The 72,089-nt window shown below is 42.8% G+C and overlaps 1 protein-coding gene and 1 long non-coding RNA gene across 3 annotated transcripts in view; both read left to right on the forward strand.

The window, feature by feature from the left end:
* The first annotated feature begins 35,383 nt into the window (after positions 1-35,383).
* LOC148684870 (uncharacterized) lies at positions 35,384-49,647 on the forward strand. The gene is made up of 3 exons (XR_015951535.1): positions 35,384-35,689; positions 46,642-46,794; positions 47,982-49,647. It is a non-coding gene; the product is annotated as an uncharacterized LOC148684870 (long non-coding RNA).
* A 9,043-nt stretch (positions 49,648-58,690) lies between these two features.
* Positions 58,691-72,089, forward strand: part of ATP6V0D2 (ATPase H+ transporting V0 subunit d2) — a 17,587-nt gene continuing 4,188 nt past the window's right edge. Inside the window, exons 1-6 of one of the 2 annotated variants that reach the window (XM_035126269.3) lie at positions 58,691-58,955; positions 65,359-65,530; positions 67,603-67,781; positions 68,833-68,912; positions 70,065-70,142; positions 71,608-71,784. In XM_035126269.3, the coding sequence (XP_034982160.1) occupies positions 58,826-58,955; positions 65,359-65,530; positions 67,603-67,781; positions 68,833-68,912; positions 70,065-70,142; positions 71,608-71,784 (816 nt within the window). In that variant the 5' untranslated portion in view covers positions 58,691-58,825. The remainder of the gene's footprint in view (positions 58,956-65,358; positions 65,531-67,602; positions 67,782-68,832; positions 68,913-70,064; positions 70,143-71,607; positions 71,785-72,089) is intronic. The other variant, XM_088675678.1, reaches the window with a different exon arrangement.

Genomic DNA, 72,089 nt, shown 5'->3' on the forward strand with positions numbered 1-72,089 from the left:
AACGAGGAAAATTCTATGTGTGCCATCACCAATGAGCTGTAAAGAGAAAATGATGCATGAATCAGTTAATGAAGTGCAAAATTAATCAGTGCTTTTGGGGACTCCTACTGCCCAGTGACCTTAAATGGGAAATCAAGTAACACTCAGAATTCTTTGGCGGAGCACTTGGAAAGTCAGCTAAGGACAAATGGGGGATTTTATGAACAGTTGGTCTGCTGTGAACACTACTCTAGTCATTTATTTCTAGCAATAAACCCTCAGAGCTTTTAGGATTTCATTTCTGCTGTGTTGAAAATCGCAAATGCTTTAAGCCATTGGTTGTTGTTGGAAAACAAATAGTGCTGCAGCTGATTCCATCTGGGTAGATTTCATCCCACAATAAATCATTAAATTCTAGTGGTTAGCACAATATCTGTTGTACGTGCCTGGGTTTATTTTTTTTCTTGTGTTTTAAAACTGAAATTGCTGCCTTCTTTTTCCCCTCTGAAGGAAAGGATTCTAGAAAGAATTAGCAATCACTGGCATGTTTTCCAGAAATGCAATATCATTATAAACTGGATATCCTCAAACTGTGTCATCATGAGACACCAATTCCCACCTGTACAAGAAAACAATTGGTTTGACTACATACAACGTGTTTTTTTCTGATAAAGGTTCAGTAGCCTTTATAGGTAATGCCTCAAATGGCAGCTTGTGGGTTTCTAGGTATAGATCTAGCTCATGGACCACCCAATGGGGAGTTGGCGCTTGGGACAATGCATGATGTGAGCCTGAGAGGCTTAGTTCATTCTATACATTTATTGCCCTGACACAAAATTAACTAAGCAAAAGAGCTGACTATTGCAACAGTGGGTCAAAGTTGACTGTGAGTGAACCTCCCTTAGGGACTCCGCTATAAATCAGAAAGTGTGTGGTTTGAATCCTGCCTTTACCATAAGCTCATCAGGTGCCTTATGTAAGCCACTTTCTCTCAGCACCAAGACCCCCATCAGGAATATAAGGAATAAATAATACTGGCATAATTGTAAGGATCACAGCAGGAATAATTTGGTGCTAAATGCCCAAAAGACAGTGGAAATGGTAATTGATTTCAGAAGGCACTGTTCCATCTTGCCGCCACTTTCCATCCTTGGTAACGTGGTTGTAGTAGTAGAGTCCTTTAAATTCCTGGGCTCTATAATTTCTCAAAACTTAAATTGGTCAGGCAACATCAATAGTATTATTAAAAAGGCCCACCAGAGGTTGTATTTCTTGCGTCGACTAAGAAAATTTGATCCAATTTTATAGAGGTACCATTGAAACTGTTCTTTGTAATTCTATTACTGCCTGGTATGGCACAGCCTCCAAGATGGAGAAGAAAAGGCTCCAAGGAGCAGTAAGAATTGCAGAAAGGGTAACTGGTGTTAGTTTGCCTTCAGTAGAGACACTTTATGCTGTCTGAGCTAGGAAGAGAGCAGAGGGAATTGTCGCAGACCCTTTGCATCCCGGTCATAATCTGTTTGATTTACTTTCATCTGGATGTCGCTACAGGACTCTATACACAAAAACGGCTAGGCACAGGAACAGTTTTTCCCCTTGTGCCATCAAATTGTTAAATTCATAGTTGTGTAGTGGAAGGGGAGGCCAGTTATCGGTGGGGTTCCTTTGCTGTGCTATTGTATTGTGAGTGGAACAGTGTTTGTATAAGATACGTTACATTGCAATATAGTCGAAACAAAATTCCAAGTATGTTTGGTACTTGGCCAATAAATTATTCCTTATTCCTTAATGGATGTAAAGCACTTGAACACTGGAAAGCACTATGAAAATTTATTATTATTATTATTATTATTATTATTATTATTATTCCTCTCATAAACTGTTGTGACAGTTGTTATGAAATGGACATCTGAATCATTGCTACATGGATCTGCCTCCCGGAATAAATAGCTGCTTGGGAAAAGCTGCTCAGGAAATCTCCCTGCATTCAACCCTTAGAAACAAAATATCAGCTTGACATGCTGTGGAGTAGAATGGGTAATCTATTTTGGTGGAACAAGTTAAAGACAACATGTGCTGTACTTGCTGAGACCCGAAGATTTAATTCACACTGGTATAGGATTCTTAGGAAGGATTTGCATTAATAGTTCTATTTCCCCTAACCTTAATAACTTTCGCATTTTTCATATGCAGCAAAATCTGAAACAATGCATGCGCGAATAACACACATTAACGTGACCTCGGCTACTAGTGCAGTCTAAAAATGTTGGTGCCAAAGTTAATGTGTGAGAGAACAGAATCAAATGGTAAAGCTCTTCATAGACCGAACCATTTCAAGCCAGAGGTGAGAGGTTGCATGTTTCAGTATTTGGGTGGAGGCTTGCAATCAGTTCTGGATGAGGTTGCACTGTCCCCGAAGAGTTTGGGGCTTCTCCCGGACACATTATTATCTTTGCATGGACTACTTGATATCATTGGTCCATGCCCACTCAGAACATGGCTAGCCAATCAGCAGCTACATGCCTCCATAGTGTTGACGTCACTGCCACCACATAACTCCTTCCTGTAAGAATGAAGAAACCTCCATCATAGTCACCTCATTGCCAACCGTCACGGAGAAAGATACTTTGGAAAGATTTCTAGAGAATTCACACCTTCCTTCAAAGCCAACTCAAGCTCAGGTTTACTCAAAGCTATAGTTAGTCATGACCTTTTAAACCAGTGGCTTCCAGAGTCTTTTTTAGGCCACTGCCCTTGGTTCTATAAGCTCAATCCCCAGTGCTCCTTACCCTACCCTATAAAAAGCATTGGTCAGAACAGCACTTTGCACAACTCACTAAGGAAGATAATAGCGCAATAAAATGGAAACCAGTAACAACGAATTGCACATTTATTCAAAACACAATTAAAAACTATTTAGTTTCGATACCATCACCCATGATATCCTTCTGGAGCAGCTGTCTGAGTTAGGGGTGGGTGACACCACTTTGCAGTAGTTGTGGTCCTACTTGGATGGTCGTTTCCAGAGGGTGTTGCTGGGGGAGTGCCCTTCAATGTGGGTGGGTTGTTTAACATCTACCTGAAACAGCTGAGTGGGGTTATCCAGAGTTTTGGAGTACACTGTAAGCAATATGCTGATGACACACAGCAGTGGATGCGTTGGGCCATTGTCTTACCTTGGTAATGGACTGGACGAGAGCCAACAAATTGAAGCTGGTAGCCTAGCTGCACCCTTATCTGGACAGGGGTCGCCTAATTACTGATGTCTATGCTCCGGTAACCTTGAAGTTAGATTACTGCAACACATTATATGTATGGCTGCTGGAGAAGATGGTTCTGAATCTTCAGCCAGTGCAGGGCCAAAGCAATATGGTTTGAGCATAGTACACCGATCCTGGCGTGATTGCACTAGCTGCCAATTAGTTTTCAGGCCCAATTCAAAGTGCTTCTTTTAGTCTATAAAGCCTTAAATGGCTCGGGACTGCACTACCTTAAGGATCATTTCTCCCTGATCCAGACACTGCGATCATAATCAGGGGCCCTTTTTTGTGTGCTCCTCCACAAGAGGTCAAGAGGGTGGCAACAGGGGCTTTTTCTGTGGTGGCTCCTCGTTTGTAGAATGCTCATCTTTAGGCGCCAGGCAAAAACGTTTCTGTATAACCTGGCCTTTGACTCATTAACATTCTATGGCCTTTTAAATGTGTTTATGGGAGCTATTGGTTTGTTTAAGTTTTATTATGTACTTTGTGTTCTTGTTTTGTATTTTTATGTTGTGAACTGCACTGTGATCTTTTGATGAAGGGGAAGCATACAAATTCATTAAGTAATTATACAAATAATAATGGATTAACTGGATCCAGTGACACCAGCTACCTCCAATGCTCCCTGCCACCCCCTTGCCTTCTAGCAACCCCATAGGTCATCTCACTGTGCCCCCCTCCCAGTACCACCCACTTTGAGAACCTCTGAATGAATGAAGGAGCTGTGGTAGGAATCACTTCATGATGGTTCCAGCTCACACTGTGGGGTCTACTGTGTTGACTTGGGCCAATGTTTGGGCATTTCGAGCTCAAACCATCTGGAAAGCACCAGATTGGGGGAGCCTATACTAAATGTTGTGGCAGAGAAGGAGAAGCTTGAAAGGATCTACTTCCCAATGGCAAATGTCATGCCTAGATCAGTTCTCAGATCTTCTTCTTGAGATATTAGAAGCTCAGGTCCTGCATTGGCAAGAATCTTGCATTCCCCACAGTTGGCAGAAAACAAAGCTGATGAGCAAAAACCTTTATTCTTATTCTTACTATTTAGAACTTGTCTTTTTCCTGTTGACCTGCTTTGAATTTGGTCATAGTGACTGCTTATGTGAGCAGGTTGACTACAGGTGCACTCGTCACTGGATTTGTAATTTTTCATATGCAGCCAAAAATAGGGGTCCTAAGCAATAGGAATGGCTAGCAAACCTATTCATGTGTGCCAATTCAAATCAGGTTCTCAGAAAACGAAAATCAGTCCTGCTTAGAATCTTTACTTATTTATTTTATGTGCCTAAAGGGATTGACCACCTGCCAACCTTTCTCTCCCCCCCAAACGACTGGCAACTTCTGTAATTGTCAGATGGTGGGATCTCAGAATATCTACTTTTCCTTGACTCCTTAAGCATGGGTGGTATGGAGGAGCCCATCACATGGTCAACCTCATTTTCCTTTGTTGATATCTGTGGCATGCACTGAACACAAATTAGTTTCTATGTCGACGGGTGCATTTCTTAAGCTTCTGACTCTGAAACAGTCCCATTTCACAGAACTGCTCTCCTATGCAGTGCTGTCCTTCAGCATATGCATGTGTGCAAGTGACTGCTTGATTGAAGGAGTGTCTCCACCCCCATCGTTCTGCCCAGACACTGAGGTCCAGTACTGAGGGCCTTCTGGTGGTTCCCTCGTTGCGAGAAGCCAAGTTGCAGGGAACCAGGCAGAGGGCCTTCTTGGTAGTTGCATCCGTCCTGTGGAATGCCCTCCCATCAGATGTCAAAGAGAAAAACAGTTACAGTGGTACCTTGCAAGATGAAATTAATTCGTTCCATGAGTCATTTCGTATTGTGAAATTTTTGTCTTGCGAAGTGCTGTGTCCCATAGGAAAGCATTGAAATTTAATTAATGCGTTCCTATGGGCAAAAAAAAAATTGCCTGGTTCGGGTACATTAATGTGAACAAAATTAACTCACACAACATAAAAAAATTCCTTCAGTAGCACCTTAAAGACCAACTAAGTTTTTATTTTGGTATGAGCTTTAGTGTGCATGCAAACTTAGTTGGTCTTTAAGGTGCTACTGAAGGAATTTTTTTATTTTGCTTCGACTCAGACCAACACGGCTACCTACCTGTCACACAACATAAAAATACAATTTTAAAAATAAAGAAACATAATGAAGCATAGCAAGGGAAAACCTAAAACGTACTGGCTCCCAGTATGTTTCCCAGCACAATTCCGAGCACAATAAGTGTTGGTGCTGACCATTAAATCCCTAAACGGCCTCGGTCCTGTATAATGTACCTGAAGGAGTGTCTCCATCCCCATCGTTCAACATTGAGGTCCAGCACCAAGGGCCTTCTGGTGGTTCCCTCACTGCAAAAAGCGAAGTTACAGGGAACCAAGCAGAGGGCCTTCTCAGTAGTGGCGCCCACCCTGTGGAACGCCCTCACATCAGATGTCAAAGAGAAAAACAGCTACCAGATTTTTAGAAGACATTTGAAGGTAGCCCTGTTTAGGAAGGCTTTTAATGTTTAATAGATTCTTTTATTCATTTTTCTGTTGGAAGCCACCCAGAGTGGCTGGGGAAACCCAGCCAGATGGGCGGGGTATAAATATATTATTATTATTATTATTATTATTGTTATTGTTATTGTTATTGTTATTGTTATTGTTATTGTTATTGTTATTATTATTATTATTTTATTTATTTATTTACTTTAGTTATTTACTTTAACTTAAGTTAAAGACATAAACAGAGCTGCGCACACATACAACTGTGCACACATTGGGTCTGCATCTGCCAAACATCTTGCACCAGGTGGAAGATTTGGAAATCAAAGACATCTCTTGTGGATTTGGTGAAATGCCTATTTCACAGAAGAAAAACTGGTGAGCCTCAGAACCCACTGACCCCTCCAAGCCAAAAATAAAGAAGAAGAAGAAGAAGAAGAAGAAGAAGAAGAAGAAGAAGAAGAAGAAGAAGAAGAAGAAGAAGAAGAGGAGGAGGAGGAGGAGGAGGAGGAAAAAGGAAATATAGAAAACAAAAAAACCAGGGAATTGCCCCAACCCCCTCTGCAAAAGCAATTAAAAAAAACCATTGGGAGGAGGAAGAGGCCTTGGCGGGTGCCAAGGGAAGTTTCTGAGGGTGACATGGTTCCCATAGAATGATGCTATGTTGGAGATCTCAGATTCACATTGAATTGCAGTGGCTCTCCAGGCTCTCTGACAGGAGTCTGCCAACGCTATCTGGAGATGCCAGATGGAATATGGGATAGCATGTGCTGAATTGCTGAGGCATGGATAACATGAGTATGGACAGATTGTTAATAACCTCTGGGAGCAAGATGACACCAGGCCCAAATATTTCTGGTCACTACTATGTATGTTTGCAGAGAAGGGTGCCATACAATGAGAGAAATATTGTCAGGATTTGGCCTTTCATTCACAGACTTAATATGTGAGGTGAAACCCAAAGTAATAGCAGCATTATCAGCCTGCTTCCTTTTAACCTTGCTGTTAAGGGCGATCTTTTGCTACAAAACGCTTTTGCACAGCTAAAGGAGAGGATAAGAAACAGAAAAATCCGAAGCTTGATATCTATATTGCATCTTATTTTGCAACACTAATTTGGTCCTTGTGGTTTTATAGAAGCATGCAATTTCCAAATATAGCTGAGTTGTATGGTTTTGATTGCATTACTCAGGGCAAAACTAAAGTAGAAAAAAAAGGTAGAGCTCTTAATGGGATATGGCTCTTTTTATAGACCAGCAGGTGTTTTCTATGGTTCCAAATCCACCGCCATCAGTTGCCATCACTCCCAATTGTTGGGAACCGGGCAAACGAAGAGGTGGTGCACAAAAACTGTTGGATCAGAGCAAACATCTATCTAACTCAAAGTCAACCAGATGCTTCTAGGATACTCACAAGTAAGGCAGGAAGGCCACAACTCTCCCCTCCTGTTTGTCCTCGGTATCTGCAAACAGACGTAGACTGCTTTGGGACCTTGAGGTTCCATTTACCTAACACAGGTAAATCTACCTTTAGTAGTTTTATCCATCATGGATTCCTCTCATCCCGGCATAGCCAATGTGGTCCCCTCAAGATGTTGCTGGACTCCAACTCCAACTAGCCCTGGCCCCTGAACATGGGTCATGTTGGCTGGGATTCCAGAAGTATACTTTTGCAGCAAAGATTGGAAACTTGTGGCCCCCTAGATGTGTCCTCATGAGAAGACAAGAAGAGCCTGATGGATAGGCCATTGCCTCACCGAGTCCAGTGTCCTGTTTCTCACGTTGGGCAAAAAAATCCTGCATTGCAGAAGGTTGGATTGGTGACCCTCGTGGTCCCTTCTAACTCTACAATCCTATGATTTTATACCCATGGAGAACATGAAAGCAAGCTCCCATCAAGCCCAGCATGAATGACCAATGTTCTGGGATATGGGAGTTGTAGCCCAGCAACCTGGAGTTCACCACATTAGCTACCTGCTGCATCATGACCCTTAAAGCCATCAAAACTAGTGGTTGCCACCACATCTTGTGCTTGACCTGAGCAAATGTGGGAAATCAGCTCTTGGAATGGGAAGAGGGGAATCTGCTTTAGCAAATAAATAAACCCCATCTCTTCCGCTCAAAGGGTTGGCAGATCTGCATGATTATTCAGGCGTGAAATTAAATATGTGGAGATGTACTTATGTTCCTATTATCTTGGATTATAAGGTGATGAATGAGAGGTGATGGCTCCCAAGGGCAGATGCAAGCCGGTGTTTTCACGCAAAAGGAATAACGTAGCGCTGGGATGCTAAAAAGGCAGAGAGCATTTGTGTAACATTCCATTTTTGTAACATTCCACATTATGTAACAGCTCATTTTCCTCTCCTTTTGAGCCTTCCCCCTTAAGGAAGATGCTGGATTCTAATTTTCAGGGGTGGGCATTAGGATTTTATGGGATAGAAGTGAACACCAGAGGAAGGAGAGGAGGGTGCTTTAAGATATGCACAAGTAGGGAAAAAAGGGGGTGGGGTGGGGAATAGCCAGTCAATTAATGTAATTGCAATGCAAAAATAATACAATGACAAAAAATGTTGTTAATAAACCAGCCTTGATCATTGTTTTACTTTGTATTTCTGCTTTGAATCCTGTACTTCTACCAGGCTGCTAGTTATTGCTAATTTCCCCCTTATTAATATTTGTGGGACCTGATTATGGGTGGGTGCATGTGCAGTCTGGTCTGCATATAACTCAGGAACAAGAAGATAATAGGAAGCTGGCTCATCTCAGGATTCTTTGGGGAAGCCTTGTGTTTTAAATGTAGAGTGTGGATCTGCCCTGAGTCCAGTGAGCTCAGGAACAGTCTATCCCGGAGACTGAGAACATGTGGCTGATGGGAGCTGGAGTCCAGCAACATTTGGAGGGCCACAGATTCCCCACCCCTGCCAGGAATTGCATCTGGAACCTTCTGCATGCAGTCCAGATTCTCTATGGCTGGATCTAGACCAGGCACCCCCAAACTGCGGCCCTCCTGATGTATTGGCCTACAACTCCCATGATCCCTAGCTAACAGGACCAGTGGTCGGGGAAGCTGGGAATTGTAATCCAAAACATCTGGAGGGCCGAAATTTGGGGATGCCTGATCCAGAGACATCAAAAAAGCGTTTCAGGAAACCGTGTTGTAAACTTTATTATGGGAAATTACTTTGGGGAAATGTCACATATATAACACATATAAAACGCTTTTTATTTACCAACATAGCTGAGTCCTATCAGTGAGCAGGTTTGGGAAACATCAGCTAGTGGGGAGGAGAAAATGAAAGGACTGCAGTCATGCCTTTGGCTATTGGACTGAGGAATATGAAGATCATGCAGGTCAAAACAGGAAGATTAAGGTGACTGGGGCAGCTGTAATTCTACAAATCTCGGCTGCCTGGTGGGTAACTAGCAGTGACTTAGAGCCTATAGCCATACTCATTGCTTGCCTGATGCAATGCAATCAACTTGCAGGAAGAGGAGAAGGATGCTTGAAAGCACATCTCAGAGCTGGATCAATACAGAGTTTTCCTTTGATCAGCAACTTTTCAGCGCAGCAGTGGACGTTTGATAGAAACAGGGCTAGAAAGATAAGGAGGGAGGCTGGTAACCAGCTTGCCTTATTTCTTGAGAGCACAGCAGTAGAAAAATTTCATTAAGACTCAGATCCATTGCCGCGCCATTCTTGATTATAGCTAGCCTGCTGTAAATCACAGAAAGCAAGTCATCTCATCAGGCTGGTACTTATGCAATGATGGTGCTTCTGTTGCTAACAATTGAGCGGGATATTGGTTTCTGTTAGCTGAAAAGCCCTGTTTTTTAAGCAAGAAAAGCAAGAAAGACCAGTATTGTTCTATGGCATGACTGGGTTTCTAGACAACTGAATGTTCACAATTGTCCTAGTTTTCCTCTATATTCTCCTCCGACTACTCCCTCCTCCTGGTATTTCAATACTGTACATTTCACTATGCAAACTGTTTATTTTCTGTTTTAAATACCAGGTCTCCCCAGGGCAAACAGAGGTCAGTGTGCTGTCAAGCAAACGACACTTGACTCTTTTTTCAGACTAATCTGTGTGCTAAGGAAGTTCCACAGCTGATCTGTGCATATCCTTATGGCGAAGGAGAGTAGGCTGTGCTTGTGAGGGCAATTTTAAATGTAAATTGATCTGTGGCTTCTTCAATCTTAGCCCTGTGATGAACGTTTCAGCAGAGTATTGTTCATGGCCCTGTTGATCATCCTGGAAAAATGCACCAGTGTATTCCCCCTCCCTGTTAAATATGCAGATCTTGTCTCAATGCAGATAACATTTCAAACTTGCTGGGCGTTTTTGACACTTAGCTCAAATGACATTCAATAGATTTTTAAAAATATTGTTAAGGTTAAAAATTTGATTCATAAATATAGAAAGCAAAAAATAGGCCTGGGATAGAGCACAACTTTAATCTGCAAAGTGACTCAACAGCAGCCTCAAGACTTACTCTGTATTAACAGCACCATGCGATTTTAGGGCATGGGGTTGTGGGCTACTTTTCTATGGGTGGAAGTGGTTAGGGTCACCTCTGGACAATTTTTGTTAAAAAAAATAAATTAAATTTTTATTTTGAATTTTCATAATACAACAGAAAAAAGAAATAAAGAAATAAAAATAAATATACTTCCAAAACAACATTTGATAATAAATATACAAATAATAATACAACAAAATACAAAGAAAAAACTGCCAAACAAATCAAGATAAATAGTTCCCTCTCACCCTTCACCCTACAGACCCACACCCCCCCCCCACCCCTGTGTGACTTCCAGCCTATTCTCTCTTTCGACATTGGTTTCCCAAAAGAATTTTTGTATACCTTTTTGGATATTTTATATCTTGATTATTTATATTACTTGAACCCTTCACCTGTCTGCTAAGAGGTTGGCGTTTTCCACAAATTTCTTCTTATAATCATTGAATTTTTCCCAATCTTTATCGACTTTGTGTTCAGGTATCCCTTTGATTTCTCCTATTTTCCTTGCCATATTTTGATATCTTATTAATTTGATTTGCCAATCCTCTATCTTTGGAATTTGTACACTTTTCCATCTCTTTGCTATGAGAAGTCTAGCAGATGTGGTTGCATACATAATTAAACACTTGTCCCCTTCCCTGATCTCCTCACTTAATATTCCTCCGGACAAATTAAGGTGCTGGGTGCCTGATGTCTTACCATCACTGTCCTTACAAAATAAAGAGCGGGGGAAGTGGCAGAAAATCCACAAGCTACGTAGGACAAATGACCTGGGGCTTGGGTACCGCCTCCTTTAACACCCAAGGGTCTGTGTCTACCTGGCTCCAATTCAAGGCAGAAGGCAGAGGCAGGATCTTTTTCTGAATAGACACCTGCCATCTTCTCTCCTTTCCAGGCAGAATTAGGCTTCACCCTTTTCCATTTGGCTCTAGCCCTGATCTTCCAGGCACAAGCCCTTGGCTCCTAGATTCCCTTCCCAGGCTCATGGTCCCTAGCAACTGTGCTTGTGTTGCTCTGACTACTTTTCAGTGCACAAAACACCAGAAAGTTCAGTCAACTACTAACCTACATTTGGTTGCCCAGGTTGCCCCGCTTTTTTGTTTGCTATCAGAAGTCCTATGGCTTTGACAGAAATTCAATGAGCAGAATGTTTCCACCATGGAGGTCATGTTAGGGAGATTTTCACTGGTTGGATGTCAGCCCCTCTGTGCAGCTGCTAACTATCCAAAAGGAAAGAAGAGAGAGAGAGAGAGAGAGAGAAAGAGGGAATGTGCTTCTCCGTCACTGCGCTCCTTTGAAATTCCCTCACCTAAAAAGGAAATGTGGCACCATCTTTCATCGCAAGATGCAGAAGCGATGAGCACACTGTCATCTGTCCAGAGATTTCATCACCTTTATTCTCTCATCAGTCATAAGCTTATATTAAGCTTAACCATACCAGAAAAGTGCCAACTGTGTGCAAGAAGTTAACAACATACTATCATAAAGCTATAAAACTTTACAACAATCCCAAGCCAGGCTTCTTCCGTTTTCTTCCTCATTTTGGGCTGCTGATTGAACTTTTTAAAAAATAAATGCTGTGGATCACTTCATTTGTGGATTGCGGTTGCTCAGGAACCTAATGCTACAAAAACCAAAACATATTCCATGATAATTGAGATGGGATGGAAGAAACTAAGAAATTACCTTCTATAGTGCAATCTAGTAGTAAGGTAAAAGGTAAAGGACCCCTGGACAGTTAAGTCCAGTCAAAGGTGACTATTGGGTGCAGCGCTCATCTTGCTTCATAGGCTGAGGAAGCTGGTGTTTGTCCACAGACAGCTTTCCGGGACATGTGGCCAGCATGACTAAACCACTTCTGGTGTAACAAGACACCATGATGGAAACCAGAGTGCACGGAAACACCAGTTACCTTCCTGCCACAGCAGCACCTATTTATCTACTTGCATTGGTGTGCTTTCAAACTGCTAGGTTGGCAGGAGCTGGGACTGAGCAACGGGAGCTCACTCCGTTGCAGGGATTTGAACCAACCGACCTTCCAATTGGCAAGCCCAAGAGCCTCAGTGGTTTAGACCACAGTGCTCGTCGATCATTCGGGAGCTTCAAAAGCCTGCTCTAACCCAAACATCACAGCGACTGATGCCAAGAAACATCAGCACACTTACGGATCTGCAGAGCTTGTGCAGTTGCGTAACAGACCTCAGCAACCTAGCATTTTGGCTAATCTACATTTATTTTCATATAATACACTCGGAGCACTGCAACATGGCTCCCTCTCTCTCTAGCATCAGACAGCAAAGAGAAAGAACAAAGGACAATAGTCCCACTTCATGGAACACAGTAACACAAACATCCTGTCTCTGTCACTTCCCACTCTGAGGAATGAAAAACATACATTGCCATGTGATAGACAACAATCCCATGACTGCAGACACGGGGAATGAATCTCCAACACTACCATCCCTATGCCTGGAGGGGGGAAATGATGCAACTTCTCAACACTCTTCTTCCATACCTGTGGGCCAGCACACCAGAATGCAAAGATATTTAAAATACTGAAGGCAGGGGTTAGCCATCACCATGCCCTCCAGATGTCCCATCATTCCTGACCATGGGCCATGCTAGTTAGAGCTGATGGGGATTGTAGTCCACAACATTTGGAGGGAACCTCTTTGGCTATCCCTGACTAAAAGCACCCCCAACAGAAATTCTCATGCTCTCCATCTGTTTGTTATGTGATAAAGCCATGCAATTGGTGCTTTTTGCACTAATGTAGCAATTCTTCTTTGGCCATGTAGAGCACATACGGTAGCTCATGTCATTCTTGGGGCTATCACAGGGGCCTCCAAGTCATGAATTACCCTGAATGGTGAGTGGTCAGTTGAAGACGGAGCATGAAACAGAGATAGATTCACATTTAAATGGGAGTTTCTCCCACTAACACAGTCCCCTAAGGTACTCTTTCTTTCCTCGGGCAAGATAAGCATCCCTGACTGGCCACACACTAACCGTACCATTGAGAAACCATCTATTTCCTTGCCTTAGAAGCATCTCTGACCTGATTTAAGCTCTCTCAGATGATCAAAGAACAACCAAAGAAAGATTATGGCATTTGCCCTGGTGTGTTTCTGTACTGGCAGAAAACACAGAAGCAGATAATCTGTTAACTGTTGAGAAGGCACTGCCACATAAATTACAGGCTTGGGCGGTCACATTGAAGGTCGGCGATTACTGTGTCTTGGACAACTGGAAGCAGAGACTCTGATATCAACAAATAACAGCAAAACGGCTCTGCTGAATCCAGTACCAGCTGAGGCCAGCTCTAGTCAGTCAACGATGGAACAGACCAAGCTGGAAGGAAAAGAGATAACATTTCTTTTTAAGGGAAGAATTATGTTCTTTTAACAAGGGAAGCAAGGAGTGGGTGCCGATGATATTTGTTGTTGGTCCACATATAGTTGTTCAGAAGAAAAGGGCAAGTTATGTGCAGTAGAACTGCAGTTGTAACCAGTGCTTTTTTTCTATAAAAAAATGTTTAGGGGTACTCTCAATTTCCTACTCATATTGAAATTGTTTAGTTGTTCTTCGTGACCCCATGGACCAGAGCACGCCAGGCACTCCTGTCTTCCGCTGCCTCCCACAGTTTGGTTAGACTCATGTTCGTAGCTTCGAGAACACTATCCAACCATCTCGTCCTCTGTCGTCCCCTTCTCCTTGTGCCCTCCATCTTTCCCAACATCAGGGTCTTTCCCAGGGAGTCTTCTCTTCTCATGAGGTGGCCAAAGTATTGGAGCCTCAGCTTCAGGATCTGGCCTTCCAGGGCTGATTTCCTTCAGGATGGATAGGTTTGATCTTGAGTCCATGGTTCTCTCAAGAGTCTCCTCCAGCACCAAATGCAAAAGCATCAATTCTTCGGCGATCAGCCTTCTTTATGGTCCAGCTCTCACTTCCATACATCACTACTGGGAAAACCATAGCTTTAACTATACGGACCTTTGTTGGCAAGGTGATGTCTCTGCTTTTTAAGATGTTGTCTAGGTTTGTCATTGCTTTTCTCCCAAGAAGCAGGCGTCTTTTAATTTCGTGACTGCTGTCACCATCTGCAGTGATCATGGAACCCAAGAAAGTAAAATCTCTCACTGCCTCACTGTATTGAAATGCTGCCCCTCAATGAGGCCAAACTTAGATTCACAAAATGTTTAGGCGTATGCGTAGCCCTGCGTACCCCCTCCCAAAAGCACTGGTTGTAACCAAGGTCAGGTGTGCCTAACTCAGGGATGGGGGGCTGGACCCCCACTCCTGATGTCCCAAAAACACAGAGCTGAGCACGGCATGACTCCAGTGGCAGCTGCTTTTCCTGCTGCTGCTGCTGCTGCTGCGGAGAAGGAGGGTTGTAGCAGCCTTCTGCCAGTGGTGGGGCCAAGAGGAGGCAGAGGTGGAGCCACCGGCCATTGAGCTATGTGGACACTGCATCCAGCTCCTCCCTGGCTCCTCCCAACATCCTGATGTCATGCACATGATGTCAGGACATGATATATGCGATGCCGCCCCCGCCCCCATCGACCTCACAAGCTGGCGCCTTTCATTCTGACATTGCTGCCAGTTCCATGAAGGTGTATGTGTTGTATTTTGAAGCACTTTAACAGCACCAAGTTTCCAGGGTGACAAAAACAGTGGAAGAGCAGCCTTTTATTTGAGGTGATCTGCAGAGAATTTATTCCCTCTGCGACAAGGCATGTGCTGTCCTCATCAAGAGCAACAAAAGATTGTAAGCAGCAAAACATTGCAAGTTAAAGGAGCCATCAAGAGGTTGCTCAGAAAGATAGGCTAAAAACAAAAGAAGCCAATGCGGAAAGGAAAACAATGGCTAGTTTATTTTACAAAGTCTTGGCACCAATGCTTCTCAAAGATATCAGGGCTAGGCTGTATGTCAGCACAGAGAAGTCAGAGTTAGGGTGTCTTTTATTTTTCATTTTGATCCAGAACTGCAGGGCCCTTGCAGCTCAGAATCCCACGGCCAACAAGGGCAAAGCATTTTAAGCATGCTATGAGTCAGCTAGTCCTTCAAGGGTTTTGCATTACAGTGACCTCCACTTTTGCTGTATGTGCTTAGTACTGCAGAAGTGCAGTATGGGCTCACAGTAGTAGCTGCATATTGTGCCTAATGCAACGTCACTATCTGCCATGGTGCCTTGGAATAAGTAAGTCTGCTCCTGATACTGCTCATCCAACAACAACATGCTACATATTTATGATATGAATGCACTGTGTGTGTGTGTGCGCGCATGCACACACACACACACACACACACACACTGCTGGTTAAAAACACTGGTTGATACGGATTCGCCAGTGGCTTAAGATTTTGCCTTGTGTCATGCACACATTGAGATAGCTGCGTAATTTCCCCTACTAACCACAGAATATCCAGTCATTCAGCTTAAGCACACTGTATTGTTATTATCATCGTCACCACCAGTAACAAAATAGTGCAGTGTATTTTGCCCTGTAAAAAGAGTGCTGCTGTTTTGAGTTGCACCCACATTTCCTTCAAAGAGGGCATTCCACTCTCCCCCAGTCCATTTAAACAAAGTCCAGCTCCTTCATAGTGCTTTCCTGCCCTAGCACAAGTCCACTTTAGAAAAGAAACAATCATTTTCCAGATGGTAAAGTGACAACAAAATCCATTAAAAATGTGAATGAATGAACGAATGATTGATTGATACGGTAGGAAGACATATAAACAGCCTGCAGACAAATCAGGATCAATGCAGGATGAAGGCTCATTGCCACATAACTGCTGCAAAAAGATCAGAATGAATGCTTAGTAAAGACCAGGTATGATCTAACCTGTGCATAAGCTTTGTACAAGCAAATGAACACTCACTAAATCGGTGCACAAATGCAGGAGCCTATAGACATATTAATACTAACAAACTGGGAGCAGGACATTGTTCTGTTGTGTGTGTTTCTGCACCCCATGCGTCTTCTAAACAGTTGTACTTCTCCCAAGTTTTGCTAAGAAAAATCTTCTTAAGTCAGCTCTTCTGTGAAAAAGATAACACTTTGCTCTCTTTGGGTATTTCTAGCCAGAGGGAATGTGGATATGAAAAGGATTCCTCTAGCTTGCACTTAAAAAAATGTCCCTCAAGGTTTGTTTGCATTTTTATTTTTTTGCTATCCATCTGAGAACTAAAGTAAATCAATTGATTTTATTAAACTAGGTCAGCTGGTGTGTTCCCCTGTACTTTCTTTAATTATTGTGAATTTATTCCACATCCAGTTTGAAGAAAAAACACAAAAGTTACAAAGTCAATATTTTTAGAGCTTATCAAAACTCCTTCAGGCAAAATGAATTAAGATACCGTAATCATTCAACATACACACACCCATTCCCTGCCTTCCTACCTACCTACCTAGCTGATCTAAATGTGTTAATCACTTTTCTGTAAAAAGCTCTCAATAAGATTAACAGAAACAATAACAGAGTGGTATCAATTATCTCCACTGGTGCTGAAAATTTGCTGAAGGAGAAGCCAAGTGGAGCAGGACTTGTTCTTCCCCACTCCACTCAGTACTGCCTAGGAAATCTGGTTTAAGTCCCACTCATCCATGAAGTTCACCTTGAGCTAACCACTTTCTCTCAGCCCAACTACCATGGTAGAGGACTCAGCTATACAGCTGCAAAGACAGTGGTACTTCGGTTTTCGGATGTAAACCATTCCGGAAGACCGTTTGGGTTCTGAAACGTTCAAAAACCGAGGACTCAACAGCCAACCGCTAGGCCTCGGGATCATGCACTCAGTGGAAGCCGTGTGGCATGTTTGACTGTGTTCAAAAACTGTGTTCAAAAACTGAAGCATTTACTTCCAGGTTTACGGCATCCATAAACCAAAATGTTCGTCAACAGAGACATTCGGAAGCCGAGGTACCATTGTATAAGGTTTTAAGTGAGTTCTAAGTTGGGACGCAGGTGGCGCTGTGGGTTAAACCACTGAGCCTAGGGCTTGTCGATCAGAAGGTTGGCGGTTCGAATCCCAGTGACGGGGTGAGCTCCTGTTGCTCGGTCCCAGCTCCTGCCAACCTAGCAGTTCGAAAGCACCTCAAAGTGCAAGTAGATAAATAGGTACCGCTACAGCGGGAAGGTAAACGGCGTTTCTGTGCGCTGCTCTGGTTCACCAGAAGCGGCTTTGTCATGCTGACCACATGACCTGGAAGCTGTACGCCGGCTCCCTTGGCCAATAATGCGAGATGAGCGCCGCAACCCCAGAGTCGGTCACGACTGGACTTAATGGTGAGAGGCCCCTTTACCTTTACCTTTAAGTGCATTAAATAAATGTGACACTAGATGGCGGTGGTGAGCTAATGGCAAATTCAATATATATTTTAAAACTTTTTTTAAAAAAATGCATTTTCACAGTGTTTTTGTATATATATGTCTAGATTCAGCCAGAGTTGAGGGTAAGTAAGAAGAGCCTGCAGATCAGACCACAGTGGCCAATCAGATGCCTATTGAGAACCCACAGGCATGACCTGGGCAAGCGTACTCTTCCCACTTGTGATTCTCAGCCATTGGTATTCAGAGGCTTACTGCCTCTGACATAAAAGGAAGAATAGTTTGAACAAGACTTTGGCAGTGAAACTTTGGATAAGGAATTGAATGCTTCCATATTGACCACTTTTTTTGGTACAACAACAAGGTATGTGTGCACATTCTGTATGAAGTAGTCTTGTTAGCTTTTGGTGGTTCGTTTAGCTACCGGTAAATAGTGGCAGGCTTCTTTTATCCTAGGAAGGTCACAGTTTTCTTCTTTATACTAATCCTTATGCTGCTGTCATTTCCTTTTTTTCTAAGGCACCCAGCATGGAGGAGGGGGGTTTAGTAGTGACTTTCAGATGCAGCAGCAGCATCCTTTGTACAGGGAAATCCTGCAGCAGTGGGAACTGTCAGAGGCACCCTGGCTGAAGGAAGATGTTCCCTGAGCCAAAATCCCTCTAGGGGAAGTGAATGTCAAATCAGGCACTTCATCACCGTAACAGAAGAGAAGCAGCAAAGACTTAGCCATAAACACAGATGCACCAGGACGACAGGCATCTAACTTGCCATGCAACTGTGAAACAGGGAAAGCCATAACATCACATTTTGACAATTTACTTTGGCACGTACCCAATTCAGTTTGTGATTTCAAACATGCTGCTTTCAAACTACCCCAAGGTCACAGCCACGCCATGCTTCTAAAGCACTCTTATATCAGGTTAAGTGTCATGGAGAATTCTAGCAGCTGCGGTTTGTTAAGCGTGCTAACCACACGAACCTACAGTTCCCAGCACCTATAAGAAATTACAGTTCCCAGGATTCTACCTGACTGTTAAAATGGAATAAGTGCTTTAAATACATGGTGTAGATGGGCTCCATCAGTTACATAAATTAATTGAATTTCACAGGCACCTCCAGACGGTCCTTATTATCTGGTGGGATTTGATCGCACACTCATCTGCCCTACACAGAATCTACAGTATATCCCATTTAGAAATCCATTTAGTCTGCATCTGGATCAGCAAAGATGGAAACCAGAAAGCTGGGCAGACCATGTTTCCCTACATTTGCAAAGCAAACAAAACAACGGGAGGTTACTAATCCACCATGGTCTCTACACAATGGATAGCAAATTATCACTTGCTGAGCACTGATACATGGGAGACTGGATTGGGCCAAGCAGACTGAGCAGACTCTTAACCCTCAAAGAGGATTCGACAGGGCTGTTTGACAGTGGAACGGTCTCCCTCTGGAGATTGTGAATTCTCCTTCCTTGGAGGTTTTTAAGCATCTGTCATGGATCCCTTAGTTGAGATACCTGCATTGCAGGGGGTTGGACTAGATGACCCTTGAGGTCCCTCCCGACTCAACAATTCCATGACCCAGGTGGCGCTGTGGTTAAACCACTGAGCCTAGGGCTTGCTGATCAGAAGGTCGGCGGTTCGAATCCCTGCAACGGGGTGAGCTCCCGTTGCTCGGTCCCAGCTCCTGCCAACCTAGCAGTTCGAAAGCACGTCAAAATGCAAGTAGATAAATAGGAACCGCTACAGCGGGAAGGTAAACGGCGTTTCCATGTGCTGCTCTGGTTCTCCAGAAGCAGCTTTGTCATGCTGGCCACAGGACCTGGAAGCTATACGTCGGCTCCCTCGGCCAATAATGCGAGATGAGCGCGCAGCCCCAGAGTCGGTCACGACTGGACCTAATGGTCAGGGGTCCCTTTACCTTTACCTTTATGACCAATAGCATCACTGCTCAGCTTGGGATATCTGTCTCATTGTTCCAGAGCCAAAGGACCAAAAATGATGACATTACATGAGTACATTAATACATTTTTGCTGTCTGGGTGTTTCCTTTGATAACAGCACCCATAAAGGGTGTGCTGAGAACAACTGGGACCATGATGACAGATGTGAGGCTTAACTCTTTACCTCCCTTCTCTTTGCTGTAGCCTAAAAAAATACCCTCCCTCGAGCTGCTATTAGCCTGAAGGAGGGAAGCTTCCACTTGGTGGGGGCAGTGGGAGGCCACATTGAGGTAACGTGTATTAGGACTGCAGCATGCAATAGCTGGCCAAGGTCACCCAGTGAACTTCACAGATGAACAGGGATTTGAACTCAAGTCATCCTGGTCCTCACTTGCCACTCTACTCACCACATCTCACTGCCTCTCTTCTAATTAGGAGCTTACCAAAATTTACAAAGTCGGTTTTTAATATTGTAATTTCATGGCGTGAACAGCCCTGAAGCCTATGGATGAAGGGTGATATACAAATTTAATAAATAATAATAATAATAATAATAATAATAAATAGGTTCAACAGGAAAGCATGTAAGTGCTGCTGTGCCTCTCTTCAGTGATATATCCATTTCGTCCTAAGCATGCTTACTATAAAGCAAATCTCAGCCCAATCTTATGCATGTTTACCCCAAAGTGGATCTCATTGTGTTAAATGGCACTTGTTCATCAATGTGTGCTGCACACATTCAAAGAGAAAGTGTCACTCCATCCTCATTTGGCTTTCAGTAAGGTCTGCTGAGCTGCCTAATGAAAATGAAAAAAATCACCGTGGAAAAAGCCAATCAGCATTTTAGTCTCCAATCAGCCTTAGAACATACGAATGAGCTTCATTTTAAAAGGACAGTGAACAAAAGGGGTGCATACTGATAGCTGAATTAAGTTTCAAGGCAAACTGTATTTAAGACAATAAACCTGCTCAAGCTCACCTCAGACCGACTGAGGCTGCAATCAGATAGCACTTTATTCCATTTTCCTGACATTTCCTGACTTTATGGGCATATTCCTCCATCCCTAGGTTAGCTGCATGCCTGCATCCGCTCCTGATCCTAGGAGACAGGAAAAGCTTTGCCTCTCCCAAGGAGCTTCCTCTACAGATGGTGCCTTCTAGATCACTGATCAGATGAATCGGCTTCAGGGAAGTGATTCAACAGAATAGGCCCTAGCTTCTGCCATATGTCACAGGATCTGTCCAACCTTCTATAAATATACAGTATACCTCTGACAGTGAGGTTTATGTTGACTGTGAAATTTGCTGTCAAAATATGTTGCTGGCAGAGAATGATTTAGGAAGGAGTGAATTGTTTGGCATGATTACAACGTGTATAACATGCACCTGAGAGTTACCCGGGTTCCACCATAACCAGCAGCCTCTCCATTGATGCTGAGCTGGACAATCATATTGGCAAGGCAGCTAGAGCAATGGCTTGCCTCTCCAAAAGGGTATATGGGAGAATGTGATGCTAACGTCCAATTCCAAAATGAAGGTCTACCAGGTTTGTGTGTCGAGCACACTGATTTATGGAAGTGAGTTGTGGACAACTTACAAGTGCCAAGGGCGACATCTCAACACCTCCCACATGCACTGCATCAGGAAGACTTTGGGCCTCACATGGCAGGACAAGATCCCAGCCCACATTCTCAGCATGTTTGCACTGCTGTCTCAGTGATGTCTATGCTGGCTTGGTCATGCCCACAGAATGGAAGATGGCAGGATCTCCAAGGACATCCTTTATGGGGAGCTGGCTTCAGGTGCCAGGCCTGTTGGCAGACCAGCTCTGTGTTACAAAGGAGGAAGAGGGGAGGACAGGTATGAAGAAAGAGGTGTGAGTGGAGAGGCTCCCTTTCCTCATCCTGTGGACCACCTGGGAAACTCAACAAACCTGCTGTACCTGGAACTGGGAGAATACAGCTGAATGGGACACAGCTGCAAGCAGCTTGAGCAGTACCAGCCACCTGCCCATAAATAGCAAGTCTAGAGTGAGAGACTAGGGCGATGCCCACAGTTTCCAGGAACTCTTCATGTTGTGAGACATTTGTGGGTGAGCTAAGAGTTTGTTTGGACCCTGAGTGAGAACCCAGATCTGGGCTGAGAGGGAGGATATGTCAGAAGCAAAATGAGTTGATACTGATATATGTATAAGGTATATCAGTAACTTTGAATTAATATAACCTTTTTATATGTAACTGCGTGCTTTGTAATATTTTTGTTTAAGTTGCTTGTTGTTGCTTCAGTTTTCTGTACACCGCTTAGAAATATTTGAGCAGTACAGAAATTAAATCATTTTCATCTTCATCATTGCATGATAGAGAGTCCCAGGGTAAAAAACATTTGCCAGTGAAAGGAGATCATGATGAAAGCTGGAGGGAGGGAGGACAAGTAATTAGATCTCTATGTTCTATAGTCACCACTAACTATACTGCAGCTATATGGGACCTCCTATTAAAATGACAGTGTTCATTAGTCACACTTATCCACTATGGTTTAGAATGTTGTATAACAATGCAGAAGCTATAACAAAAGCGAACGGCCTCATTTCTAAGGCCTTCCAGCTATTTTTGACTTAGCTACCAGTTAATGGCTACAAAAATCCAGACCAAAAGCTCACAGGGATGGGATGAGCTATTCAAAAATTATATGCCAGAATGAACGCTGCTCAAACAATTTGAAGGAGGAATGGAGAGGTGGCCTACGGCTTACATAAACAGAATTTCACCAAATCACAGCGATATGTCTGAACCTGGTATAGAGATATGTACCCATATGTGTGTTATTAGCCAAAGGTGTACCAACCATATAGCTGGATGAAAGGCCTTAGTTACGATGAGGTCTGTGCTATTGTGGTATTATGTTCTCTAAATATACATTCTTCCTGTTTGAGCAAAATAAACCTTAAAGATTACAGTGCTCTTGTGCAGCTCCCATTCACTTACGTTGAGGTTATGTAGGATAATTTCTGGGTGGGTGGTCTCTCATTTCACAATGAAAGACAGTTCTGCTTTTTATTGTAGGTTGAAACACAGTAATCTGGAAGCATTGCAAATAATGTCACATGTAAAGCACAGTGTTCCTCTCAATATCAACAAGAGAGAGACACAAATAGGAGAGTCAACAAAATGTTGCACTGTAGAGCATTCTGGTTCCATGTTCTACCAGGGCAGCCATGCCCTCTTAAGAACATAAGAAGTGCCAACTGGATCAAGTCAGTTGCCCATCCAGTCCTAAATCTTCTGGGTGCCTATGGGAAGCCCATAAGCAGGATGTGAGCACAACGGTCCTCTTCTCTCCTGAGATTTTTTTGTGGCATTTAAGCACGCTGAGTCCTCACTGGGTTATTTCTTCTTTTTCCTCCTCCTCCTCCTCCTCCTCCTCCTCCTCCTGCTCCTGCTCCTCCTCCTCTTCTTCAGTGGCTTAGTTTGTTGGTGTTGCAGTTTCACCACACTGGGCACCAAGCCTAGAGGGCGCTGTGGGGTGTCACAACTGTGACGTACTGAATAGAGCAGAACGGAAAGGGGAGGGGTGCTACTTAAACTTGAAAGACCCAAGCCCACTCCTGGTCAGTGGTCCCATTTTGGCTACAATCCTGTCGGCACTCACCAGCTGAGTTCCCTGTTGGAGTGTTGTCAATTCTTTGAAGCACAAATTAATACATGAGGCCAGCAGTGGCCAACCTTTCAGTCAAGGATGCTGCAAATCAGAGTTTCACTTGTGGCCACCATGTGCCAGAAATTTGGTGCTTTTACATGTACTCTTTCAGCCCAATATACATTATGATTTCAACGCCAATGAACATCGAGTTCAGAAGAGGAGGAGAAGGGAGAGGATGTAGGAACTTAAGTGTTTGAAGGAAATCTTGTTGAGGAACATAGCCCTAGCAGAAGAGAGAGAACAAAGTAATCTGCATTGTGAATCCTGTGTACGCAATGAAAACCTCACACAAGCTGCTTAATTACGCAGCTAAGAAATAGCCGCCTACATGTGACATAACAGCCACAGGCTAAGACTCGAATAATTTACATATCGCTGCAAGAACAAAATGCTTCCGAGCTCCTCTAAATATGGAAACAGTAATGCCTTTCCCTCCCCCACTTTTGCAGAGTCTTTCACTGCCACTTCCTATGCTAAAACCCTGCAGGGAATTACAGTGCTAGGCTTTCCTCATATGACCTTCATCAAGAGTAGTACGCGTACAGACAGAGACACACATGCACACATACACTTTCCGGAGGAGTAAGCATGTTAGTTGTATTAATAAACAACAGCCAAGAGTCTTGTGGCACATTAAAGACTGACAAATATTTATTATGACATATTAAAATCTGTAAATCCTTCAGGTGCTTTGTTGTTGTTAGAGGATCGGCCCTTAGTTCTTAAGGTGTTTTTTCTTCTTCTTCTTCAAAGGAAGAGAATGAGTTTTCCCTTTGTAATGATCTTTGTTTAGACTTGGTCCTCCAGATGTTGCTGGATTAATTCCCATCATCCCTGATCATCCTGACTAAGGTTGTTGGGAGTTGAAGTTCAGGAACATCTGGGGGGGCACCACATTCTCAACCTCTGGTTTAGACAAATGATCAAGATATAGGGAGCACCACAGTTAGGCAACGGGATGCCAGCCATTCATTTTTCACCCGGATGGTACAGGAAATGAAGAACTATGCATAGGGATGGGAGTAAATTTGTGCCCTGGTTGCTCAGGAAATTGGCCATTCTCTTGTGGCACTGAGCCCACCACTGCTCTCACTTGACTCATCCTTACCAGGACTTGTGCTCGCTAACCTGGGAGAGGCTCAGGTAAGAGCGCCTTACCAACTGGCTCAGGTAAGGGTGATATGAGATGTGATCCACATATTTATAGCTTATGTGGTTGTTTTACAAATAAATAGCTAGTACATAGGGGAATTTGGAACCTAATAGGGACCAGGACATGTGGGAGTCTTAAACCCCTCTGCTCCCACCTTGGTCCTGATCCAAACTGGGCCTCTGTGCATATTGTTTACAACAGGAAGCAAGTAGCCTGGGCAAAAACAGACGCAGAAAAACCATCCATCAAAGAGCTAAAAGATGTTAATGATATCACAAATAGTTGGGCCCTAAAATAAAGTTAGGAAATAAAAATGAGATGCTACAATCATGTTTGATCTAGTAAATGAAAAATGAAAATAAAATAAAGCAGTTAAAGCCAAAACAAATGAGAAAGCTGTGTTTTATCATTTGGTCACTGCTGTTTCCTTGTAGCCCGAACCAGTTAACATACTGGCTGCGTTTTGGATTAATTTATGTCTGTAATCACACATAATCCATGCTATAATGACCTCTAGATTAGATTATAGTAATGCAGTCTGTGTGGTACTGCCTTTGATGGCTGCTACAGTCTTCAAAGGCATCTCCCAGACAGAGCACATTACCGTAATCTAATCTAGAGGTTACCATAGCATGGTTTGTGTGTGGTTATATGCATCAGACCCCAGTAATTAAAAGTGGGGAGGCAGATGGAGTAGGTGGAAAAGATGTGCTACCAGGTAGGAAACAAGAAGCAAAACCAGATCCAGGAGAAAACACGTAGAAAAACTGGTCCCTCAGTACACATGGAACCCCATCTAGATTTGACTTATTTTTACTTTATATATATATATATATATATATATATATATATATATATATATATATATCTGGAATCCCACCAATTTTCATCACCTCTGGCTTGATCTTCAATTTATTGTCCATGAACTATTCCATTACTGATTCCAGGCTATAATTCTGCTGCCTCACTGGGGTTTGAGAAAAAGGAGAGAGAAAGAGATAATTGAGTGTCACCCACCAGCATACGGATGACTCTGAACTCTGCACCCTCGGAAAAACATTCCCAGCAAATTTATGAGAAGTTTGAAAGCAGTGGAGGTACCCAGTGTCACCTTCTGGAATCTGCCAGACAGGTAGGGATGTAAACACTTTCTCCACGTCCTCAGTTTGCAACAATTGGAATTCAGCCAAGCAAAAAGTAACGAGACAGCACGTAAGACATGCCATGTATGGATATTGTTTTAGGCCTGGTTACAGAGAAAGATTTTCTCCTGGTGCCTAAAAATATATATAATAAAGGCATCAGCCTACGATTGAAAGTGATTTCACAATATTATGTTGGTGTTGAATGGCCAAGCTTTGTGTGTTGTGGGAATCAATATAGCGGGGGCGGGGGATCTTGTTACATGTTGAGATCCCCCCATTCCCATTTCATAAGATTTTTTTTATAATTAAAGTATGAAACCTGACATTTTATTAAAATGGGTAGTGAAACCAGGGTCTGAGGCAAAGGACCAGATGGCACCCAGTTCCCATTTCACATACAGGAGCCAACCAGGCTGCCATCTGGATTTTAATCCAATACTGATGATAGGGTAGTTTAGGGAGTGCAGATAACATACTTAGCTCTACACTACCACAGAGGGAAATGGCCAGAGGTCTTTGGAGGAACAGCAAGAGCCCACCTTCCAACTGAGACAGTTGCCTCAGTTTGCATCATGTTTAGGCTAGTCCGGAACAAAACTCCTCCCTTCCCTCACTCAAATACCATGCTCTTCTTAAACCCATGTTCTGAATCGGACTGTATTAAATATGAGAAGCTGAGCAACAAACAGCTCCACCATGAGGCAAAAATAAGCATACACCTGTCTGAGATGGAACTGAATCCTATCTGTGCATAGAGGCTACAACATCAGTGGGGGCTAGGCAAGGGAAGTGTATGGGGAGAAGCAGATCCCGGCAAGGAGTGATAGCCCAGCTTTTGCGTCTTTGTGCTTCTTCTTATTTCTAGCGGTGGATATCCAAAATTGCTTCCAGCATTGTCTCCCTTACAGCCTACAGAGAGAACCACTGCTGTTGGGAGTTGAGAAAAATGGACTGCTCTCATCACATGATCCCCGGGGAGGGATTTTATCTGGACTGCAAACTCAGGAGATGGGGGTTTCAACACACTCAAACCTTATCACACTAAGAGACTGCTTGGAATGCTTGTGGAAATATATTGGCCCTTTATGGGATTATGTTGGCCCTACCACAATGTGCATGGCTCATTCAAACCAACTGAACTGTGAATGAGTGCTACGGTTAAAGTTATATCCCTGTCCCTGAATCCATGTTTCTTATACATAAGGGCCACGAACTACCAGTTCTTCCTATGTTATAACGAAAGTGCATCATATCATAACTTGACACCTCTGCAATAAGCATGCACACATTTTCTTCAGATCGCTAATGAATCAGTGGAGTGCTCTCAGTTACCACAAACTGAATGGTGCCTGTGTTCAGCTGTCTTAACTCCTCCCAAGAGTTCACGTAAGAGGTGTTCACATGTTACATTCAATGAGTGTGCTATCTGTGTAGACAAATAGTGGTGCTGTCTGTTTGTACAGTTATTGACCTGCAACCTTCAATGAGTTTCAGGGTACACCATAGTTGAGCTGTACAAATCAACATTTTGTGTGTGTGTGTGTGTGTGTGTGTGTGTGTGTGTGTAGAGGCAGCTTGTAGTGTGTGAACAAGTCTATAGCGGCTAAGGTCATTTTGACAACTATGTGACCAATGCAGGTTGGGCAATCCACACAGAGATGGATATCTGAAAACTTTAGCTGGGACTAGGGTTTTTGAGGGCACACATTCCTGAACTTCCAGACAGTAAAGGCTGGTCCACAAGGGCAAATGGGGCACTGCCCCACTGGCCTCAGTCTGCTCTCATCCAGCCCCCACCTGCCAACTTCCTCCTCTTTAGTCTCAGTGTTGCCCTTGTAGAACTCAGCAGTTATGATGGAGGCAAAACTAGAGTTAGTTGGCTGTGGCTGCCTTTGGTCTACTGTTGGTCTCCCTACCTACCTCCCTACTAGCCCCAATGGGCATCAGGTACTACTGCTTCCACTTTGATGCTAAAGTGCTCATTTTGGAAGGGTGCAATACTCCTGTGCTGATATGCCTAATGGGTGCCCATTGGCTCACATAATGTCAGAGAACAGACCCTACAAAACCAGTACCTTCCTATTCTTCTGGAATTTAGGAATATTTATTTGGAGGCTCTGGCTTACTACAGTATAGGGTAGTTCCTAAACAAAGTGACCTGATCTACAGGAGATCTGTGTCTAAGGAATGTCCATGTACAATTCTCAATGGCACTTCTGGTTAAGAGAGGGGAGCAGAGAGGGGAGAGTGAAGGATCACTTCTAAAGCTCTCTGGGCCTTCTTCCAGAAGTTGAGCTCCTTCAAAATATATCCAGCTAGGGAGTGCTAGTAGTGCCTGTACAGGTCACCTTTTAATCTTTCCATCACTTGGCAAAGGACAACGACTTAGTCTCTTTTCAAGTGAATGCTAATCTCATTTGTTTGCCACTAACAGTATTAAAAATGCAATCACTTAAATGGAAAATGTGAAAGACAGCCCTTGAAATGGCTTCCATTTGGGATAATTGCCGCAGTAACAAACTTTGCACAGCTCTCATTACCAATAGCCATGTGACGTTTTTAAGAAAACATTAACAGGTTTGTTCTGTTTACAGTGTTGTGTTGCACAGAATGAAGCTTCTGTCCTTACCATAAATTTTGAAGGTCATTTGGAACTGGCTTAAAATCAATATTTCTCTTAGGCACTTGTAACTTACTGGTTCTTTCGCAGTCACCAGCTAGGAGAGGCTGGACTTTGCTCCTGGGTTACTTGCTCAGCTTTGTAAGAAAGCAAACTGCAAAAGCTTAGGACTGCCTCTTGGTGAGAAACCTCCAAACTTTTTTTAAAATACTCACTCAGTGTTGTATGTTGGGCAGAGTGCTGGGCTTGGGCTAGTGAGATCTGGGTTCAGATGCCCTTTCAGCCATGAATTTTAACATACGGTTTTCAGCAAGTCACTATTTTCCAGACCTTCAGGGCCAATCTTCATCACAGTAAGAACTTCGGTTGCAAACTACTCTCAGGAATAGTTGACAATTCTCTCTTCTGCAGCAGAAAAGGAGAAGGCGGTGTTCAGTCTTTCCCCATCAGCTCCTGTCCACCAGAACCTCACTCTCACACAGTTTCTATGGCTACCCCACCCCACCCCACGTATCAAACACATGCCCAGAACTCTGTGGGGACAGAAGCAGTGTTGGTGGGGAGTTTTGGGGAAGAGTCACTGGAAGAGGAAAGTGTTTAAGAACTCCTTGCCCTGTTTAATGTTTGCATTATCAACTAAATATCTGGCATGTGGCCCCTTCAAGAGAAGCAGCCACAAGGAGGCCACCTCCTGGAGAGCCAATTCAAAGGTGTGGCCTGGCTGGAGAAGCTATTGTTACTTTCTGCTGGCACCAAGAGTAAAGTTTTGTTCTACCATTAGCTCAACAGCAGTGTTGTTGTTTAGTCGTTTAGTCGTGTCCGACTCTTCGTGACCCCATGGACCATAGCACGCCAGGCACTCCTGTCTTGCACTGCCTCCCGTAGTTTGGTCAAACTCATGTTCGTAGCTTCGAGAACACTGTCCAACCATCTTGTCCTCTGTCGTCCCCTTCTCCTAGTGCCCTCAATCTTTCCCAACATCAGGGTCTTTTCCAAGGATTCTTCTCTTCTCATGAGGTGGCCAAAGTATTGGAGCCTCAGCTTCACGATCTGTCCTTCCAGGGAGCACTCAGGGCTGATTTCCTTAAGAATTGATAGGTTTGATCTTCTTGCAGTCCATGGGACTCTCAAGAGTCTCCTCCAGCACCATACTTCAAAAGCATCAATTCTTCGGCGATCAGCCTTCTTTATGGTCCAGCTCTCTTAAACAGCAGAAGACAATACACTTGATCCTTTTCTTGCAATGAAATGCTTTCTTCGGTGGACACATTATATTGAACCAGGAGCCATCTGGCTATATAGATGGCACTTGCAGTGTGCCATATGGTTTGGCCCTCAACCTAACCTAAGGGTGGTCATTCACACAAGAGGTTGGACAGACTTTGGGCTTGATAGATTCATTTTTTTACTGTAACATTGAGATCCATGAACAAAAGCCAGATCAAAATCATGGCATAGGGCAGGGGGACCCAAACTGTGGTCTGTGGACTGTTGGTGGTCGATGAGCTTCACTCAGTTGGTCTGTGATGTGTCTGTAAAAGTACCATTTAACATCATATGGCATCTAGCACAGGGCTTTACAAATGCTACAACAGGCAGGAAATATATATATATATAAAGTGGTATGTAATTCAATGCATACTAACATAAAGAAACTCAACTGTTTTATGAGTAAGCTACATCTGATGCTGGATCAAACTCTCTCCTATTCATTTATTATTATTTCTTATTCATTTTAAAAGATTTATACACCGCTTCTTAGGGCGGCTACCTTCCCCAGGCAGCTTCCATATAGCATTAAAGTACTGTATCAGAAACTAACTACAAAACTATTACATAATAGCAAATATATTACAAAACTCATAAAGATCATAGGAGTAGTCATAGCAAGGAACTTGATCAGACCAGCATAATAAAATCTACTAAACAAGCTAAAACTGGTCTAAAACCAATTTAAAACTAGCTAAATGGAGCATCTTATTAAGTACAGTAACATGCATAAATTGAGCATCAATAAATGTTGCAGGGCCAAATGAAAGCACTGTAATTATGCTCTCTAATGTCTTATGAATTAATTGGTTAAATTACTGCAGTGTGGCAACAAGAGACCCTTGGGGGCAGGCATGAGTTGGTAGTCAGAAGGCTTGGTTTCATTTTGAAGGGCACAGGCTCAGTTCAGGTCCTGAAGATGACTATAAAGGGAAATCATAGCTGTTCCCCTTTCCTGAGTCTTATAGCAGTTATTTGGCAAAAGAGCAATGCTATAAATCTTTTGATGCTGCAGGAAGGTGAGCATCCATAGCAGAGTCAACCATTTCCTCATCTGGACTTCCCTTGAGAAGTTGCTGGAATTACTGGCAAGTGGTGAGCAATGTACAGCTCACATTTTAAGTGTTTTAGTATAACTCGTGAAGGATCATGTACCATTTCTCAAAGGAAGCATGTCAGAGGTCGCTTGACTACAAGAAGGTATAGGAGTGTACCAATTTACCTTCTGAAGTCTGAGACGTGCATTTTTAGGACCCACCCTATTCCTGTGACTGTAATTTGATTTAATTGTTTTGAATACAGTCGTACCTTGGAAGTTGAACGGAATCCGTTCCGGAAGTCGGTTCGACTTCCAAAATGTTTGGAAACCAAAGCGTGGCTTCTGATTGGCTGCAAAAAGCTCCTGCAGCCAATTGGAATCCGTGGAAGCCATGCTGGACGTTTGGCTTCTGAAAATTGCTCAAAAACCGGAATACTCACTTCCGGGTTTCGATCATTCGGGAGCCGATTTGTTTGGGAGCCAAGGCGTTCGAGATCCAAGGTATGATTGTACTGAATTTTAAATTGTTGTAACCTGTTCTGGAACCTGCTGGTGAAGGGTGGGTAATACTAATACTAATACTACTCTTACTACTACTACTACTACTACTAATAATAATAATAATCCTATATAATAAAGTCCAAGTGTCTCTGCGTCCAGTTGTCCCGTGTGTCCCTGGGTTACTGCGCATGTGGCCCAGGGACACAGGGATTGGACGCGGACACACGCCCCCCCCACCCCGTGAGCAGCAGCAAGCGGGCATCGCCACACGCGGCTGACCAACCGTCACGTCATGGTGGAGCCGGCGGGTGCTGACAGGAAACAGGGCGGAGCGCGCTACTCGAGGCCGGTGCTTGGGCGGGGGAGGCTGGGCCTCGGCGAGCTGAGGGGAAATGCGGCGCGGCAAGGGGCCGGCATGAGGTGAGGCGCCCCGGCCTTTTAAAACAAACATGAGAGCGGGAGAAAGGGGAGAGGCAGAGGAGGAGGCTTGCCGGGTCGGCGCCCGACAGCGCCGCGCAGTGAGTCCCGAGCCTCTGGGATGCAGCAGTGCTCTGTAGCACTTTGGATCCTCCTCCTCCTGCCGTGGTTCGGCGCCTGGAAACGGCTGCTGCTGCTGCTGAAACACCGACAAAGCACCCAGCAGCGCCCCGAGCCACGGCAGGATTCAAAGTGCTACAGAGCACTGCTGCGTCCCAGAGGCTCGATCCGGCAAGCCTCCTCCTCTTCCTCCTGCCACGGCTCCTTGCCACCGATCCGGCAAGCCTCCTCCTCTTGCCGCGGCCAGCCTCCTCCTCCTGCCGCGGCTCCTTGCCGCCGATCCGGCAAGCCTTCCACCTTGCTGCCGATCCGGCAAGCCTCCTCCTCTTCCTCCTGCCGCGGCTCCTCCTCCTCCTTCTTGCGTACTCTTCTTTCTCTCCCCTCTTTCCTTCCTCTCTCTTCCGGCTCCCTCTTTTCTCTTTCTTCCTTCCTTCCTTCCTTTCCAGCTTTCTTCCTATCCCTCATTCTTATTCTTTCTTTCCCTCTACTTCCTTCCTTCTTTCTCCCTTTCTCTCTTCTCTCCCTCTTTTCTTTTTCTTTCCTTCTTTATTCCCTTCCTTCTTTCCTACTCTGATTTCTCTCCCCTTTCCTCCCTCTCTCCCTCCTGCTCCCTCTTTTCTTCCTTCCTTCTTTCCTTCTGTCCTTCCCAGCTTTCTTCCTCTCCCTCATTCTTATTCTTTCTTTCCCTCTACTTCGTTCCTTCTTTCTCCCTTTCTATCTTCTCTCCCTCTTTTCTTTTTCTTTCCTTCTTTATTCCCTTCCTTCTTTCCTACACTTCTTTCTCTCCCCTCTTTCCTTCCTCTCTCCCTCCTGCTCCCTCCTTCCTTCCTTCCTTCCTTCCTTCTTTCCTTCAATCCTTCCCAGAGAAGCCCCACTCGCTTCTCTCTCTCTCTCTCTCTCGCACACACACACACTCACACACACACAAACTGCCCGCCTGCAGCCACAGCAAACCACCCAGGGGGAGCCTGGGGCCCTCAGCGCACATCCCCGCCAGTGGAGGTGGCGACGGAGGCGATGCCTGCGCGGTCCCAGGGCTTCCCCTCCGTTCCCACCCAGCTAGCGCCTGCTTACTTAACAGGCTGAATGACACTAGTAATAATAATAATACAGATACCCTGTTTCTCCGAAAATAAGACATAGCCATAAAATAAGCCGTAGCAGGATTTTTAAGCATTCAAGGAATATAAGCCATACCCCGAAAATAAGACATAGTGATAGGCGTAGCAGCAATGCTGGCCACGGCAGGAGGAGGGGAAAAAAATAAGACATCCCCTGAAAATAAGCCATAGTGGGGGTTTTTTTTTGGAAAAATAAATATAAGGCGGTGTCTTATTTTCGGAGAAACACAGTACAAGTTACCTGTTTATATTTCATCCATTATCTCTCAATGGAACCAAGACTGTTGACTGCTTTACTGTCATCAGCTCCGCTCCCCATTCATTTCTTTCCCAGTTCATTAATATTGTGCAGTTGAATGATCATGTAGGCTAGAGAAAGGGGAAGTTTTTATTGAATAGCCTGAGAAACACAGCTGAAGTGCTGTGGAGCAAGTTTGGCCACCCCGGTCAATCAGACCGTGTACACATTATGGTTTACTCTTGCTCCAGTGTACTCCCAAGCAAACATGACAGTCCGTAGGTCCTCTGTAGTTTCTTGAGAAATACTTCTGCTTGATGCATTGTCCCTCAAACCAGCTCTGCCCCCCCCAATATGGAAATACATGCCGTAGTTGAGCTGAGCTGTGTACAGTTCAGACAGTCACTGCATACACACAGATGACCACTTCATTGAATAGGAGTTGGGAAGGTGGGATGGTTCAAGCATGAAGAAACAAACAGAGTAATGTGCAGCACGTGAAGATATTTCTGCCCCCTCTCTGGTGCAAGTGCAAATGTGGCTTGAAATGCAGAGGGGAAATAACTGTATTTTCAGAAACTAATATGTACATAGCCTTAATATACACAACTGTGCACATGGTAGGGTTGCCATACATCCAGAATTTCCAGAACAGCAGTGTCCAGGCAAAAATCGGTAAAATGCCTGGGAAAATCTGGATGTATGGCAACCCATGTCAGCACTGTGGTTTTTGCTGGTTTTCCTTAAAAATAGTTCAAAAGGTCATCCCCCCCCCAAAAAAAAGGCTGAGGAAAGAAAGAAAACACAATGTGATGAATGCAATGGATAGCTTGAATCTTAGCCATTGTGACAGAGGTGGTAATTTTTTTCTCTAGTCACTCTGGAGGCCTACATTATAGCCCACAAGGAATTTTTATGCCTCTGGGTCTAATGTAGAAAATCAGGTTGAGTAGTCTCTCTCCAGACATGGGAAGTCTCGTCCAGTTTTTCCCACAGATAGTGGGGACATCTGGTAGTGAGCGGGCAAGTCTTACCCACAAAGATATTTCTGTACACAAAAACTAGTTGTCATCTTGTCACAACTGGCAAAACGGGATTAGGCAATAATCTCCACTGCACCGGGTTTGTTGCCACAATAACAAGAAACCACATATGCACACAGTGCTGAATTATGATGGACAACATCTCACCTGTTCCAAGAGATCTTGCAATTCATGTTAGGTTTTGGACCAGCAGTGTGACTGGTGCACAGTGAGAGAATCTGTCAATATCAGCATCATTTCTAGAGAATTGGATTAGGCCACAGTGGACTGTATGGCAGGAGCCTGTTATGGGCCCTCATAAAATTTGGCTTTCACAAAACTGAATGTTGGACTGGGACCTGGGAGACCAGGGTTCAGATCCCCACTCTGCTGTGTAGCTCACCTGGGACTAGTAAGTAGGGGCTAGTCACTAGTCTGTGGGTTGACTCTGGGCAAAACTCTGGATACAATCCACTGTCTCTCAACCTAACCTACTTCATAGGGCTGCTGTTAGGATAAAATGGTTAGAAGAACTATGCATGCCACCTTGGATTCCTTGAGGCAGGATATGAATGCAATAATAAATAAAACAAGGCACCAATTCTGGACCGAACTTCATATGATGTCAAATGCATACAAGAAATTACTGTATTTTTAAGTCTATAAGACGCCCCCATGTACCGCATAAGACGCCCCCTATTTTGGGGGGGCTCAGATTTAAGAAAATGGGGGAGATATATCTGTGTATAGGATCCCCCCTAATTATTCACATTATTTTTTAGGGGAAAACCTAGTCTTATACATGGAAAAATCCAGTAACATGTGTACTTTTATTGTTTAAATGTCAGCTGCATAGGGTGTGGGGCAGGATTGGGACTGAGGTGCATAGGGAGGGTTTTTAAAAAATCTCTTTTGTTGTGTGCCACTGTCCTGTTGCAAATTACTCTCCCACAAAACTGATATTTGCCACAGGAAGGAGGAGTCCATTCTGCTTCCAGTTCAGCATTCAAGTGTCAAACAGAAGGGGCGGGAACAGGTTGGAGAAATCTAAGAAAGTTCCTGCTTGTCTTTTTCTCTCTTGCCTTCTCCAACTGCTGCTTGAAAACTAACAAGGAACAAGTATCTCCCCTCCCCCCATGACCAATTATTCTAAATCAGCAGTGGGGAACCTGTGGCCCTACAGATGTTATTGGACTCCAACTCTCATCAACCCAAGTTAGCAAGGCCCAATGCTGTTGTTGCTGAATCAGAGCTAGACCCCGTAAATTTTAACCTTGACCCTTATGCTTTGTCATTACATATCACTTCCTCCTTTTAGTTTTCTTTCAAAACCTTCCCACAGCCAATTAGTGTTTCTTTTTTTAAGTTGGCAGGAAAGCAAGATTACACACACACACACACACACACACACACACACACACACACACACACACCCTCCATAACTTATAGATCCTCGGCATATGGGCTTGGAGCCAGCTAGAAGACGAAGGTTTGTAGTAGCTTCATTAAGAATGGAGAGGCTGAGCGTGAAGTCGCACTGCAGGCTTCCTCCAGGGATTTGCTGCAGTCTCTCAGGAGATGGATTACTACCAGCCTTTTTTCCCCACTACCAGATTACTGCAGTAATGCTACTGCTGACATTTTTTACTGGAGAAAGAGGAACTGGGATTCTAGGGGGAAATCAGGAAGCCATCCAGGGCTCCTCCACTGAGATCCTGCAAACCTGAGTTCATTTTCCAACTGCCGCAGCAGAATTTTGCAATGCAGATAGAAAATGTAATCGAACTAATGAGCTACAGAGGTGACAAATGCTTCCATTTATTCATTTGTTTGTTTGTTTGTGTTAAAAAGCTTTCAGAATTAATTTCCCAGGCACTCATTTTATATCAAGATACTGCAGAATGTTTTCGCATCGACTGTCTCCCGAGTTTATTTATTTACTTTTTATTTAAAAGCATTCATTCCCACTCTTCTGTTTTTTTCAGTGCTCAAGGGGATGGCCAGAAGGAGCTCACTGCATCTTTTAAAACAGGGTCATAATATCAAGAATAAAGTCAACATTCTAAATTAAAAGGGTGTGTGTGGGGGGAGGGGTGTTAGTGCATAAAACAAGAACCAGTTCAATAGAATTATTGCAACCCAGAAGGCCAATCACTTCAAGGAAAATGAAGGTCCTTGCCAAACAGCAAAAGATCACGGGGGGAGGCTGGGTGGGAGAAGGGGACAACATGGACCTCCATTGGTAGGGTGTTCCATGACCTTGGTGTGGCCAGAGAAAACGATCTCCCCAGCATCAGAGCCTCAGCTACTGATGGGAGAGACAGGGCTGGCCTTAGCATTAGGTAGGCAGAGTAATCTGGCTGACTCAAGCAGAAGGTGCCAAAGGACAGAGGGAGCTGAGTGGGGCAGTGAAGTGTTCTGGGGCACAGCTGGTTGAGTAGTATTACCTGCCCCACACCCCCTAGGCCGGTCTGCTGCCCTTAGCTGTGTAAGAGCAGTGCATGCTGTCCTGTTGCAAATATCGGAGCAAGATTGAACTGCCTATCTGGTTGGCTTCTGTACGTGGAATGAGGGGGCACCATTTTGTCATTTGCCTCAAGCAGTGAAAAGTCTTGGGCTGGGCTGGCCTGGCCTGAAGGAGAGCCTATGCAGAAGATTTTAAGGAATGGATAGATTCAGTTGGGGTGAGGTTGGCTCCCCCGCAGTGCTCCGATTCATGGAGCTGTTATCTGCGCATGTGTGCTCATCTGAACATATGCTCCAGCAGTCTCAAATATTCACACTAATCTTAAGTATGAAATGAACGCGGCCAAGGTTTTCTAGTTGGATTGAAGCTGGCTGGAGGGGAAAAAATGCATCAAACAGCAGTATTTGTCAAGAAACTACAGGATCAGTATAGATTGCGAATGTGGCTTCAAAAATTAGCAGTGGAAGCGCAATGGATCTGGAGTAAATGGTAATGTGAACATAAACTCCCTTGTTAAGATTTTGGCTCAAAGTTATTTTATAATAAATAAGAAAAATCTGTATGCCCCAGAGCACAGTCTCTGCAATGACCCGATACTTGGCACCTGTCGTTCCCATTAAAGCAGGACAAATGTCACATTTTAACAGGTCACTTACGGGCATTCCTCCCCCATTCTATTGTTGGAAGCATTTCTGCCCAACCAGGATATTGATTGTAAACAGACACGAGTAAGATTATTTATATTTGTTACATTTGCTGCAGACCTCAAAATAGAATGCATTTAACAACAAACAACAGCAAATTCAGATATGGGCAGGCTTCAAGAAAGTCAGAGCAAATTTAGAGGAAGCCATTAGGCTCAGTTACCTAATTAGGTTTACATGTGCTATTTTCCAGAGGTCCTTTGTTTGTGGCTATATAAACAATGGGGGGATTTTTTAGAAGGACAATGAAGAACATGGACATTTTCTGCATTCTGCATTACTGCAAAGGTGTTAGAGCTTATTAATAAAGAGAAAAAATATATTTCTACAAAACAAAAATGATTGGGGTGGTGGTATTTACTTACTGAATTTATATCCCACCCTTCCTCCTCCTCCTCCTCCTCCTGCTTTCTGCTTTCTGCTTTCATAAAAACTTGCATGGGGTTTTGGTTGGTTTTTTTTTTTAAAAAAGTGTTGCAGACATAATTAGCTGAATTGTACCATCTAGTGGCTCCATGGAGAATATCCCAGGCCTAGAAATTACATCCCAGAAACACCTAAAATTATGGGATTTATTATGCAGCAAGCCTGCTCTTACAGGAAAATAATAATAATTGAGGTAAAACAGAAGGTGAAAATAGCTTTCAGGGGCCTATGCTAAAACTCAACTATTTTTGATGGACAATTGCGTACCTTACAAAGATAAAAGAGGCATTGGTAATGTAACCTAGGGAGGATGTGAAATTGTGCTGCCTGAAGTTGTACTTTGAAATTGTGCTGCCTGAAGTTTCTTTCATCTGGTCCTAAAACACAGTGCAACAAGGACAGAGAGAGAGACCAAGGAAAACAAACTCTTGTGAAAGTTCAAGAAAGAGTAGCCAAGGCTTTCCCCCCCAGTAACTGCCATCTCATTTATTTTATTTGTTAAATTTCAAAAACAAACAAACTCACCTTTTCATTAAATGCTGTTCAATAAAATGCAAAGTACAAAAAGACCATGTTTTTAAAGGCAGGAGAAAACACACCAATAAAATCAAACCTGCTTTAAATATTTTTCTGGTATCACTGCTTCTGTCCCTGAACACCAAAAAGTCTATTATAACACATAACAATGTTCCTCCAACACAGCTTAGATTCATCCCTTACCCATTGGTACTGAGAGCCTTTATGGCAGGAATGGAAACTCTCACGCAGAATGCGGCCCCTCAGGCCTCCCTATATGGCCCTCGGAACCCTCCCCTAGGTCCCACCCCCTCTCTCCAGGCCACGCCCCTTCCTGCCCCTGATTCTGGCTGGGATGTGTCTTGGAACTCTGATCACACCTCTTGCTTGTCTGAATGGAGGATGGTGAAGGCTATGTGCAGAAACAAATCTACTGTACACAAGGGTAGCACATCCTGTTTTGTTGCCTGAGGTGAAATGGTAAAGTGCTACCCTGCCGTCTCCGCTGAAGCCACCCTTATCTGGATTGCACAGCAACACTTGCAAAGCAGCAATGGCAATGGTGGTTTCTGGCAAAATCTCATGAGATCGCACCAAAATCTGATGAAATCAGGTGTGTTCCATGAAATCTCACTCAATTTCAGTAAGATCTTGCTGGAAACCGACTCTGTTTCTCTGCCTAAGGTGGCTGCCTCAAACTACCTCATGGGTGGACCAACCCTGACAGTACAAAAGTAAAAATTAAGTTTCACTTTTGCCTCTGCTCACCCACCACACACTGGCATGTGACTCTTAGAAGGCTTTCCATAAGTGGATATGGTTCTCAGGCTTTTTTTTTTTAAAGGTTTCCGCATCCTTCTTTTATGAAATGATTCCCTGTAGAATCCCTGATCAATTTCTGCCCTGGGTCAGGAAAACGCTGAGCAATAGGGACAAGATAGCCATAGCCTGATAAAGAATATTTGCTTCATCCTTGAAGAAAGTCCCTGCATTCTGAGGACTTTCTCCTGCCCCAGTCTTGACAGCTTTGAAACACAGCCTTGCAATAAAGAGGGGATTCCCATTAGGGTTACCATATGGTTGCCATATTTTGAAGAGCAAAAAGAGGACACATTTGCTGACTTCTACTTTTCACTGTGATGACTTTCATTTTACATACCCATGAAAAAGAGGATATGTTGTACCACTGGTCCATCTAGCTCTGTGTTGTCTACCCTGACTGGCAACAGCTCTCCAAGGCTTCAGACAGGAGTCTTTCCCAGGCTTACCTGGAGATGCCAGGGATTGAACCTGGAACCTTCTGTATGCAAAGCAGATGATCTACCACTGAGCTACAGCTCTTCCTCAATGACAGCTCACTGGGAGCCAGTGTGGTGTAGTGGTTAAGAGCGGTAGACTCATGCAGCTGCTGAGTGACCTTGGGCTAGTCATACTTCTGAGTGACCTTGGGCTAGTCATACTTCACAGAGTGTTTGTTGTGGGGGAGGAAGGGAAAAGGAGATTGTTAGCCGCTTTGAGACTCCTTCGGGCAGTGATAAAGCAGGATATCAAATCCAAACTACACCTCCTCCTCCACCACCACCTCTTCTTTTTCTTCTTCTTCTTCTTCTTCTTCTTCTTCTTCTTCTTCTTCTTCTTCTTCTTCTTCTTCTTCTTCTTCTTCTTCACCACCACCTGCCTATCTGAAGAAGGATTTGAATATTAAGGGAGAAGGCAGTAATGTCCAGGAATTTTCTTCATCATCATCTATCCTCTCCATGTCTATACCACCCTTCCTCTTCTTGCTTCTGCTCTTCCCATTTCCATCTCTCTGTGGAGCAACATGCTCTAATCCAAACCATTTCTATTTCCTTACTTAGGAACTCAATGATTCAGTGTTTTTTGGTGTGTGTGTGTGTTTAAAACTAAAATGGGCCTCAAAATCTGATTTTCTGTTGGAAATCGCAGCACAGGCAACTGTCATTTCAAGGGCAGCAATAAGGAAGTTCTGCTTTTAACCACACAGTTGCTGAAATGAGGAAGTTGTCGCTTCTGTGGAGATGAGGAAGTTGGAGATAAATATAGTTTCTGAAGATATCACAATGCACGGTGATGAAGGCAATAAACTGAACACTCAGTATCAATAAATGACAGAAAGCTGCTCCAGTGTTCCTTTGCCATTCTCATCAACAGGAAAAAGAAAAAGAAAAACAAGGAGATGAGACCTAGACCTGACCACAAAGATAAGAGATGATATAAAATGGCTCCATATAGCAGCCTTCTCACTTCCCATTTCCTATTTATCACAGCTGAAATAACAGATTTTCCATTGCTCTTCAGCTTTGGGAGCAATTGCTCACAGTAATGCTTGGTCAAATGACCTAATGAGGTTAAAGCCCTACTACTTTTCATCTGAGCTCAGTAGAAGACTATAGACTGAATTAGGTTTGTGTTTTTGATCTCTTTAGGTTTCTTTTCTAGAATAAAAACAACAACAACCCAAGCCATAATGAACGATAAGTATTTACAATGGCTTGAGTTCCTGTGAGCAGAGTTACCACTGAAGCCCCCTGAAAATCTGCTCAGGGTGGGGGGTTCAGGATGGGAAACCTCTGGCCCATCAGCCTAATTAAGGGGGCACTAATTAGCCCACAATGCTATTTCCCCGCTAAACCACTCCTACCTGCCTCCCACCTGGTGTCATATGTACTTAGTGTAGTTGATGGGGATGGGAAACTTATAGGCCTTCAGCAACAAGGCAACTGTTGCTGCTATGTTTGGCTATGGTACTGTGCTTCCCCAGGAAATCTACTTTTCTATAGATTTATATGGATGAGCATTTAACTACATGATTTCTCTTACCAGCAGTCTGAAATCTGGCACATGCTGTGCTCATTGCGAAGATTGGTCCTTACAACAAATCTTGGCAAGCGAAGGAAAAACAATGAGGAGCACCTCAAAAAATGCTAGGCCGGGGATGGAAGAGCTGCAACTTATCTCTTCATCTGTAAGGGCTGGCTACCATAATTTTCCAGGACAAAACTGTAATTAGTTTTCTCTGCCTGCCATTGGCTTTGGCGCCCCCTACTGTTGAGCTCCCTTCTTTCTGCCCTATCAGTCGCAATGTTCACCAGTCACCATTGCTCATGCTTTAATTCCAGAAGTTTACTCTATTTCCAAGCAGGGCTGGGGAGGATTCTTGCCTGAAACTCTGGAGAGTTGTGTTAAGCAATACTGAGCTAAATGTACCAATGGTCTGATTTAGTATAAGGCAGCTTCTTATTTTCCCAAGTTCCATCATATGCAATTAGGTGCAGATGGTTTATGACAATAAACTTGTCATTGTGGAGCAGAAATTATTCCTCACTCAAACACAAATACCTACCTCGTTAATTGCCAGTTAAATCAACCCACCTGCGTCACCCAATAGCTCCCTCGCTCCTCCCTGTGCCAGCAGTGAAAACATGATCTGTTGGGAGAAAACTATATTTGTGCTTTGTTATCTAATTTGTTTCACAGAGTTGGCTTTTGTTTCAGTTGGGTGGGGTGGGGGTGGGGGAGTAAGGGCCTATGCAAAAAGCCTTTGCAGATAAAATGACTTCTGAGAAAAGCTTTAAAGGAAAAGATAGTATGTGCTGAAGTCTGTAATCCTATACAAATTTAACTGGGACTACATTACATTATTTGAAGCTGTATAAAAAGCTGGACTTGAATCACTCAAATATGCTTATCTCTGGATGGCTGCAACATCAAATGATGATTTGCATGTATTAAAAAGGTATTATAAATCAAACAATAAGGATGATTCTTTAATACACGCAAGTCCCACTTTATGAACGCTTGCTATGCAAAAATTCACTTATCTGAGCACAACAAATTAGTACCCAAACCTCTCTACATGCACTGCAGATACACAACCCAGATTACATGTTCAGGAACACATTAACAATTTCCCCATAGGAATCAATGGAAATTATTGACTTGTTATGTGAATAGGAATTGTTGCCTCTTTATGCGAACGCTCACCTAGCAAATGATTTCCAGAGAACCGAGTGTACTGTACATTTCAGTGAAGTCAGTCAACATATTCAGCTGTGACTGGACTCAGCTATGTACATGATTATCCTTAATCCAGTCTCCACTTTCCTAGTGCTCAGTAAGCATCACCCTCTGACCTGTGCCAATTTTAGCCAAATTATGCTCCCCCAGTTTTCTAAAAACAGTAGCTAAGGCAGGACAAAAGGTTTAGGGAGCTACCCCCTGCCGCAATATCGGAGCACTGCATTATCCTGCCCCCCTCACTGGACTAAAATGGAAGAAGGGGTCAAAGAACAGCCCTATTTATGCATTCTATGTTATCTTCAGGGACCCAGGTGGCGCTGTGAGCTAAACCACTGAGCCTAGGGCTTGCTGATCAGAAGGTTGGCGGTTCAAATCCCTGTGACGGAGTGAGCTCCCGTTGCTTGGTCCCAGCTCCTGCCAACCCAGCAGTTCGAAAGCACATCAAAATGCAAGTAGATGTATAGGAACCGCTATAGCGGGAAGGTAAACGGCATTTCCATGTGCTGCTCTGGTTTGCCAGAAGCGGCTTTGTCATGCTGGCCACATGACCTGGAAGCTATATGCCGGCTCCCTCGGCCAATAATACAAGATGAGCGCGCAACCCCAGAGTCGGTCACGACTGGACCTAATGGTCAGGGGTCCCTTTACCTTTACCTATGTTATCTTCATATACACTAAACATGCAGACAGTGGGTGGAGCAATATGACTCTATACAATGAAATACTTTCTCAGGGCTCCTGATCTTGAGAGCTGGAAGAGGATATGTGGACTTGTTCCTCAATGGGCAGTGGGTCACTTTCTGGTGGGCTTCAGTGCCACAGGCTGGTCATTGCGCCTCCTCAGTTGCCTGCCCTGACCCCTAGCTGCAGCTCACTATCTTTTGGTTGGACCAGAACCAGCATTGGCCTCTTGCCTACTAAGGGAAGGTGGCCAAGAGACTTTGGCTGCATTAACATTGCAGTTTATTCTATTTTCCCAAGGTTTCCCCAATTGTTAAGTTCCACATTGTATTGGAGCTTTCACAAGATGTAGAAGCTATTTCCAGAACTACAGCGGAATATAGAGGAACTATAGTGCAAGGAGTTTAGTACTCATCTCTACATTATTTGCAAATGGATTTTTTTCTCTGGAAGTAAATAAACCTGTACAATATTTCACTACAGTTCCAGAAATGGTATTTATGTCATGTGAAAGCTCATATGTAATGCAGAACTTAATAGTTACAGAACAAACGGTCATGTGAATGTAACCAGAGCAAGCAACCAAGCAAATTCTGCCGAACACAGGGAGGCTGAGTCACATTACCTACACAGCAAATGTCTGGACTTAGCTTGAGGAAAACTGAACCATGGAACTCCTTGTCACAAGGAAAATGCTGTAAAAATGAATTTAGTATTTACCAAAGACGTATTTGATATCAATAGAAAATGGTACCAGTAATTGCCAACTGATTATGCCACGCTCTGCCTCCATCTGCCACCACAAGGGGACCCTGGGGTGTAGAAAGTGTGAGAACCCCTGCGCTAGAAATATGTTAAGGTTTTTATTATGGAAAATAAATAACCACCACTGGAGCTAGATATTGGCTAATGCAATTTATGTATTAAGAGCCTACCTAGTTTCTGTCAACTTCAGTTCTGGGATTTTGATTCTTCTGGGCTTTGCTGGTGCGTCACAGTAACCTTGGCTACAGAGCAGCTATTGATTCAGAACACAAAGCATGTATGAGAGAATTTCTCTGCACAATTGAGTGATTGTGGCCATTACAAGCAGCTACTGTCGCTGAAGCAATTCTAGAATTTTTGCCACCTCAGTAAATGGTAATAAACCTGGTAGGAGTTCTTCCTATACTTTTCCTTGGCAATCTTGTTTACTGGAGAGGCCTCATCCTGATGTCCAGCCTCGCTAAATCTTTTCAAATGTAGTCGTGGTCTTTTTCATGTGCATTACACACCTTCAGACATGGAAGGAATGTTAGGGAGAGAAATGCAAAAGTCCCATTTGAAACTTTCAAATTGGGATGAAGGAAGAATTCAATTCAGTTCACATTTAAAGCTGAATCTGTCAAATTCACACTTTCTGAAACAGTATGAGAACTGAAACATAGCCAGCCTTCCAAATTTGCACATCTGAATTTTGTGATGCAGTTCTTTGATCAGTGTTTACAAAAATGCTTATGTTAGGGGAAAGTGTGCCTAAAAGTGAACACTTTGGTGAAAATAACATATAGAAATGCATTGTATTTGGATAAATTATTTGCAAAAATGTGTACATCAGTCAAAACTGCAAAAAATGTGTTTATTCGTTTAAAAATCACACTAAACTGCTGAAGAATTTTCATGATTATTATTATTATTAAAAAAACTTTTTTGCAATTGCTGCAGGTATGTGGCAATCTGAATTTAAGATTGGAAAAATGAGAAATGGAGAGAACCAAAATTGACAGGTCTTTCCATTTCTACCTGTAAGTAAGTCCCACTGAATCAATTGAAATCATTTCACCAAGATATATATCATTTCAATTGAAATCATTTCACCAAGATATACAGTGGAACCTCGGTTTATGAACACCTCGGTTTATGAATTTTCAGTTTATGAACGCCGCGGACCCATCTGGAACGGATTAATTCACTTTCCATTACTTTTGATGGGAAAGTTCGCTTCAGTTTATGAACGCTTCAGTTTATGAACAGACTTCCAGAACCAATTACACCCATGTTTCAGTTTATGAACGCTTCAGTTTAAGTACTCCGCGGACCCGTCTGGAACGGATTAATCCACTTTCCATTACTTTTAATGGGAAAGTTCGCTTCAGTTTATGAACGCTTCAGTTTATGAACAGACTTCCGGAACCAATTACAGCCATGTTTCAGTTTATGAATGCTTCAGTTTAAGTACTCCACGGACCCGTCTGGAACGGATTAATCCACTTTCCATTACTTTCAATGGGAAAGTTCGCTTCAGTTTATGAACGGTTACTCGGCGGACCGTCTGGAACGGATTAATCCACTTTCCATTACTTTCAATGGGAAAGTTCACTTCAGTTTATGAACGCTTCAGTTTATGAACAGACTTCCGGAACCAATTGTGTTCATAAACCGAGGTACGACTGTATATAGAAAGCACTTCTCCAAGTGGATTGTGTCTTTTAAATGCCCCCCCCCCGTTTTAGACTACAATCTTGTTTGTTTGTGCCTAACATGTTAAGAAATTGTAAGAAGTGGCTAATGATCTTCTCTTTAGATTTATGCTCATCCTTTTCTCTAATCTGCACACCAAGAAACCATCAAAGTTCTGCAATTGGGTTACTCGGATACAGTGCCTTGGTGACTTAACTTTCATAATTCCAGTATGCAGATTATGCAGGTTTATATTTATTTATTTGTTTAATTAGCATCCTTTACATATTTTAGTGCTGTTGTCTTTAACAAGGCTTTTGAATGCAGGTATGGATAAGACACCTGCAAGCTCCATGCTCTGGTCGCTGAAAATCTAGTTGAGCTACTTTTGATTTGCCAAGATTTCACAATACATTTTCAAGTTTTCTCCAGGGTCAAAAGAAACAGCAACTTGCATTTAAATGCTTCAGGCTGATCTAGGATCTCTACAAGTATTTTAGCAAACTGGAATGAAGAGATCCATTTAGTTTTTAGCATGCATTTGTCTCACTCGTTTTGCTTATTGATTTCCTCCTCCAGGGATTAAAAATAAACACTACACAACACAAGTTATGCTTTTTAGCCCCAATCAGTATTCTTCGCTCTAGCTCTTCCTTATAGGAGTCTTACTGACAAACCTCGGTGTGGAATTAATTGATAACCTCCCTCCCCCTTTAAAGATGTTTCTTAGGGCACATCCAAACCTTTCTGCAAAAAAATAAAAAAATGGATTTACTGTGATTCAGAAATGTTGGGAAAATGTACTGGCAAGTGTAGGATTGGATGTAATGTCATGTACCCTTCCTGCCAGCAAATCAGAAAGAACGTTCAACAAATAGCCAATGTGGTTGCAGAATGCTCAATAAACAGGTAACCTGGCAGTACTCTCATAGTTTAGCAGGAAAGGAAAATAAACCAAAGACTTATGTGAGCTGCACAGAGCTAGGAAGTATTCATGGAAAATAGGAAGTGAGGGCATTGCCCACATGCTCAACTGTTTGCACATGCCTAAATCATATTCAGTGAGTGAAGGTCACTCATAGATCATAGATTGCATAAATAAAGAGCTGTGGGGTCAGTCTTGAAATGTATTGAACCTTCAGATTATAGCCCTTGTAGGTCTGTAAAACGACCTCAAGCTCCTGCACCCTCATTTATGCTGCTCTGTTATGTGGTAATGCAATTGCACCTTGAAAGAATTCAATTTCGGGAGATGGAATGTGCGCTTCTTTAAGTGGCTTCTGACCTCCTTAATGGAGTCTACATATGCTGAACAGGAGATACTCTCAGAACGACTGCCAGCAGTAGGAGCTAAGGCTGATTGACATTCTTACCACCTGCCTCATGCTCTTTTTAGTTCTGCATCAATGGTAGGCAATGCTCTGCAATTCTACAATATATTATTGACACAATAATAGTGCACTGATTTTTCTTCATTAGTTTTCCATGATGCTTCGCAAATGCTATACATTGTTGCTTTCTGGAGGGGTTATAGCACAACAGAAATGGCAGAAAAAAACCACCCTGGCCCTGACTGGTGGATGCTGTACTCAGACTTGCATCTTGGTTTTTGTCAAAGTCTTTAATGTGAAGGTCAGTATGATACATAAATCCAGCTTCAAAGCATTCAGATTCCAGGTGTCACAATGGTCTAAGTTCATAGCTAGGCATAAGCTAAGAAGACGTTGCCGCAACACTAGACTTGCCTCCAAAGCTCTCCTTGTGAATAGCAGGGGGAGCACAGCCATTTATAGAATCCTAGAACTGTATAGTTGGAAGATGACCCAAGGGTCATCTAGCCCAATCCCCTGCAATGCAGGGATTTCCATGGTTGATGTCCTGAGCCACGGGATGGGGCAAGCAAGTGGGCGTTCCTCCAAGTAGGCTGAGTTAACTGAGTCTGCTAGTGCCAGCACAGTTTTATAAACACCCATGGTGATGTATGCAAAGTCAATGAGGCCAGCTCACTATCTGATCCCGGTCCATGCAGAGCTTGTCTGAAGTCCAGGACAGGAATCATGTTAGAATAAAGTTATAAACTCAAACAAAAAAGCAGCCAGTCCCTAGAGGGAACCACCCACCCCCCAGCCAGCTTAGCCCTCCAAGGCTCCCCCTTCTGCATGGGCCTGGTCTGATCTATCCCCAAGCATTTCCCAGAGATGGACAGCTCTTTGCTGGTGGGAGCTGCTATGGTGATATATAATTTGGGGTGTTATACAGCATTGAAAGCAGAAAAATGAGCACAAAGCATACTTAATACACAATGAAAAGGATGTCTGTAGGGGCCCTAGATTAGCGAAAGTGGCAAAAAGAACCATCAATTAATATTCTTCCTTTGTGATCAATCTGTCATCGAGTTTAATTACCCTCTGGCTATTAATTGAATATAATGTGATTGTGACCTTTCAGAAACAAATTTCTGCAAAATGCTTTGTAAACTTATTCGCACATGAATCTGATTAAAGCAGAAGCGCTCTACACATTTATCTAGGAACTTACTTCTGAGTAGGCAATTGCAGTTAACCAATGTAATTGTAGCAATGCTATTAAAGCAAAGTGACATGGGCTGGGGACAATCTTTATGTCTACATGCAGCATTTGATGTATATAACCATAATGTCTGTGTATAAATTTGCATAGATGCTTAATTTGCATAGTTCCTTGGTATTCATTCCAAAGTGAACTGGAGCCAAAGCATTTGCTCACATTTATCCTGTATCCCACTTTCCTCCCTCTCACTCACCTTCTGTTGTCTTTCCCCCACCTCAAACTAAATTTAGATTCCTTGAGTCCTGTGGTACAGATAGGAGGCCAGAGATAAAGGCATGGATTGCAGGAAAAGAGCTGGTCAGGTTAGAGGGTTAGCCCTTTAAGACTGACTCCAGCTCCAAAGGCTGTCCTGCTACTGACTCCAGCTACAAAGACTGACTAGCTACGAAAGCTGTTTCCGCTGCTCATGATGCCTAGAGACTCTCAGGGTGCGATATTGATTAGGAATTGTTGCCGGCGGTCAAGAATTTGTTTTGCAGCTGCATTATTTTTTGCCATTATCAGGATTATGTTCTTGTGTTTTAAATGTTAGACTTTATCTTGAATTATCAGTGGATTGTTTTATAATATACAATAAAGTTTTTTAGTTTATTGTTTATGGCTATTTAAATTTTGTTATATCTTGTAACTGTTAGTGAATGATGTAAACTTTTCCTGTTGTGGGAGACCTTGAGCATGATTTACTATGCAAAGGCAGCATACAAATCAATGGTGATAACAATTCTCCGGCTCCATCACATGTTTACAACAAACCTCTGCAGTAGAGAGCTTTGTGTATCCATGGAGGTTCATTTTGCAAGTGGGAGTCCTGGGAGATCAGGGTTTCTACTTTCATAGCAGCCTCAACAGACACAGTGCACTTCCAGACTGATGCTATTTTTGAATGGGATTCAATCACACACCGACAATTTCAGATTGGGCAATTATAGTTTATTGGTAGGTCTTGTGAAACAAATCCACACTCCCCCTCCACTCCCCCCCCCAAAAAATTTGGGCATCTTGTGATAGGGAAAGGAGCAGAAAAATGGGCTGCAAAGAGTGGGATAATCCTTGCTTTGACACAACTTCATCTAACTTCCCTGCAAACAAATCAGAATGAATGCCAGTGTGGTGTAGTAGTTAGACTGCTAGCACCTGGAAGACCAGGGTTCAAATCTCTACTCAGCCTTGGGCCAATCACTCACCCCCCAGCTTTACCTACCTCACAGGGTTGTTTTGAGGATAAAATGAGGAGCTGGGGAGCTATGTGCACCATCTTGAGCTCTTTGCAAGAAAGGTGGAACATAAATGTAATAAATAAAATAGTCAATGATGTCTGATCTCCCTGCAAACAAATCAGGACAAATGTGGAGGTCATCTGGAAGTGCGCACTGCAGACGTTTGCTGCAAACATGTGAAGGCTAAATGAGAATCCTCACTGTTGTGCTACCTATATTTCCTCTTCAGGCAATAGTGCCTTAAGTGGGCTAGAGTATTCTGATATTTGAATTCACAGTTCATCTGCAACAGCAACACATACAAACCCATTTGCCACAAGCCCTGGCAATTAGCACTGGGAGCTGAGATCATTTGGCAACATACAGGAAAGCGCTCCAAAATGTGACCCAGTTTTACTTCAGCGGCAAGTCATTACAATTCAGGTTTTTAGAATGACAGCCACTGTTCTACTCATGGGTGATTATTAATTACAAAGAAAGCCTGGTCCTTTCAATCAATGGAAAATTAAAAGGCTGCTGACCCCCATGCTGTTCCCAAATCCTGCAAATGCAGCCTTTGCATTACTACCTGTTTAAAGGCACGTAGAATCTCAATTAGAGCTTGCATAGATAGGATTGTGTTATGGATTGAATAATGAGAGAGCTGGATCAAACTTCTTCAATAAATGCCAAGTGAAGGAAAAGTGTTTTGTTTGTATTTTTTTTAACTGCCAGATCATTAAAAAAAATGTTTTCCCTTATTAATAACACCACACGTTGCCAACATACTTAACACTGTGAGTCTTGTTTCCAAAGCTGAATAGAATAAGATGCTTGAAACAGCAGTTCAGTAACATTCAGAATGGCAACGGAACAACAAATTCTGGTGGCAAGATGGTTTTGTGTGTCTTTTGGGTGAATTCTGCTGAGCCTTCTTTTGATTGAGAGCCAGCTGGAGACGGTTGTTTTCCAGTTTGCATTCAGAACGTGCTTGCAGGGAACTGCTAGTGGGTGCCATTTATCGCTAACAGTGACTGTAATATTGGGTGCTATATGGCTCAACCTACTTTAGTAAGGCTTTTTGACAGTAGGCAAAATCACAGCCTATCGGGGTGGAGGTAGTTACCTGCTCTAGCAAATGGTGCACCACAAAGAGATTGTTTCTTGTTTCCTGAAGCTGGGCAGAAATCACAATGAGTTTATACTGAATTGTGTTAATAGTTTGACAAATTGGTTTGTTCTTTGCCTTACTAATATGCAATTGTGTTTTTGGTATTATTGTAATGTTTGTTAATGTTTAATGCTATTGTTCTTATGAAGAGCTGCTTTGAACTCAGCATTGTTGCTGGAAAAGCGGAATACAAATATTAAATCAAAAGTGGGACCACAGACAGCTCACTGTGGAGCTGCGTAAAGTCAGGCAGGGTATTTATTGGGCATGCACGTTTACTTCATCAATAAATTAGAGCTAGCTTAGTGCATTGCACACAACAGTGTATTGTGGAATCTGTGTTGCTTCTGCAAGCAAGATTTGTTCAATGTCCACCTGATGTCCTCATCAAGATACTGTCAAGCTACCAACACCTACTTCATAAGTACATAAGAACAGTCTGAAGATGTATTTTTGGAGATCTTCGCAATACAGTCGTACCTTGGATCTCAAATGCCTTGGCTCCTGAAGAAATCGGCTTCCGAACAATTGAAACCCAGAAGTGAGTGTTGTGGTTTTCAAATGATTTCCGGGAGCCAAACATTCAGCATAGCTTCCGCAGCTTCCAGTTAGTTGCAGGATGCTCCTGCAGCCAATCGGAAGCCGCGCCTTGGTTTTAGAATGGTACCGGGAGTCAAACGGACTCCCAGAACGCATTCTGTTCAAGAACCAAGGTGCGACTGTATCTTTTTGCTTTAATAACCCTGAATCATTTCAGGTATCAGCAAACTTGGTGTGCCACTGATTGCAGGCCTCAGTTGATATGGGCAATAATCCAGGTAGGGCAATTTGAGAGAGCCTGTTGGGTCTAAAAGCCTGGATTTAAGTATTATTAATAAATAAGCAATCACTGACCTGAATGCTTCATCTTCTAGCCAGTTCTCAATAGAACCCATATAATTAATCACCTCAACCCTGAATTACTGATCAGTGTTTAAAGACCACCAGCTGAGTATTAAAATAGCAACAGCAAAAAAGAAGCAAACTATCAACATCTTCCCCTGCTATTCAATTTGGATGAGATCTCTCGCTTCCTCCAAGGATTTAAGGTTTAGAGCCATAATCACCCTAGACCCCCCATTAGTAAGGCCCCAGAAAAATTCCCGTTTAAGCTTCCAACCAACCAGGGAGGCCAAGTCTTATTGGTCTCCTCACCACTGCCACCCAACATGAATTTCTTCTTCATTGATGTCTGGTCTTTGTCCAGCCATGGCACCAGCAGAGTGAATGATGAAGAATGACTCATGCCAAATTCATCTAGTTTTATTACTGTCAAACTTTTCAAAACCTCCAGTGAACCTAAAACACCAAATTGTCTCTTAGCAGACAAGCAGAAAGCCAGCACATAGAAATTTATTTCCCTGAAGCTTATTCTCCTAGCAATATCCTCTTTCTCTTAGCTTTTTCACAAAACACTGTGATTCCTTGTCCAGTTTCTGGAACACAAAAACCATATAATGTTTACATGGCATAGATCTGAGCAGAAAGGAATGATAGCTTTAATTTCACAGGTTGCAGAGCACTCTCAACATTCAGATGCAGAAAGCTGAAAACTGCTCATCTTGTAGCCTGAAATTAATTTTTTTGGTGTTTTTTTTAAAGATTCTCCTTAACTGCAAGATGTGTTTCCTGGATATTAACAGCAAACCATTCTTTTTCACCCTGCAGACAGTCCAAAAATACCTTATCTCATGTGTATCAAATTGCTCTATAAATTGGATCTTCTGTAGTTTGCACATTGCAAAAGGTACAGAGAGACCTGACTGGCCCTACCATTAGGCAGACTGAAGTAGCCCCTTCAGGCGGCAAATGCTGAAGAGCGGTAGACAGCAGGGAGGTGCTGAAGGACAGCATTCTGTGTACCATGCGGCCTACTCTGTCCCTGCTAAACACACCTTAAGCTAGCCTGTTGCCCTCAGTTACAGTGGACCATGCCATCCCATCACCGCTATTTGTTGGAAGCTTGGGTGCAACTCAGCTTGCTGAGCGGGGTTTGCATGGAGTTTAGACAGATAGAGTATGTGACCTCCAGATTCCCAGACTAACACTGTACCTTTATCTCTATGCCAACTTCTCTCTATCTCTTTGATGTTTTGACGGATACATCTTAGATTGCATCCTGTTTATAACTTTTTCCTCACACGTTCCCTGGACCTCAAGGGAAGAGGTCATCTTGGATCTATATCCTGAGAACAAAGAGAGAACATGGCTTCTTTGTTTCTCCAACTAGATACTTAGCTGAGACTGTGGGAGTCTGTAGGTACTTCCTTTACTAAACATTAAGTTTCTTATTTTAAACCAAGTCTCAGTCTGAATGCCTTTTAGTTAAAGGGGTGCTCCAAGCAAGGATTCATTTAACTAAAGTTAACTTCTATGCTAACACTGCTGATGCCAAAAGCTGGTCTGGTTGGCTTCTGTACATAGAATAGGGAGGGAACGGCATTTATTATAGTTATTATTACTATTATTATTTACAAAAACTACAGATAGACAACCTTTCTTAAAAGAGGAATTCTCCCCTTTCTCTCATACATCTCATTAAGATAATGCCTACTGCTGTAAATGTGCATGTCATTGAAAAATAAAGTATGCCGATTGCTTCAGAAGTATTTGTTTTACCCATGTGCCAAGGTAATCCACTGATCAATCAACTAAAGCTCCTGTGATTAATCAAGTAAGATTCTTTAATTAGGTGACAGTCCTATCTATAATCAGCAATATCTTGCGCATTCAAGTCTACAAATTGGGGACCTACACACATGGATGAACTTGCCCTCCAGTTTCCCAAGGGCAAAGTAGAGACATTAACACTTCCTCGCTTAGCTGTAGTGCTGTGCAAATTAATTAGCTAACACCTTCCGCAACACACACACACACCACTCAGCATTTGAAACAGGAAAAATGCCAGCTGAGTCTTCCTACATTTAGAGCCCTCAAGTTGCCAGACAGTAAGGAGGTGAAAGCTAACAGCACTATTTACAGGCATGCTGGTTTGTGCTGCCTCCCACATCTCTCATCTTACCTTACGGTTCACAGCAAGAAATAATTCATTTTTTTCTGCTTGAGTTAACACATTACCATGTGCCAAGGTTACCTCAAAGGAGAGCTGGGAAGGCAAGTCGCAGCAAGTGGCAGTTATCTAGAGGTTCAGGACAAGAGAGAGAGATGCCTCCTTCAAAACGCTTATGCATGAAAGTAATGTTTCACTGCCTCGAACATCTACGTCTCGCTGTGACTCTATTTCTTACTGCTAGAACCCATAGCTGCCAAGTTTTCCCTTTTCTCGCGAGGAAGCCTATTCAGCATAAGGGAAAATCCCTTTAAAAAAGGGATAACTTGGCAGCTATGGCTAGAGCACATAGCCAAGGCCCAAGAGCATATCTTTTTTAAAGGCCTTTTTTTAAATTTTTCCAAAGTACAGAAATTGGGGGGGGGGGGAGAGACAAAAATAAGATAGCTAAAGGTTAACCTGCAAAGCAAAACCACCCCTTATTTCTAAATTTGTCTGATCTGCCCACCTGTTAGCAAGGGGAGAGAAATTTCAGTTTGCATTTAGAAGTGAACCTACCAAGCCTACACATTGAGAAAAAATATGCAAAATTAAACACAGCCATCCTTGGGAATTTGTGTCGCAGAGTAGTTGTCCAGCCCAGTAATGTGTGCAAAGATGCATTCACTAGGGTAAAATGTACATTAATGCAGGGCCAGTCCAAAACATTTTGCCGCTTGAGGGAAAATAGATAATGGTGCCCCCTGCCCCCTCCTCCTCCTCCACCGCCTGAGGTGACTGGAAGCAGCCTGGGGAAGGAAAAAAGGAACCTGCCACCTGTAGGTGGCAGCAGCAGTGGCCCTGCTCTTCTTAGGCAGTGGTCACGTGCAACTAGTGCAGGAGGCAGCGAGCGGCATGCTCCTCGGGGGCCTGAATCTGCTGTCCATTCCGGCTGTCCCCAGCCTGCCGCCTGAGACGACTGCCTCACCAAGGCTCATGGGCAGGTGGGCCCTGATAAAACGCAACATGGTAGGGAGAAATAACATGCAAAAATGCATGTTAGGGGAAGTTGTTTTTGCAAAAAAGTGTGTAAAGGTAAAGGAACCCCTGACCATTAGGTCCAGTTGTAACCGACTCTGGGGTTGCGCGCTCATCTCGCATTATTGGCCGAGGGAGCCAGCGTACAGCTTCCAGGTCATGTAGCCAGCATGACAAAGGCTCTTCTGGCGAACCAGAGCAGCACACGGAAACGCTGTTTACCTTCCCACTTGGAGCGGTACCTATTTATCTATTTATCTACTTGCACTTTGATGTTCTTTCGAACTGCTAGGTTGGCCGGAGCTGGGACTGGGTTTTACTGCTGAAGAGGATGAGATTTTGTCGTACGCTGCAGCATATAGGCTCTGTGTCATGGCCTCCTAGCAGACTTGTGCTCCAAGGCCATTTTTGAAAGAGTCCCATCTGGGATGCCTGAGAGCCAAACTTGAGGTGACACCCATTCAAACTTTTCCACCTCAGTGAAAATGGCCAGTGTGAGCTCTGATCCAGATTGGAACTACAGCAGGGGGCAAAGGGTTAAAATCTCCTTTCCATCATGATATGGATCTGGTTTAGGCTTCCCTGTGCTGGTTATTGGTTAACAAGCTGTGCAATGCCAGACTACATGATATATCTAATTTAGCCCGAAGTAGAGTCTCCTTAATGGCTTGCAAACCTCTGCATGTGCACAATTTCCTCCTGCGATATAAAGCTGCTAGACAGGTGAAAAAATTCAGCCCTAAACTTCTGTATACAGCAAATATAACATGATATTTCTGGGACTGCAATCCTACTTACCTGGGAGTTAGTCTCATTAAGTCAGGTGGGCTTGCTTCTGAGTAAGCATGTACAGTATAGCATTACACTGTCAGTGTGCATTAGCAGTCCTTCTTAGAGTTGAAGATAAATTCTTCTTTCCATTTTTACAATTGGATTTTAAATCCTGATAACATGAATCAAGATGGTATCATTGCAATACTGATGGGATTTTTAAAAAATCAAAGAAGAAAGCACATTATTTCTTTAAGAACATTGCTTCCTTCCATTTCCTGTCAAGTAATTTAATATTTTCTCAGAAGATAAGCTTTGCCTATGGATACAAAGTCCCTTGTTAGATAACTCCACAATGCTATGGATGTAAGATTAAATCGCCGTAGTATTAATCAAGAATATTTTCTTGCATAAAATAGCATAATTGTTAGAGCTCCGGATTTCACAGCTGACAAAATATCTGATTAGGACTGCTTCACTGGCAATCCTCAGGTACAGCTTAACTAACCTATTTTAAAGTTTCTAAAAATACACTCAATTATCTTCTTCTGGAAGTGTTTGTTAAAATGACCTTCCTCGCGGGATATAAGCAAATTATTTGCTTGAGCTACTGCAATTCCTTTTGTGTCCCTCATCTTCAAAACATTTTATTTCAGAATTGTCCCACTTCTTTCAGAGGTACTTTCTCCAATATTTTTCTCAGCAATACAAGATAGAAATAGTATTGACTATAGTTTGTTAAGGGGTTTCTGGGAATTGTGACTCTGTGAATGGTAAACTACACTACCCAGAATTCTTTGAGGGGGGAAATATTCTTTCAGGACCTCCTCAGCCCTTACAGCCCAGCTCAATGACAGAGATAACCCAAAGGAGCAATGTCCCCCATGTTTCAAAAGCCCAACTGGCTTCAGCAAGAAGTCAGACATTTAGTGTCTCCTGTCCCAAGCTGTGGAATGCTCTTCCATCTGAGTGCCTTCAGATGCCTCTTGAAGACAGACATATATATATTCCACATACAGCTCCTGCCAACCACATACAGCTCCTGCCAACCTAGCAGTTCGAAAGCACACCAGTGCAAGTAGATAAATAGGTACCACTGTGGCGAGGTGTTTCTGTGTGCTCTGGTTTCTGTCATGGTGTTCCGTTGCACCAGTAGCGTTTTAGTCATGCTGGCCACATGACCCAGAAAGCTGTGTGCGGACAAATGCCAGCTCCCTCGGCCTGAAAGCGAGATGAGCGCTGCAACCCCATAGTCGCCTTTGACTAGACTTAACCCCCCAGGAGCCCTTTACCTTTTTACCTAGTGGTTAGAGTGCTGAACTAGGGTCTGTGACACCAGAGTTCAAATCCCCACTCAGCCAGGAAGCTTGCTAGGTGGTCTTGGGCCAGTCACTCACTCTGCGTCCAACCTACCTCACAGGGTTGTTATGAGGATAAAATGGGGAGCAAGAGGAACCACATTGAGCTGCTTGGAGGAGAGGTGGGATATGAATGTCATCCATAAAAACAAGTCACCCCTGTGTATTAACTCTTTGCACCACTGTGACGATCACCCCCAATTTAGGGACAGCATAGAAGAAGCTAAAGGGATTAGCCAGTTAGAACCCTAGGGGGCAGAGTTAGGAGGACTATATAAACCCACCCTGGGAAGAGGAGGGGGGGTTGGGTTTTTTGAGGTTTGAGGAAGGGTGGCGGGGAGTTCTGAGAGGGGCATGAGGAGAGAGTCTGAGGAGAGAGAGAGGGGTGGTGAGGTAAGAAGAAGGGAGAGATAGTCTGGAGCTGGAACTGTAGGTATAGGCCGGTATAAGACTTGTTACTAAAGATAATAAGAAATATTCATTTGGAAACCACATGCTTATGTACTGAACTTCAATAAACACAGTTTGTTCCAACATTATCCCTGACTGGAGTGAATGAAGAGATTGGTGGCAGCGGGTAATTGATCAGTGGTTGGTGCAGGTACCAACGGACCGTCAAACGTCTGGGGGGTTCTGTGCAGGTGGAGTGAACCGCCACAACCACTACTTAGGGAACGGGTGCAGTTCCAGTCATTATACGTAGAAAAATACAGTTTCAAAACAGTGCGACAGAAAGAACTTCGCCCACTGCATTTTGGCGGACCTGGTTGGCACATCACAATAAGCCATAACTATGGCACAGAGCAAATGTGCGGGTTCACAGAGAGGAGGTTGCGGCTGCTTCACTCTGACGCTGTCATTTTGCTGTTGCGTCATGAAGCCAAGCCATGGTTTGGCTTAATGTCATGGTTTTGTTTCTCTCCAGACTAACCAGGAGCTCTAACCAGGATCTGGGCTATGATTTACAGTTTGTCTGGGAGAGCTAAACCACGAGCCCTGGTTCAGTCGACATGTGAAGCTATTGCTTAGCTCAGCCTGTTGGAGCAGCAAAATGACTAGGGCTGAGCAAACTGGCGACATCTGGGATTTCAGGCACAGTTGTGTTAAGCCATGGTTTGGTTTAGCATGGCATGTGAACCAGGTTCTATTGGAAGCTTTAAATGCAGTAAGAACTTTAAAGCGGTTTTATGTAAAACCATAAAATGATGTCTATGTTTTCATCGGGAAAAATGTTGGAGGGTATGGATTACTAGGCCCACAAAATGGTATTACTATTATTCGGCAAAAGATACATTTCTAAATAAATATCCATAAGATGTATGGTTTCGGTGTTAAGTGGCAAAATATTTTTTCCACTTTCCTCCTATGATTCAAAGTCACATGTATATTGAGTGGGGAGAAGTACTAGAGACTCAGAAACTCCTGGTTGCTGATTCTTTTGTCAGCCGCTCTGTAGCAATCTCAGCTTCCCCGGGCAAAAATCGCTATAATGAAATAAATGTCGCTTCCTGGCTAGGAACAGCTCAGCTTTAAAAATTAGATTTTTGTTTCCTGTTGGTATAATATACTTGTAACTGGTGAAGTGCCCAGGGAGGAACATATTTAGTCACAGGGTTAGGGAGACTCCTAGTGGCTAAATGTAACCATTTTCAGCCATGCAGAAAATAAAATGCCCCACTTGCCAGATTGGTTAATGGTACAGCGGGGTCAGGATATGGCAAACGAAAATTAGATGTCAGGTATGATTGGATCTTTTCTGCAAAAGTCAGTAAGTGGGAGAAGTGGTGCTTATGGGGCAGAGGGAATGCAGTTAACTCTTTCACATGTGCAGTTTTTAAAATGATGTATTCCAAAGCTGCAATCTTTGAAAAATATTTGCCCACCTCCCAACATGCCGTTTCCCCTTCTGGTGGGCAAACATTCTTCAAAATACTTTTATCAGGAAAATAGAGCAGGGAGGAAAGGGTTAATCACCTCTTTTTCTCCCCCACCCCCAAATTGTGGCCCTCCCAAAACTGCTTTATAGTTTATAGAAACTGGAGATCCAATCACTCTCCTTCAAACCAAAATAATACCTTTATTTCAAATTCAAGCACAGTTGCTCTGAAATTGGCTGTTGCACTTTCAGAGTATACGTCTCTTTGAATGCAGTTTAAAAGGGGATGATTTAATGTTTTTGAGAAGCATTCTTCAATATTTTAAGGATATGTTGTCCAGTCCGATCCAATTCACATTCTATTCTCCTCCTGCCCTTGCTCTTACATTGTCCTTTACACCCAGAGTAGCTTAGTTACTAATAGGAAAGAGTTAGTTTTGTGTCTGCCTGCTGAGCTTATGTTGTGTAAGCACTATGCAGAGTGCACTGATGTTGTACTGGAAACAATGAAGCAGGAAGGAGAAGTGAATTAAAATCCAGCCAAGGCTAGTGACCGCTTGCTATCTTCTTCTGGAGGCAGACACGAGACACAGAACTTTTTTAAGCCTAGAGAGGCATCAGACCCTCTTTTCCACTATGCCGGGCTATTCAGAGTTTTTCTTCAACGTGGACCATGGGTATCTTGAGGGCCTGGTCCGAGGCTTCAAAGGTGGCATCTTGACGGCTTCTGACTATGTCAACTTAGCACAGTGCGAAACGCTGGAAGGTGAGTAGGAGTCAAACGAAATCTCAGTCTTGTGACATTTGAAAGTATCACAGCAGCCTCTGTAGCTCTGCTGGGAGGGGAATGGTATTCGATCAACTAACATTTGTTGAAATGTGATTTTTTTTTTAACGTTACTGAAACAAAACAAAAAATGGGATTGTCCTTCAAAAGGTCAACTGGAATTCATACTGGGATGAAGGCAGAAATCATATATATACTGTACCTTAGGTCAACTGAAATGACATTGAGTTTGTTGGGAATGTGTATCACTAGCATATCAACAAAGTATTAAAATACAGCTGCTGTCACCAGTTGGACTATACAAATAAACCAATATTCTTTTATACTTCTAGCCTAATTCATAGCCACGTTAAGTCAGAACTGAAATAAACAAGACTACTAATAATTTGTCTTAACTGCATTTTTGATGGATAAGTAGACGGCTTAGGGAGCTGGGTATGTTTAGCCTGGAGAAGAGAAGGTTAAGGGGTGATATGATAGCCAAACTACAGGAAAGAAGATTCCACCTAAACATTAGGAAGAACTTCCTGACAGTAAGAGCTGTTCGGCAGTGGAATTTGCTACCAAGGAGTGTGGTGGAGTCTCCTTCTTTGGAGGTCTTTAAGCAGAGGCTTGACAGGCATATGTCAAGAATGCTTTGATGGTGTTTCCTGCTTGGCAGGGGGTTGGACTGGATGGCCCTTGTGGTCTCTTCCAACTCTATGATTCTATGATTCTATGATTTTGTGCTAGAATCGTTCAGTGCCATCCTAGAAGACATTGAAGTCCCACACTAAACATATCCGCTGCATCATGGACACCCCTGTTTGGCAAACACGTTTTCCATGCTTCAATAATTGGGCATTACGTTCCATCATGTCTTAACACTGCTACTTTTCAGTATTCTGCCTTCAGGAACAGAGAGAAATGCATGTAGTGAGGAGTACTACTCACATAAAAAGGGGACTCTAATGCATGCATTCCATAAAATACTGTCCTCCCTTGGGCTGATCTTTGCAGAAATCGCTCCTCAGCCCTGCCCAGATTTGGAGGATAAGCCCACCTGAGACCACTTGAGTTTCCTTTGGCTCAGACCTCAAAGCAGCCCATATACAAGGGATTGGGGAAAGGCTGCTGGCAGGCTGCACAGTTCTGCCTTTAACTTTATTTCTTCTTGGCTCTTTTTTATATAAAGGTTCTTCTGCCTTGCTTTTCTGAGACTCTCCCTAAATTCTTCCCGATCTGTTTGCCTGCTCCTCACTTTGTTTCCCCTTAGATTCCTTCCTGCTTTAGCTATGCCACCCACGTTCTGGGTGGCAGAGCTACTTGCTCCCAGCTTCTTGCTATGCAACAGCTTCTCATTGAGAAATGCTTGAATCACGGGGTGGGTGTTGTTGACACTCGTTGGTCCTTACGGTTCTATGATCGCTTCCCCCAGCCTGGTGCCCTGCAGATGTTCTCCTATCAATCCCAACCAGTTAAGCAAATGGCTGGGAGTGGTGGGAATTGGTGTCTAACTGGAGCTCACTGGGTTGGGGGAGGCTGTTATGTGCTGGGTTTATATCATTTGGTCTCTCATCACATTGTAACATGATCAGGAGTGTTACACCAAACACTTCCCAAAGCTATATTACGGTGCAGTTTAATATGTGACATGGTCCATCCAAAGGTAACAGCAGAGCAATCCAGTGGTGATTCAGACAAGCAAACCAGCTTTAAAAATGTGGCCACCATTGCAGGAATTGCTAGTGAGCCAATGCAATCTGCGGAGGGCTATTCCTTCTTGTTACCAGTACCAGCCTCTGATGATGACACAGGTGTGGGGCAAGACAACCTCCCTCTGCTGTGATGTCACATCCAGCAGTAATGTGAAGAGGGGGATCAGCCCCGACAAGAAGCTTATGAAGGCTAAGAGGTAAATTAGGGATGAAAGATACCAGCAACTAGTGATGGAGGGGAACATCAGTTTGCATTTAAAAGTAAACCTACCCAATTCACACTTTCTGGAGCGATATGCCAACTAAAACACAGCCAACATTTGACAATTGCACTTCTCTGAATTTTGCAATATCTTTTTCCTATATTACCGTAATGCACTGCTTTCCAAACTGTGTGTCGTGAAATGTTAGTGTGTCAGTTGCAGTGTGTAGGTGTGTCACGAGACTGCTCCCCACGCTCTTCCCGGGACTGGAAAGGGGTTAATTTAACCTCTGGTTTGCTAGTGAAACTGAATGACTGTGTTGCGAAATGATGCTTGTCTAAAAAGTGTGTCACCAACATGAACATTGGGAAAGGTCTGCGGTAAAGTATGCATAGATTAGTGGAAAATAACATACAGAAATGCATGCTATAAGGCAAGAGTTCCCCAACTTCTTCTCACCCACTATTCGCTATGAAAATTTCTGAGGGCTCTTAACAATTTTTCTGTTGCCTATTGTAGCAATTGTGATGCGCTCTGCTAGACGCTGTATGAATTTTAATTGATCTTTCTTATATTGTGATTTATTGTATTACTGTTTGAATTCCATAGAATTCAAATTGTAAGTGTTCTTCACAGACCACCTGAATGAAGCTTGTGGACCACTGTTGGTCTGTGGACCTTAGTTTGGGAAACCCTGTATTAGGGGAAATTGCTCTGTAAAATGCGTATATTAGGCAAAATTTCACACAAATACACTGGTGAATTTTCATGAGGCCTTTTTAAAAAATTGCAAATGAATGTTGAAATGTGGAGAACTAAACTTAAGAGTGGAACAATGAAAAACTTAGAGAAACCAAAAGTGACATATTTGACCATCTTGACACAAGGTCACAGACGTTTAGGGCCAAGCAGGCATTTTAACCTGAGTCTCTCAGCAGTCCAAGTTTCTTTGCACACTACAAATTACATTCTGTTTCTGGTGCAAACAAGCTCATACATACGGAAGTAAAATGAAACTGTGTGGAGGTCATTACAGATATTTGGCGTGCATAGATTTCTCTGCATTTGTGAGGACAAGTTATGGTGCGTGAATCACCTCCAAGTCATCTGTGCTCTGTGGCTAAAGTTTCATATATGCCCTTTTTCTGCATGGAAAAGAGTAATGAGACAGCAGAATGCTAGGTTCCCCTGGGTTATTTGACTCCATCCCTTTGTTAGCTTGTAAGGGTTTCATCCGCACAATGTTTTACCAACAGAGCCTTGTTTTTAAATTCTGCAGCACTTTGTTTAACATGCAACCCTTCATTAGCTTTTACTGGCAGGCTTCAGTCTAAGGCAGAAAAAACAGAAGCCGTACAGGTACATGCTGATGTGAACTTGTATAATTAGTTAAACCGAGTGCACGGAAGCTTCAAAAGCATTTAAAAGATCCAAAGCTCAGAGTCTGTCCTTGTGTGCAACTACTAAAGGGAGTTTGTTATGGAGAGATTTGGTATCAGATACTCTGATCTATCTTTTCCTCTTTGCCAAATTTCCACTCCCAGATTTTGTACAGGGAAATCATTGTACATTCTGCAGTAGAAACTAGCAGACGATGACCTAGTTCACACAGTCAGTTGAAGTGGTTTTTCTTTCTTTCTTTTTTTTAAAAAGTCAAGTGCCTAGTAAAATCACACGCAATGAGTTACATTGCATCATCCTTCAGAATTCCTGATGGCGAAGGGGACTCAGTTTCATCGGTGGGTGACTATTGACATTCTGCAACAGTGAAGCTCTTTGCTTTGCTTCACCCCATAGAGGGGAGAATGTAAATGGATCTCGGATAGGGACACAACTGGGGCTGGGGCTAAATTTGTTCTTTACTGAAACAGATAAAATGCAAAGCTTACATGAGATTATAATAGTTGCTTCCATTGATGTGCATTGCATTTATGTCATGAGAGACCTTTATGTGTATTCACTTCTCCCGATGAGTGCCAATAAAACCTAATACAATATACTAAAGATATATAATATACTTACTGTATTACATATATACTGTTGCATGTCACACTAATCTCTAAGCAGTGTGAAATTCCAGGGGTTCCAGGTGCTTACCTAGGATTCCTGTTTCCTTCTGGAAATGAGGCACAGTGGAGACTGTAGTGTCTTTATGATATATGCCTTATCACATACAGTGGCACCTCGACTTACGAAGGCGATCCGTTCTGCGGCGCTCTTCGAAAGTCGAAACCTTCCGATGTCGAAGCGTCCATTTTGTGCATGTGCAAAGCGCGATTTTGCACTTCTGCGCAGGCGTAGAACGTGCGTGGGGCAAAAATACTTCCGGGTTTGCCGACTTCGTAAGTCGAAACCTTTGGAAGTCGAGGCATTCGGATATCAAGGTACCACTGTATATACAACCTAAGCGTATGATGGAGCGGCTCACAGTATTAACACCCCTAAAGGGTCTTGTTTCTCCAATAGCCACTACCTTGGATTCAAGCCAGAATCAGCCATGGCCTTTTATCTGCCTTTCCTGCCTGCAGCTTCCTCCTCTATGTCACATCACAGCAAACTCTGTCCTCAAACTCCTGCTGCATCCTACTAGCTACCTGAGAGCTGCAGCAGGGGTCCCACCCATTTGTCATCTGACACAGCACACCTTTTCCTTGGTTCTCTTAATGTCCCATCACCTTTCCTTTCCTTTCCTTATTATTTTTATTTATTACATTTGTAATGATCTGCAGATCTCAGGGCAGTTCACAACATAAAAACACAATAGAAAAGCACAAAATACATGATAAAGAACCAGAACAAAAAACAAAGCAATAACCGCCATCCTAGCAGCTCATCATCCCAGGTGATTACCACACCAGGAAGCTAGTGTGGCTTATATTTTATTACTTTCTGGGTCTGGGGTTTGAAAGGTCTGACACTCACAAACTGATAACAATATTAAGACAAATTTTTGGAACGGGTTTCTATTATCAGCTTTTTTAAACAACAACAACAACAACAAAATTTATTATTTATACCCCGCCCCTCTGGCTGAGTTTCCCCAGCCACTCTGGGTGGCTCCCAAAAGAATATTAAAAACACGATAAAACATCAAACATAAAAAACTTCCCTGCCTTCAGATGTCTACTAAATGTCAGATATCATATTTTTCTGTGTATAAGACTATATCCCCCCCCCCAAAAAATCTAAAGTTTAAAATTGGGGGTCATCTTATACACAGAATGTTTAAAATATTTATTTCTTAATTTGGGGCTCAAAAAATAGGTGTCGTCTTATACATGGGGGTGTCTTAAAGACGAAAAATATGGTAGTTGTTTATTTCTTTGACATCTGGTTGGAGGGTGTTCCACAGGGTGGGCGCCACTACCGAGAAGGCCCTCTGCTTGGTTCCCTGTAACTTCGCTTCTTGCAGTGGGGGAACCACCAGAAGGCCCTTGGTGCTGGACCTCAGTGTTGAACGATGGGGGTGGAGACGCTCCTTCAGGTATACAGGACCGAGGCTGTTTAGGGATTTAAAGGTCAGCACCAACACTTATTGTGCTCGGAATTGTGCTGGGAAACATACTGGAAGCCAGTACGTTTTAGGTTTTAGGTTTTCCCTTGCTATGCTTCTTTGTTTTTAAATTGTATTTCTATGTTGTGTGAGTTAAATTTGTTCACATTTATGTACCCGAACCGGGAACATTTTGATGGAGGGTGATAGTGGTGTAGCAATAAAACTGCTAGCACATTTGCAAAGCTAAGCAGGGTCTGGTATGACTTCAAATTGGATGAGGGACTGTGTGTTGAGAATTTTGCATTGCAAGCAGCTGGATTAGGTGACCCTTGCGGTCCCTTCCAGCTCTATGATTCTATGAAGTATATTTTAAATAAAGACATGATCGAGTTTTATCATTATTATGGAGGCTTTAGGGCAGTTTGCTCTCTGCTTTTTATGTCTGGGAGCTGGACTAATGTGAGAACTAGGTCTTCCTATGTGACTGTAATACCTGCTCGACCTATACAATTGCAAACAAAAACAAGGACCCAGATGCACTTGGCGTCTAATGCTTTCACCTTGAAACAACCCTGTAAAAGTTGTTATGAGATTTCTACTGCTCAGAGAATGGAGAGTGAAAGAGTAGCCAAAAAAAAAAAAAAAGAGAAAAGGAAGAGATTACCATCACACAGCAATCTTGGACATCTATGTGCAATGTCTGAATCTGTACATAATAGGAAGTCACACTCAGTGCAAACTGTGGTTTACAAGTCAGCTTCCAACCCTGATTTCAGATCCTGACTTGTGAGCTCCACAGTGAGTGTGGTTTGGGGTGGGTTCAGACCTTAAAGCAAACCATGCTACTGTGCTACATCTGAACCCAGCCACTGGGTGTAGAAAAGGTAACGAAAGAGAAGTATTAACTAAAAATGAGAAGCGATACTGTCTCTTTAACCTCCTTGGTTTCTTTGTAGAAAATAAATCTTTTTCCAATTCTATTCCAGACCTGAAGTTACATTTGCAAACCACAGACTACGGAAACTTTTTAGCCAACGAAACAGGCTCTCTCACGGTTTCTATCATCGACGAAAAACTAAAGGCCAAACTATTGGCAGAATTTCACTATTTCAGAAATCATGCCTTCGAGCCACTTTCCACATTCCTAAACTATATTACGTAAGTAAAATTAGTAATTTCATGATGTGAGCAGCTCAATTCAATTCAACACCTTTATTGGCATATATAAGACAATAAAAACCATATAGACCGTCCATAATGTGTTATGATTCTAAAACATACAGTAAAGAGGGAATCCTCGGCAATCACTATTATACAGGCCAAACTACCCTAGATTTAACTTCAAAGATCCTGGTCAAAAATTGTACCATAACTCTAGTGTGAACAGGAGAGTCATCTCTCAGTAGAGAATGCACCACGTGTTGTTTATTGGCGGGAGGCCCAAGCCACAGAGAGGACATTGAAGGATCATCACGGAAGATGTTAAAAAGAGGGCAATCCAAAATTATGTGGTCCAAAGAGTCAGGTACATTCTGACCACAGGTGCAGAGTCTATTCTGGTAAGAGATGCTTCTGAGCCTTCCAGATAACCCTGAGGACGGAAAAGGCATTCAAGTGGGCCAGCATAAATACTCTGCGGTGTTAGTTGCAATGTGAGCAACTAACAAACTACTGTGTAACTTGAATTAGTTTCCATTGGGAATAGAATCATAGAATCATAGAGTTGGAAGAGACCACAAGGGCCATCCAGTCCAACCCCCTGCCACAGGTGTGGAATAAACTTTGCAAAGTCACTTTGTTCAAGCCCCATTGAAATAAATGAGTGTTACACAGAAGCAATGTTTGGTGGATTGTTTTCTGAAGTGTTCATCTTATGCTAAGCAGAATGGCCTAGACTCTGTTCAGTAATGACAGCTTAATGAGAAAACTTACAGTACAATCTGATTACTAAGGAGTAACCCCCGTGCATCCCCATTAATGCATTTAGATGGACTTCAGTAAGTAGATCCAAGGCCTACTTATGTAGTCATTGTATTCATTAGCAATGCTTCTTCTGGCCTGCAGTAAATTCTTATGGCAGATGCCCAGACGTTTATCTTTTAATTCATTTTGGCAGCATTATAATATTAAATTTCCCAACTCCCTTTGAAGCAATGTTTCTTTTTTGGCTTGGCAACCTAATTAACATTGATTTCTTAACATCAGGCTGTTTGGGTGGATTTTGTGATTGAATTCATTAAGTCTTCCTAGTTGTTTAAAAGTCTGTGCAAGGAATGGTAGCCTTCAGCCATGGCGCGCGAGCTGCCAGTGGACCACCCTCCTGGTCCTGTGATTTTCACACAATAAAAGGCAATAATCCCTCTAAATTTCCTCTGTCAAGTTTGGGCTGTGGTTGTGACTTTCTGGTAGAAGTCAGTGCCATGTTTTCTTACATGTCCATCTCACCAGAGGCTTCCTGTCTGACATTATAGCAGCCTTCCATAACCCAGTGCTCTTCATATGTCCAAGACTACAACCCCCATCATTCCTGACCATTGTCCGCGCTGGCTGGGATTTATAGGAGTTGTAGTCTGGAACGTGCCAGGTTCAGGAAGCCTGGGTTAAATGAATGCATCGGGAAGCAGGATCACGTGTGACTGATCTTCATGTGTTACAGGTAGGTAGCCATGTTGGTCTGACGTAGTCGAAACAAAAAATAATAATAAAAATTCCTTCCAGTAGCACCTTAGAGACCAACTAAGTTTGTCATTGGTATGAGCTTTCGTGTGCATGTACACTTCTTCAGATGTGATCTTCATGTGCTCATTCACAATAAGTTTGATGAGACCCCCACGTCTACAAATGTATGTGCATGGTTTATTTCTACACTATCAAACAGGACTCTACTTAAACTGGCAATCGGCCCAAACATATTTGGAAAATAAACCCGTTTCCTGATAAAAAGTGGCTCTGGGCATTAAATTCTAAGTTATTGATTTTTGCATTTGATTGCAGTGATTCTGTGCAAGGCTGGTTGGATTAGGGATTGTCTAATGTAGCGTTCTGTTTACAAGAATTCCTTGTTGCCACATTGCCACAGCTGATAAAGAGTGATCAAACCTTTTCTGCAGAGCCCTGGCTATTTTAACCTTTATATTTGCAAAATGTGGTTTGGTGTTTGGCTTTATTAAAGCAGTTTTCTCCCTGAGGAAGAACAAAGTATTTTGATGGATGTTGTTTTCTCTCACTAGGTACAGCTATATGATTGACAACGTGATCCTGCTCATTACTGGCACACTGCGTCAGCGGCCCTTGGAAGAGCTGGTTCCCAAGTGCCATCCGTTGGGCAATTTTGAGCAAATGGAAGCTGTCAGTATTGCTCCAAACCCTGCAGAGTTATTCAATGCAATTTTGGTGGATACACCCCTAGGTATGGCTGTTCATAATTTGTGTGTGTGTGTGTGTGTGGGTGGGTGGGTGGGTGGGTGGATCTTCAGATGAGATTGTTTTCTATCATGGCAGCACTTGCTCTCTGCAGTACATGTCACCCCTTAAAATGAAGTTGGCCAGTTGTCTTAGGGCAAAGACCACAGAAATGGCAGGATTTTTGTCCTGTATGAAGAAGGTCCCAAATTCAATCACTCTCTAGGTAGGGCTGGAAATGTCCCCAGTCTGAAACACTCCTCCGATCCTCTGAAGAGGGGTTCTCAGGCCGCTTTGCATTTAGCCACTACTGACAGCCATATCCTCTTAGCTTCAGAAGCTGAAGCTTTGCTGCTGGTCCCTCTCTGTCCCTAGAGGCTGGGGAGACCAGTCTCAAAGCTGGGCAGCAGAACGGGGGTGACAATCAGGGGGGGGCATGATGCCTGAGGCGGCCTCCTCCCCTTGCCTCTTGGGTGGGTTGGCTCTGCCCTGTAGGAAAGCTTTAGAGAGCTGTCAAAATACAATAAGTAAAAATTCATTGCATGAATGGGACCAAGCACTCTCGGTGATTTCTCTCTCCAAAATTCTTAAAATAAATAAATCAGCATTTAGAATCAAAATTATAATAAAACAATGTATCAGAGTGGGTGATATAATATATACAGAGATTAGAATAGCATTCCCATAGATCATCTATTTATTTTTATTAGTTATTAAATTTGTTAGTAGCTTTATCTAGGCAACCCAAAGCAACACTGACTGCTATGTCAGAGAGTAGACCAAAATTTATGGTAGCATTTCCTACCAGACACCTGGTGGAGATTTGGATTAGCAACCCCATTATCTTCAAAGCAGAAGCCTACTGCAAAGCTGTATTATATATACACAACATCAGGAATGTTGAAAACATTTACTTCCTCTCCTTCTTTCTATATTATTTTTTGTAGCGCAGTAGAAAGTCAGTCATTGAGCATAAACAAAATGGTTAAAACCGATAAGTGGGCTTCTTATGCTTCTCTACAGCTTGCCTTTATAATTTAAACATGTTTGCTTTTCAGCTGATTTCTTTCAAGACTGCATATCTGAAAACGATCTGGATGAAATGAACATTGAAATCATGCGCAACAAACTGTATAAGGTAAATGCTTTCAGTGCCAGCTGTGAAAAAGTAAAGCAAGAGGATAGGTACAATGTATAGCCATGAAAGTAAGTTGTCTTGAGAACTTTGGAGAATAGGTGGGATCTAAATAGTGTACTCTCAATAAATGGGGGAAATTAACCCTGATATTGATGTGATGCTAATTGCACCCTCTGTTGTTCCCTGAAATGAATTTGCATACTGCAGAAAACGGCAAAAGCAAATGTGTAAGTGACAAGAGAGGCAACTTCCAGTTCTTGGCACTTCCTATAAAATGCAAAGCCACCCTAATTTGAGAGCAGGATGTAACATATAGAATGTGTAGAATTTGGACAAGTTCAACTCTAAGGGTAATTCAGAGGTAGCATGAAGAGCAAGTGTTTTCTGCTTTCTGGAATCTTCGTTTCTCTATCACGAATGAAACTTTCACATTTCCCCTTATGGTCAGATCTCCAATCAGCCACTGTTTCTGGAGGGGTAGCCATATTAGTCTCTTGCAAAAAAAGAGAAAAAAAAGAACAAAGAGTCTTGTGGAACCTTAAAGACTTTTCACACTATTATGGCATAAGCTTCCATGAACTATTTTCCACTTCAACAGCTGCACGAAATGTTCTCTTGACCTACAGGTGTATATAAACAGACAGGTGGCTCAGGGGAATGGTAAACATTGAGGTACTGTATATAAGGCAGGATGGAGTTCAAGGAAACCTGCTTTCTAGTAAATGTGCATGGGAATTCGCCTTTGTGACATTAGATGAACACTAACAACCTACTGTAGTAGTGTATCTGCAAATCAGCTAACTGCACTTATTTAGTAAAGGCTAACATCCTCTAGGCTTTCCTACTGCAATGAACAGATATGGCAATGTTCATATTTATGCATATTGTGCATTCTAAATAAATAAAAACATCGCTTCTGTTAAACGTTATTGCCAACAGTCTGGTTCCTCTCCCACCAAACAGGATTACTATTGCAGCAACACATCATCAGTAGGAGAAAACTAACCTGTCTCACACCTGTTAGTTTTTACATGTTTTGTACTTCCCATACTGGCTGGTTGAACATAATAAATAAGGGAAATGGCTGACTGCCTGCTTAATTCAGAGAAGGTTTGAATATAATGTTACTTTTTTCCCTGTCCCATTCTTTAGTCTTACCTCGAAGCGTTCTATACATTCTGCAGAAACCAAGGTGGCACTACAGCAGATATAATGTGCCCACTCTTAGAGGTAAGGAAAACATTATGGCTAGGAATGAATCAGTCATTCTTTGGCCCATGCTCCTTGTACATGCATACATTTTTCAGTCCTGTTTGTCCTGTTTTGTCCTGTTTCCACACTGAGCTACATTTGTTTTCTTTCTCAAATTCACCTGCGAATGCTTCTATATCTGATCCTGTTACAAGGTGATTCAAGGGATGCCTTTAAAGTTTTCCAGTCTGCCCCCTGCCGACAGGGAATAGCTGCTCTAAGAAACTACAAAGCCTGCCTGCCACTATAACCAATACAGTACACACATTTTTGATATTACAATATCAAAAAAATAATAATAATCACAAACTATTGGTCTACAATATCTTGATAGTTAAAAATAAATGAATAGGGCAAAAGGAAAATATCAAAATACTAGATGATCCATTATGGATTTCACCAAAACGTACATGACCATTATTTTCCCATTTATGAATCACTTCCTATAAAACATATGAAAGCAATTTAAAAGCATCATCAATGAAGACACATATAAGAACAATTATAACCATTTCATACCATTCATAACAGTATTTCATTGTTCCTAGTTGATAACATTTCGAAACAGCTTGAAAGCAAAAAACAAAAAGCTCATATATTTCAGCAGTTCAAGAAATACTCAATGCAGATCATGGGAGAATCAGTCAGCAGGCTGTATGAATCCCACAGTTCACACAGGCAGGTCCACACCATACATTTAAAGCATTCAATGCACATTTAAAACACATAGCTTCCCCAAAGCATCATGGGAACTGTAGTTTATTAAGGTGGTTGGAAACTGTACTTTTGTGATGGGAAAATAATAATAATAATAATAATAATAATAATAATAATAATAATAATAATAATTTATTATTTATACCCCGCCCATCTGGCTGGGTTTCCCCAGCCACTCTGGGAAAACTATGGTTCCCAGGATTCCTTAAGAGTCTTGTGCTGTAAGTGTGCATTGAATGTGCTTTAGACTTCAAACAGACCTACATGCATATATATATATATATATATATATATATATATATATATATTGACGACTGGATGCTTTGTATACTAACAAATAATCTAACAAATAAAACCAGAACTGGAAAGTAAAATTGCAGTTTTGATGCTTTTGAACCTGCTTCAAACATCCTGCCAGCCATATTTTAAAAAATGGCCTCCCTTTCAATTAATTTGCTGCACATTAATTCTGGGCCAAAATCCTGTTGTTTGCTCTCACTACATCTGCAACCTCATGGTTGTTTTACCCCCTTTCACATCGAATCATCCCTTGTGATTCCACTTTGTCCCACGATTTCCACAGACTTACGAGGAGAGCAATTTGGGGTATGGAAGATGACAGCGGGCTCCCATCACCAGCAAACAAACCCCTCCTGCTCTCCATAGTAGATGTCTACAAAATATTTTTTAAAGGCTGAAAACTGTAATTTGTTTTTGTCTTATGCAGTTTGAAGCAGACAGGCGTGCCTTCATCATCACCATTAATTCATTTGGCACTGAATTAAGCAAAGAAGACAGACAGAAGCTGTATCCAACGTGTGGGAAACTGTATCCAGAAGGCTTAGATATGCTTGCCAAAACAGAAGATTATGAGCAAGTGAAGGGCGTGGCAGACTACTATGCTGTATGTAAATACTAAATAGCTCCTAACAAAAGCTTACTGTGTCTACAACATTCCATGGCATGTACCACCAAAGAAAGGGCATTAAGTACTTGTTCAGCCAGATTCTAAACAAAAAGTGCTGATTCTCAGCGCCCCTCACTAAGGGAAATACATGGGGCAATTGCCAAGGGAGGGGACCATCGTCTCGGTCATAGGCGCCAACTCCTAGGGGCCCAGGTCCCTTTGGGGGTCCCCCATAAAATACTTTAGGGGGCCAGACCCCACCCCAAGTTGATGAACATTGCTGCCTTTCATTCTTTTCCATG

The sequence above is a fragment of the Zootoca vivipara genome, chromosome 8 (genome assembly GCF_965207765.1).
Source record: "Zootoca vivipara chromosome 8, rZooViv2.hap1.1, whole genome shotgun sequence".
Lineage (NCBI taxonomy): Eukaryota > Metazoa > Chordata > Lepidosauria > Squamata > Lacertidae > Zootoca > Zootoca vivipara.